We start from the raw sequence: 72089 nt of genomic DNA, 5'->3' as shown, positions 1-72089 counted from the left end.
ACGTAAATACAAAGCATATGGGTTTTAGTTGTAGATAAAGTCAAATGCTGGTTTGACTTTGACCATATAGATGCATGTCGTGATGAATTTGAGATTGACTTATCTCATTATTCAAGTGTTGAGTTTTTCCCAGTTTTATTCCTTGTTTCCTTCTGTACGCATACATCACAAAGCAATAAGAGAACCCAGTTCATGCATGCCAATTTGGTGTCCATTTTTTATGTTTTGTTCTAATTCCTTCACAAACATGTTTACACACACATTTTGCATAACAAATTGGTCTTAGACTTTAGAGCTACAAAGGTGGAAGAATCTCGTTCGGTATGCAATTTCTGTGATTGATCATGTGAAGAGTGTGATATTAAACATTTGTCTTGGGGCCTATGTGGCTATGTATAAATAAAATAAAATCAAATGAAGTTTGACTTTGACTTCTCTTTATAGGACATCACTCTTTCACACTTTTTTTTTTCCTAACTAGTATTCTTGTCACAGTATTCGGATACATCAAACAAGTAAATATAGATTCATTAGTTTTTTCCATTGTTAGTTTCTCAATGAATTTAATCTTAAGTTTTTGGATTGGGCTTCCGCAAATCATAACAAAATGCTATAAGAGCAAAGGTGTAATTTATGTAGGGTGACACTCAATCTCATCTCTACGCAATGAGATAATGAGGACACTCACAAAGGCAACGTGTTCGAGCTTAAGTAAGAAATGGTTTCCTTAGGTACTATATAACTTAATTGGTTCAGGTACATGTAGACAAAATGGGTTGTTAAAGATGTCAAAGGGGGCATTAGTAGTTATGAAGGGATATAGAGAGTTGACTTTGTAAGTGGTAAGGGTGAAATGTTTTGGGCTCGGTAGCTGTCTCTTGAGGCCAACCCAAAGATCACAAGATTGTGGCATATGATGTTTGACCATTTAACATGGCGTATAACATATGTGAAAAAAAAACATGGTACTTTTGAGTAAGAGGTATTTCCTACTACCATTAAACAACAAAGTTAAAGTTGTCTAAACATTGTGCTTATGGGAAGCAACATCGACTTGTTTTTATAAAATGACACTCATTGGACTAAAATTATCCCTTGATTGTTTATATACGAAATATTGGGTCCCTCTCTGGTGTCATATTTAAGAGGTGTGAGGTATTTTTCTCAATTATTAATGACTATTCGAGTTGCTATCGGATTTCATGACAAAAAATAAGGACGAGGACTAGGGAAATTTCAAGGTTAGAAGTTTTTGATGAAAAATAAGGTATAATGACTTGGGAGACCATCAAAATTTCAAATTTATTCAAAAAACACTGTTCAGGTATTACATGTTCAAGAAAAACCATAAAACTAACACATATGTTCAAAAAAACAACAATCCAGTACATGTTCTGTTCAAAAACATCATCTCTATAGTTGGGGTAACTGAAACATCCCAAAAACCCAGACTAAATTTTTATTTTTTAAAATAATATAACATCCATTCTTAATAAAGTTTCATTCAGGATAAATCATTTGTTTATGAAACATTATTCAGAAATCAGAGTTAAAGAAGACAATATGGAAATTTGAATCATAAAAGGAAAGGTGTTTTGGAGTGATCATGATTAAGACTGGTTTATGCTTTTTGTTGTAAGACTTTGTAAACCCGGTTTGATCCTTGGGCATATTTTGTATGTAGGATTTATGATAACTACTTGTAAACCCGGTTTGATCCTTGCGCATATTTTGTATGTAGGATTTATGATAACTACTTCTAAACCAGGTTTGATCCTTGGGCATATTTTGTATGTAGGATTTATGATAACTACTTGTACTTGTGATTTAATGTAAACGTACACCATGTTATGTTCAAAAATGATGAAATTTTCTTGGTGTACTGTATACTGAATAGACGAGTGTTACAAGTTGGTATCAAAGTCATGGTTTAAGTGAATTAGGTATCAAGTACTAGATTTCTAAACATAAACCGATGGGTAAAAATGAGAGATCTAAGTTGACTCAACTTTGTGGCTTTAAGTTGGTCAGCCATTAGACTTCATTATGCAATATGGTGATAAGTATGTATATATGTATACATAATTTAATTCCCTATTAGTTATATTATAGAGGTGAAAAGTTTAATTGTTCGGAGATATTATGACCATGAGGGCGCTTTAGTCATTTATATGTATGAAAATAAGCTCAAGAACCTCATCGTGTGGTTATGATATGAGGTGTCATTGAAAAATCACTGGAGATATTGAATTCAGGTTTATGAATGGTGTCTTAGGATTTAGACGAGTAAAACAAAAAAATTTAGCAGATGACGAACCTGCTGTAAATTACGTGGTACGTAGGGTGTGAACACGTGACGCATAGGTAATGGAAATGTGTAACGAAGGACATGATCATTGGCTATTAGTAATTTACCATTTATAAAGAGTTATATGTTTAAAACACTTAAAGTGATAAATAAAGAATTAACCATGCAAAAAGGAAGATGATATAAACAATGATCTACTTTCAAAGCCCTTTCACCCTTGGCATGAAATGGGCCCACGGCCCTTATCTAGGAAAAGTTGGATACTTTTACTTATATGATCACTTGCTCTTGTAACTCTAAATGTGATTTCATATTTGATGATTTACTTTTATGATAGTTAAGTTTTGTAACTCTATGCATACCTCTATGTAAGTAATTATTGGTTCCTCTTTGTAATTGACTTATGATTTTATGGTACTTTTCCCGAGCTATGTGGCGCAACGATTTCAAAATTATTATCACTTTCGTATCTTTATGTGTATTGATTGAACGATAATGCAACGTTTCCCTAAATTTTGTAGGCAATCCACTTACTTCCCATGAGAATTGGTGGTTATAACGAACCTCTAGTTTCCCTCTTTTATAACAGATAATTACTGATATAATAATGTACTTCTAAATTAAAAACATACCTTAATTCTTTACCATGGGCAGTTTCCATTTCGAATCTTTATCATCATTTATTCACTATCACTAGATACGTCAACTGATAACAAATAAACCTCTTAACGATATTCTTCACACTTTTGAATTAGAAACGTGTAACCCCAACTCACACGTGTCATTTCTAATATATATAATTTTTTTTTTTGATAAATCAAGATTACAAAATATAAAGTATTAAAAGAATACTGAAGAAATTGATACGAGCGTATGCATATAGTTGGAGATTTGATACAGGTGCCCGGGAATGCAAAAAACCAAGAATACTAAATTAATCGATATTACAAGATTATAGAGTTTTTTTAAAGGTGTGATCCGATCCAATTAATTAAATCCAAATTGATTTCGGTTTTCAAAATATGGATACGAATTGTCCAGAATAAATTCAAATCCGATCTGATCCAATCCAATTACAATTCGGTTGGATCGGTTTTTGTAATTCGGTTTTCAAAAGTCTTAACAATATATAATTATAATATTATCTAATTTTTAATAGAGAAGCAAAAATAAATTATTTAGTTGTGATTTAAAACTTATAAACAACTAGTAAGAAGGTATATTATAATTTAATATTTAATAGATAAATTTTTTTTGAAAGAAAATACATATTAAATTGTTTGTAATGTGAAACTTTTTGAAATTTTTTGAGAAAAATAAATTATAAAATTAATAAATAATTATAAATATATTAAAAATAAATAAATAATAAACTGTTACTCGGTTTTTTTGGACTATCCGGTTCTTATTTGATAAACCAAAACCAATCCAAAATAATAATTCGGTTTTGGTGTAATCCAATCCAAAAATCCGAATATCCGAACCAAATAGTCCAATCCAAATTGTCAAATTCGACAATTCGGTTTTATCCAAATAGTGAACAACCATAATGTAGCTCATTGGCCCTGTATTTGTGTACGCATTGGGAAATAAGTAACAATCACAATACCATTTGTGGTATCGGCTAGGGAAGTGTGGCAAAAGTCAAAACCCCGAAAAGACTTTTCGAGAGAATAAAACTCCAAGAACATTGCAACTAGAAAGTAAAATCCACAACATTTCGAAGGGATCTTACAATCACATCGTTAAAAAATTATTTCTTCAAACTCGTTAGTTTCTTTTCCATTTGATATTATACATTCACATTTATGGACATCATCAATTCCAAATGTTAGTGACATTCATTATTATGTTAGTATATATATATATATATATATATATATATATATATATATATATATATATATATATATATATATATATATATATATATATATATATATATATATATATACCATTTTATGCACTACTTTTCGGTTCACCCACTGGAATAACACTCGGAGGTGTACTCGAAATTCATCGCGTTTTCAAAACTTATCAAAAATCAATCCGCCTACAAAGTGACAATAGGGAATACAAGAATAAATGTTTTCAGACTATTTGTTCACCAATAGAACACTACAATCCCTATTATTTCATGCTCATTTCTCACATATTTATTGGGTTGAAGCCCTTCATATGGTCACACACCTCCTTAACATCCTTCCTTTCAATTCCATTAAAAAAGACACTCACCACTTTTGCTTACTCGCAAAACACCCGACATACACATATATTCGAGTTTTCGAGTGTCTTTTTTTCCCATAAATCACAACTCAACATAAGCTCTCGCCATGCCTAATGCAAAATATTCACATTTCGTCATGTTGTAGTGGTGAAACAATATTCTTAGTCGGACTAGTCACCCCAAATAAACCTCTATCTTACTCTTTTCTTGATGATATCCCTAACAATTCATCTCTTTTTCGCGAATACCACCAACCCGGAGTATTAACAGCCTCTAACTCGACCCAATCACCTCCCATTAGTCCTTCCTCGGACCAAACAACCAAACAGCCTCTTACGGCTCATATATCCATCTCTCGCCCCAACATTATCCAAGCCAAATCGAACCACATTTGGTGCAACCTTGGGTTCCTCTTTGAATGAGATGTCATCGTCTTCCTCACAATCCCCCCCCCCCCCCCTCCAACCCAATACAAACAACATGACTAATCGAGCCAGAAGAAGTATTATTAAACTCACCCAATGACAGAAAATAAAAATAATTTTCAGCATTTGCCTTCACAAAGTGGTTTTTAATGGCTTTTATTTGGTTTTAGAACCGCTTTGTAAATTGGTTCAAAAGGTTAATATATGATATTTAAGTCTAATTGGTTTGAATCAATTGGATCCATTTACGCGAAAATTCATATCTATTATAACCAGCTTCGTATTCAAATAAGATATCCGATTTAGATGACCATTTCTAGATTTCGCTATCTCATTATTAATTTTTATAATTAAGAAAAATGTTTAAGTAGATTACTATAATTTATAGAATTACTTCTTTTATTAAATCATTATGTTTCAAATAAACTATAAAATTGGAATCCATGTTTTTAATTCTCTGTAAATCACAAATAAGTGGGTATAGCCTCGACATGCCCTCCACATGAATAATGATAGGGGTGAGCATTCGGACCTCTATACCACATCGGACCTATACCTGGACCTAGTAAGCTTCAAACGGTCGGTCTATTATCCACCAATTTCTTTTAAGTTGGTCTGTTCCAAGAGTCGGTCCAAATAATCACCCTTATAGTTGTAATAGATAAACTTACTTTTGGTATGGCTACAAGAACCGAAAAACCTGAACCTGAACCTGTACCCCGACCAGGTTTAAGGTCCACCAACTTGTAACACTCTCTTTCGAGTCGTTTTGTAACACCCCGAGTTCAGAAGTGCAAGTTCAGGGTTCTTAGTGTAAATAAGGAAGGTCGACTCGGCGAGTCGAGTCGCGATTCTGGTCATGTGTTAAGTAACCAACTCGGCGAGTTGGTGCTGAAGGGAGAAAACCCTAATTCCAAGAGTCGTGCCCTATATAAAGCACATTATAGCCACCCTCAACCTCTTTACTGCCCATTTGAGTTCCAGAAACCCTAATTAGTGTGTGTGAGCCTCCATTGTTAAAGTTTAAGCTTGGAATAAGAATTTAAGAGGAGAAAATTAGAATATCAGGAGGCTAGCATCGGGAGATTATTGTAGATCCGGAATCTACTCCTTCTTGGGCACATTTATGAGGTAACAAGTTGTTACCTTGAGTTTTCTCCTTCTAGATCCATTCTTGATTGTTGTTTTGGAAATTTTAGCTTGATTGGAATCCATTTTTGGTTTAGAGGTTAGATTAGAAGTTGCAACTTCAGATCCAGGTTAATAGTGAGCCATGGAAGCTTAAAGCATCAGTCTTGGGGCTTGATTTAGAGTATCTTTGTCCCAAAACCTCCTTGTAGCTTGTTGAGCCTTGCATGCACATAAAGTTGGAAACTTTACTTGTGAATCTGGCCCTAGGAGTCCATATCTATGTATTGGAAGCAATGAAATGGCCTGAAATCATCTGAATGAAGATGTCACGTTTGGACTCGGCGAGTTGGAAGAACAACTCGACGAGTCTGTTGAAGATTGCCTTGGACTCGGCGAGTCTAGTCGTGGAACCCTAACCTTTTCTGGTTAAGTTGTGAATTGGTGAGTCGAGGGATGACTTGGTGAGTTGAGCAGGAAGGGATCCAAAGCTTGTTGGACTCGACGAGTCTTGGGGCGACTCGGCGAGTTGAGTCGTGACATGGGAGTTTCTGAGCATAGGAACTCGACGAGTCAACGGGTTGACTCGGCGAGTAGGGTCAACCAAGAAGGTTGACTTTGACTGAGGACTTTGACTTGGACCAAGGGTTGACCAGTTTGACTTCCAAGGGTATTTTGGTAATTATTGGTGTTTATTGGTTTTGGTTATTTTGGTAATGATCAGTGGTGGAGTTTGTGCTGGTGGTCGGAGCAGCGTGGTCTTATTTCTTCAAGTCGGCAGTTGTAGGTGAGTTATCCTCACTATACTGACAGGTTCTACGGCACCAAGGTCGGCCCTTAATCGGATGGAAGTCCGGGTATTGTTTATTATGTTATTGCTTTGCTATGTTTGCATCCTGATAGTTAGGATGGTATATGTTAGAGACCTGGTTAAGGTCGGTATCTTGATATATATATATATATATATATATATATATATATATATATATATATATATATATATATATATATGATGCTATGTTAGAGACCCGGTTAAGGTCGGTATCCTGGTATATAGGATGATGCTATCTTAGAGACCTGATAAAGGTCGATATCCTGGTATATAGGATGATGTTATGTTAGAGACCTGGTTAAGGTTGGTATCCTGGTATATAGGATGATGCTATGTTAGAGACCTGGTTAAGGTCGGTATCCTGGTATATAGGATGATGATATGCTAGTGACCGGTTAGATCTGTATCCTGGTTAGGAAGTTGATATGCTATGTGATATGTTGGATCGATTTGATTAGTTGTGAGATGTTATAAGATTATATGTTTATGTGCACATGGTTGTTGGACTGGGGTTGGGTTGAGGCGGGTCCTGCTTTGTGTTGTAGGCCAACATACCCAGGGCGGACCGGTTAGACCGAAGGCCCGATGAGCGGTCCGGATAGGCTGAAGGCCCCATGATGGCGGACCAGACGTGCCGAGGCTTGGAGAGTGGACCAGACAGACTGAAGGCCCTGTGCGGGCGGACCAGTCATACTGTAGACTCAGAGAGTGGACCAGGTGGACTAAAGGCCCAGTGCGGGCGGACCAGTCATACTGAAGACTCGGATAGAGAGAGAGTGGACCGGGTGACTGAAGGTCTGGTGTAGGCGGACCAGTCATAATGTAGACTCGATATGCATGGTTAATCTGTTTATGATATGATATGATATGTGTATGGTATTGTGGTTGGTATTTTGGGGGTAACTCACTAAGCTTTCGGGCTTACAGTTTCAGTGTATTGTTTCTGGTACTTCAGGAGACCGTGGCAAAGCGAAGGCGTGATCGTACCGCTCCTCAGTTTTATGTTGATGTCCTGGGATACTCTGATAATAAATGAGTTGGAAACCTTTTTGTAATAACTTAATGAATATGGGTTGTTTTTGAAAAGTTTAAATTGGTTGTAAATTTTTGGATGTTACACGTTTCATAATTCGGGGTCGTGACCCAAAGATCAATTATCATAGGTAGGGATGAGCATATGGACCGGGGAACCGGCCGGAACCGGTACCGGAACCGGAACCCGATGGAACCGGTCGGGCCGGGACCGGGACGTTATTTTTGTGGATTTTTGGAACCGGGAACCGGTAGGAACCGGAACCGATTTAACCGGAACCGGTAGAACCGGCAAAAACCGGTAGAATCGGCAAAAACCGGAACCGTATGATGCTATTTTTCAAGGAGCGGTTCCAACATTTGAAGACACGACAAGAACCGGTAGGAACCGGGAACCGGTAGAACCGCCGGGCCGGTTCGGTTCTTGATTTTGGCCGAAGCCGGTTCCCCGGTCCGGTCCGGTTCCGGCCGGTTCGCTCCTTTTGCTCATCCCTAATCATAGGGTTTTGGGCATTGAGGAAAATAAGGTTTAGACCCATATGGATGTTGGTGATGTGGATTTTGTGATCCAAGAGTTCGGTTTGTGCTTTGGAGCACAAGGGTATATTGGTAAATTAATGGTTCAGACCTTTTATTGAATTTAAGGATTTTAGTTCGATGTCTTTTAAGTCAAAAGTAAATAGATAGGGTTGTAGAGCTCCTCAACACATTTTCGTGGATATAAGGATCTCTGAAAACAGAGTTGGAACGAAAATTTTATGAGTGTTTGAAGTTATGAGGATTTTAGGCTAACCGGGAACGTTGGGCGTACAAGGAATGTGCGATGGGTGTTTAGGGTTGGGTGATCGTGGAGGCTCCTTAGCGTACGCTGGGCGTTCCTTAGGAACGTTGGGCGTTCGCAACTCAGACCCAAAACCTAATTTAGGTCTTGGACCCTATTTAAACACCTTAACTCATTTCTAACCCTTCTTATCATTAGTCTCCATCCCCTATATGTAACATCCCGAGATTTTGCAGGTATTTCTGATCCTCTCTTCTATTATTATTTTGTCATTTGTAGTCCCTAGGGTTAGAAGAGTCGACCTATGAGAAGTCTAAGGGCTAAAGTTGCAACTTTGAGAACAAGACTAGTACGCTAAGCGTATATAAGGTACGCTAAGCGTACTAGGCACGCCTTAGTATGTTGGGTGTACACCTGTGTACGCTAAGCGTACTCGTGTCAAATGCAAACCCTAATATTTAGGGTTTGAGTGTTATATAAACATCCTTATGAGCTCATAACCTTCCCTTACCTCAGCCTCCATAATTTTGAGCCGTTTTCCCCAAACCCTAATCCTTTCCTTGAGTGTGTGAGCTTATAGAGTGTGTTTTGAGTAGTTGGAAAAGAAAGTGTTGCATCAAGCAGTTGGAGAAGGAGAACAAGCTTGTAGATCTGAGGTTGTTTTGTGCCCTAGAAGCTCCAGAAGGTAAAAAAAGCTTCAAAATTTATGCTTTTATGATATAGATCTTGCTATGCTAGCTTTATGGAACCATTTCTTGTCCCGAAAGTCCCCAAGTTGATGCATGGTATGATTTGGACGAGATAAGTTGTCCTTTCAGACCCTTGAAGAGGTCCTAAGTGATAAAAATGATGTCCCAATAGCTAAATGTGTCTCATGCATGGAGCAGGAAGGTATTAATGGATTAAGACCATGTATTAAGAACTTTCTGGACATGCATAGTGTTAAAGTACGAGACTTTATGATTCTTAGGCATATTTGGCCAATGGATCTGAAGTTTGGGCTTAAGTGCTTAAGCCATTAAGCACTTATTAGAGTTTTAGTAAAACTCGTGTACGCCCCGCGTAGTTTCTATATGCCCAACATACTGATTCAACCACCCCAATGGTGGTCAAAGCAAAATGGAAGTACGCCCAACGTACCAAAGGAGTACGCCCCACATACGCCCTCTGTTGGACTTTTGACAAATTAGGCTTCGAGATTGGGCCGCTTTTGGACTAACTGGACCTGGGCCTTGCTAGGCTCTCAGAATAATTGAGGTTCGGCCAGTTTTGATAAGGGATCCTATACTAAGGCCCAATTAGGAAGTTGGGCCCAATTGGGAAATTTGGGCCATTAATGGGCTTTGGATATATGGACTTTTAAGAGCATGGATTGGGCATTTGGGCCTTGGCCCAATACAGAGAAAAGACAAAATGGGTTATGTGGACCCTTACTCAATATTGATATCCCATGTATTGACTTAGTATTTATTATTTTGGATAGTTCTGGATTTTCGGTGAGACAGTGATCGGAGACCTCCAGTTCATTTCAGCACTACTCGCGAGATGAGTTATCCTCACTATACTAAGGGGTCTAAAGCACCAATGTCGGCCCATTGGATTTGATATCCCAGTATTTGATGACGTGTTGAGTATAAGATAGTTATATATGTTAGTTTGCTATGCCAGTTTCGTAGATATGTAGGACTAACTGTGTTACTGTTTGATTATATGTATGTGCAATTAGTTGTATATGTAGACATGTTGTGTGGGTAGGGTTGAGGTTGCATTGCTTAGTCCGGTAACCAACAAACCCTGGAGCATGCCAGACATGAGCTGAGGGTCGGGAAGGCATACCAGACTCATATTGAGGACTCATTAGCATACCAGATACGAGCTGAAGACCGAGTCGTATGCCAGAATCGTACTGAGGGCTTGAGGGTATTGGAGCATCCCAATTGCGAGCTGAGGGCCAGGGGAGCATTCAAGACTCGTATTGAGGATTAATCAGTTATATTTTAGTCTTATGACTGAAGGGGGCAAGCCAGTCATAAGTTGTGGGCTCGAAAGCAAACCAGACTTGTGATGTGGGCTCGGAGGCAAGCCAGATGTGAGTTGTGGGCCCAGAAGGCAATCCATACTCACACTGTGGGCCCAAGGGGGTAATCCAGTCTGTAGAGTTGTGGACCCATTATATGTTGTTATTATGTGTATTATTGTTATGTATCAGTATTTTGGGGGAACTCACTAAGCTTCGGGCTTACAGTTTCAGTTTTGGTTTCAAGTACCTCGGATGATCGTGGGAAGTCAAAGGCGTGATCGTACAGCTCCTCACTTTTTATGACTTTGTGTACTCCGATACTCTGATGTATAACCATTTTGATAACAAATTTGTAATAACTATTAGTTTCTAAATGTTTTAAAAAAGTTTAAAATTGGCATGATTTTATGGATGTTCCCTAAATTTGAAACCCTGGCCCCGTTTGGAAGGATTTTGAGCCTTTGAGTAATTTTGGGAGGATTTTTAATGCATTTGAAAGAAGAAGAAGAAGAACTCCTTGGATAAGTGTAGGTTGTCTTGGAGCTTGGAGAACCAAGCCTTGTTCATCTTGATCTAGCTTCTGGAGGTACAAAGTCTTAATCTTGATGGCTTTCTCATGTAAATCTAGCTAGTTTTGGGTGTTATGAACTTTTGGTCACTTTAGTGCATGAAGTTTAGATCTTGAAAGTTTATGACCTTGTTATGGATAAAGTTGGAAACTTTATCCATCTAAACGTCATATTGATTCGGATCTAAAGGGTGGAGACTTAGACTTAATGAATTAAGTTAAAAAAGATGAACTTCTGGTCCCTTTGAGACTTAAAGACTAGATCTTGGTCGTTTGGACCATTATAATGGATAAAGTTGGAAACTTTATCTATTATGGAGTTATTAGGAACCATAAAAATGTGATCTTGACTTTTAGTTTTCTTCCATAAATGAGTTACAATGTCTCAATGGGTTAAGTAGTTAGGATTTTTGGTGTTTGGTAACTTAATGGCCATGTTAGACCATAAAGTTGGAAACTTTATGGTTAATGACGTTATTCTAAGACTAGATCTGGATTATATGCAAAAGAGCTTAATGATTAAGCTCTTAACAAGAAAAAGGAACTCAGTCGCGTACGCTGGGAGTTCCCAAGGAACGATAGACGTTTGTGATCAACCATCACGTTTTTTTTATCAAACTCATATACACCAAGCGTACAAGTTGGGAATAATGAGTGTTCGCAACCATGTTGACCAACTTTGACTTTTGGACTTTTTGGCTTTGATCTAGATTTGACCAAGTTTGACCTAAGGATATTTTGAGCATTTTGAGTTGTATTTGAGGTTAGTCTCTATTTGATAAATAGGTGACGGGAAGAGATGATATTTTGAGTCGGGACCTATTTAGCTATTTGTTTGGACAGAGAGGTGAGTCTTCTCAATGTATCCATGGGTCGAAGGCACCAATGTCATCCCATTATTGTGTTATCTAGGGTGATAGTTGTTATGTGGCATATATGTGTTTGTATGATGAGTTGAAATAAACCCCATGGTGGGGCCTACTATTGTATGTTTGGGTTGAAAGATACCCCAGGGTGAGGCCCCATGGCGGGACCCATGTTTGTTGATCGGTTTGAAATACACCCCAGGATGGGGCCCATATGTGTATACCAGGTTAGTTTATACCCCATGGTCAAGCCCGGTTGTATGTTTTGGTATGTGGTACTTTGAGGGACTCACTAAGCTTTGTGTCTACACTTTATGTTTATGGTTTTAGGTACTTCCAATTCAGAAAAGAAGGGCCCAACGTGACTTCACATCATCCCCCATATTTTATTCCGCATTTGATTAATTAAAATTGTACTCTGATGTCTAATTACTATTTTTCACATTGAATGATTTGGAAACAAAATGTTATATGAATTAATACTTTAAATGTAACATCCCGAGATAAGGTATGTATCAATGACCCTTACTTTTATTGAATTGTCAAAACTAGCCCTTAATTGAGAAAAAGGTGGCACATGAGTATGTGGGGCGTATGCATGTGTACGCTCAGCGTACTCATGTGCATATTATGGAGGCGGAGGCCACTTAGTACGTTGGGCGTATTAGGCTCAGAATGTAAAACCTAGTTGTGTTGTGTGTCTCTATTTAGGGAACATGATGGCCTCATTCTAGCCACCATTTCTAGCTATCAACTCCTCTCAAACCCAAAAAAAACCCGTTTTCATAGCTTGTGTGAGCATTTGAAGCTTATTGAATGATCTTGTGGATTATTTTGTGAAGAAGGAGATTGTAAGGAAGAAGAGTTGGTGTCCAAGCTTTTGGATTTGAGTTTCCTTGTGGTTGGTGCACCATTCAGAGGTATCAAGCTCCAAGCTTTCTTATTGTTTTGATTACTTCATGTTTTAGTCCATAATTATGGTTTTATGTCCCAAGCTTGAAAATTTATGAGTTTGATGAACTCCAGAGCATAATAAATGTCCATTTAGGTGTTTTTAGTCATTTGGAATCATAAAAATGAGATCTTGGTCGTCAAGATCTCTCCATGCATGAGTTATGAGGACTTTTATGAGTAAAGGATGAGAGTTTATGACTTTTAGACTTGTCCAGCCATGCTAAGGCTTAAAGTCACCAACTTTGTGAAGTGATAGACTCCAAGTAGTCCAGATATGAGGTTGTAGCTATGGTCTCAACGGATTAAGACCAAGAGAGTGAGAAAAGTGAGTCTAAGACGTACGTCGAGCATACTCCCAACTACGCACAACGTAGCGCTGAGCCTCCCCGATGCCTGCATGGTCATTAGTACGCCCAACGTAGAGGGCTGTACGCCCAATGTACGCGCTGGGTGTTGACTTCCGATGACTTTTAGGGTTTTAGTCAAAGTTGTGGACTTTGGAGGCCATGCAGGGGTAAAATGGTCTTTTACCCTTCATAGATTTAGTAGAGGAACTTAGACTAACATCTTTTGGGGATTGTTAATATTATTTATTAATTAGAGATATATGCGATATATGTTAAGCGGAGTCTAGACCGACAATTCGGGTGCATGATATACTTGCTTTACTTTACGAGGTGAGTCTTCTCACTATACTTACCTGAATGGTAGTTACTGTGCGCCGGAGGGTCTTATTGTGTTATTCACCGGAGGGTCTTATTTGCTTATACTGAGATATATGATATTATGCACTTTGTCTTTGCGAATTATGTTGTTATATTACTCTCTCTCTGTGTGTGTGTGTGTGTGTGTGTGTGTGTGTGTATATATATATATATATATATATATATATATATATATATATATTTATGACCAGAGGGTCCATACTGAGTAATGAGACCGGAGGGTATTCACCGAGACACAAGACCGAAGGGTCCATACCTAGCCGTGAGACCTTCTAAAGGTGTCACCTTGGAAAGGTGTCATCCGCTTCAGAAAACAGGGCAAGTTGGGCCCCAGGTATATCAGACCTTTCAGCGTTATAGCCCGGGTGGGCAAGGTGGCGTATAGGCTGGATCTGCCAGCCGACCTTAGTCAGATCCACAACACCTTTCATGTCTCCCAGTTGCGGAAGTGCTTGGTAGATGACTCTATGGTGGTTCCTCTAGAGGATATTCAGGTAGATGACAGCCTGAACTACATCAAGCGACCAGTAGCCATCCTCGACAGGAAGACGAAGGATCTAAGGAACAAGAGAGTGGATTTGGTGAAGGTGCATCGGCAGCACTGCAAGGGCTCGGAATGGACATGGGAGTCGGAGGACGAGATAAGAGAACACTACCCAAAGCTATTTCCAGACGCAACAGACTTCGAGGACAAAGTCTAAAATAAGTGGAGGAGATTTGTAATGCCTAATTCCTGGTACGTATTTAAAATCTCAATTTATGCACCTTTATAGAAGAACTCGACGAGTTGGGAGCCCCAAACTCGTCGAGTAGGAATTATTTTGGGACGCGGGTTAAGAAACATACTCGACGAGTTAAGAGCCCCAACTCGACGAGTAGGGCTGGTAGAGTGAAACACTAACTTCAAGGTTTTGCACCCTATTTAAACTCATTAACTCTCAAAGGTTGGCCTCATTTACAACCTCCACGTCCCAAAACCCTAGCCACGAAACCCTAATGCCTTATGTGAGCTTGTGAGACATTTTTGAGAGAAAACTTGTGCATTTGAAGCTTGTGGAAGAAGAAGAAGCTAGAGGGCTCAAGAAAAAGAGAGAAGATTCAAAAACTTCACTCCATTTGCAGCATTTTCGGGTAAGCAAGTCTCTAACTTGCTTAATGATTTCTTTGATCTCTTCGTTTCACTTTTATGGGGTTTTTGGTCCAAGAATGATAGCTTTTGAGAACTGAGCGTCCCAAGTGGGTACACTTCCAGATCTAGGACCTTGGAGGGCTGTTATGGCATAAAGGTGCAAAATTTATGGCCATTGGAGCCCCATGCAAGCTCTAAGATGTCATTTTGGCCTTTTAAGCCCCCAAAGCCCATACATGGAGATAAAGGCAGAAACTTTACGTGTTCAAATGGTGTCTAGGGTCTAGATCTTAGTTTGTACGCCTTAATTTGAAGTATATATGGCTTTTGGATCAAGATCTAGATCTTAAACAATTAGGGTTTGAGCTAAACCCATTAAAGGAGGCTATTAACGGGTAATATTGGAAACTTTACCCTTAAAAGGACATTTTCAGTATGTAGATGAAGTATGGAGCCTAAATATGAAGGATAGGAGCTTAATCTTTTAGGATGACTTAACAGACTGAAGAACTCGTCGAGTCCATAGAGGAACTCGACGAGTTAGGTCGAAATGTCCCGATTCTGTAAATGGAAAAACTCGACGAGTTCAAGGATGACTTGATGAGTAGAATGGGAAAGTCCTGATACTATAGATAGGAGGAACTTGACGAGTTGTGAAAGAACTCGACGAGTTAGATCGCGGTTTCTGAGTTTTATGATTTATGGAACTCAATGAGTTGATGGGTCAAATCGGAACGTTGACTTTGACCAAGAGGTTGACTTTGACCAGCGTGTTGACCTTGACTTTGACTTTGACCAAAGTTGACCCTTAAAGGGTTATGAGCATGAAAGGGTAACTAAGGGAAATCTTTATGTGTAGGAGTTTGAGTAGAGCAGATTTAAGAGCTGAGGACAGTCCAGCTACTTCACAACATTTGAGGTGAGTTACGTTCCAGTAGGAGTGGGTCGAAGGCACCAATGTCGGCCCACTAGTATTTGATTATAGTCGAGATGATTGTCTTTGTGATAATTGTCTAGTATGCCACTATCTGTTATGTTTTATGTGTTAGTATGTTATGTTATTATGTAATAGTGGTAGGAAGGGTTGGATAGACCATGTTGCCGGTTAAAAGAGACCGAAGGGGAGACCAGCACCCAAATATGCTAGGTAGTATGTGATGTATATGTATATGCTAGGGTATTATGTGGTAGTGGTAGGGGTGAAATAGTCCTTGGTTACCGGTTGAAATAAACCGAAGGGGTATGCCAACACCCAAATATGTTAGACGGTTACCGGTTGAAAGAGACCGAAGGGGTAGGCCAACACCCATATATGCTAGGCAGTTACCGGTTGAAAGAGACCGAAGGGGTAGGCCAACACCCAAATATGCTAGGCGGTATGTGTATTATATGGTATGCGGTATGATGGGGTGACTCACTAAACTTTGTGCTTTCGGTTTTTTGTTTTGGTTTCAGGTACTTCCTCTTCGAAGGGAAAGGAGCCGACATGACTACAACGCATCACACATGATTTTCCGCACTATGAGATTCTTGTGATTTTGTACTCTGATATTATTTTACTATGCCATGTTTGAGTTATATGACTTATGGGTTTTTATGATATGATATGACCTTGTAGATGTTTCCAGTAATCTGTTTTATAAATTAAAACCGAAATTTTTGGTCTTAAATTCTAAGATGTTATAGGTTAAATGTATAAATAGTTTATTATTTTACAAAAGCTTCATAAGTATGTTCTTATTAAACTAATCTACATTAAAAAAGTATTTGTTCATCTAAAAAATATTTTTTTAACAACTCTAAAAAAATGTATCTACACTTTTAAATACGTAAAACTATGTATTTACAGTTCTAAAAACATGTTTTTTTTCATAAATACAAATAGATATTTTAACATTTATAAACTTTTAAATATATAAATGCATTTTACGTATTTTATGTTTTAATATATAAATGCATTTAAAAAAATTATAAATAGAATTTCGAATTAATTTTTTTTGTATATAAATATGCTTTTTTAACATCAACACTATGTATAAATATACAAAAAAAAACATATTTAAAGTAAAAATTGTAAACTATAATCGTAAACTATAAAAATATTATTCGGCGCTTACAAGAGTTGGCAATGGTTATGAGCTTGACCTTCAAAAAAGCTAAATATAACCAAACAAAATCTCAAACTTCTTGATAGACATAAATTTCAATTTCTGATAAAACTTTTAATTTATGTGGTTTTTGTGATAATATTTCCAATGATGATTTATATTTAAAAGAGAATTTGTTTGGGACTTATCCGAACATTCTAAGCAATGTTTAAAAAGCTGGTTTTTTAGCTGAATTGTTATGATTGATTCCCGTTTCAACCATCCTTTTAACCGGTTCGATAGTTTCTTCAACTAAAAAATATTGTAAATCTGGTGGTGGCGTGCGTTGACATTTGAGTTGTGTATACTCCAAAAATATTCAACTTGCTTTGGAAATTGATTGTTCCTTCGGACTAAAGAAAGTTTAACTATACAAATATAATAAATCAGTACAAACGATTTACCGGTTTTATCATACCGGTTCAACCCGGTATTTGAATATTTCATTTATTTCGATTCAGCTTAGAGATTGACATAAAATCGGTGGGTATTGAACCGCTATGTATGGTTCATTCCAACCATTTTTTAAAACATTGATTCTAAGGTTTAATTACTCTTTTCATAAATACCCATTCACACCCCGTTCTCGAGTTCAACTTATCGAGAGAAAGGAAAGGAAATGAGTGGAAATGAGAAGAAAATAAAAAAGATTGATGTTCCCGAGTTTCATTAAAGGAGAGAAGCGGAAGGAAGTGGAGGGAAATGAGAGGATCACTTTCCCTCCTAACTTTCCTTCTGATTTGGGAGGATTTGAGAAGAAAGAACAAAATGATTTATTTTCCTTTCATTTTTCTTCAATTTGGAAACACGAAAGAAAATTTTGTTTTCCTTTCCTTTCTCTTCTTTCTCTAGTAACTTTCTTTTCTCTTTTTTTCTTTTGTTAAACTCGGGAACAACTTATAATGTTTAACTATCCCAAACAACCATATATGAAAATACCTTGAAATCCTTCAACTTCTTCTCCGACTGTAATTTTGGGAAACCTAAAAAGGCTATTTTAGTCGCTTCATATTTAAATAAAAAAGGCGGGTAACATTCGCTCCCTAAAATCCGGATTTTTATTCTGGTTCGGACCTCTCTCGCCCGTTTCTACTTCATTCCATAGTCTCTCTCTATAACAGAACGAGCTTTGATATTTCCAATCAGTGATCATTTCAGATGCAAACCAAATCTCTCGAATTAACTTCAGTTCTTCTGAAAGGTTAGTCAAATCCGCAACTTTCCTCTTTTAATTTGGATTCATTGATGTTCTCTTCGATTTGTTGTGGAAGATCGGATGTTGATTATAATTAGTAGGGATGTCGGTGTTCAGTTAATTGTTGTTATTTTCGTTATCATTTACGAATTGTTTTGTAGACTGAATTTTACATGAATTCAGTGATAATGAACTGCAGGGATTTCAATTTGAATTCGCAGCAAAACTTACAGAAGAATCGAACTTTTGGATTACATCAGAATGTGATTATCAAGAATCATATGAAAGTTACGCAGTCAATCAAGAAGAATCAAGAACATAAAACAGAGTAAGAAACATAACACACAATACCTAGATGCTTACACAGTTCAATTGTAGTCAATCGATTTCGAATCTTTATGAAATAATCCTCTCAAGTCTCTCGCTTATGTTATGATATGCAGGTATTGAAGGGCTATTGGTCTCTTCGTATGGAGGGCGTCGAATCAAAATCACAGTCACAAGGACGGGATACTCAGATTATGGCAGAAAATGTACAAGGTAAGATACTTACAGAACATGAATATTTACAGAATCATTTCATCACTATACATTTCAGTTATGGTACTAAATATATGTATTTTACATTTCAATCTACACACTAATTGAGCTTCAACTTTCTGGGAAACTAGGGTTCCAGCAATGTGTCAAAGAAATCCTTGATCTGATCAAACAAGATGAAACATTCTCCGAAATAACAGCCGAAATTTACGATTGCAAGAAGTTGAACTTGACAAAACTGGTAACCGAGTTATCACGCATGCATGGGGAATTGGCTGATCATTTGATTAAAGAAGTCAACAAGAACACACATAAATTTACAACACCCATAAAGATCAAGACACAGCAAGTTGATTCTTCCAGTTCAACCTCTCCTCAAGTTACTGAATCGAGTAAAAAACATGAATTCAAAACACCTGCCGATTTTGAATTTACTTTCTCAAGTGGAGGTGGTTTTCAAATTTCTAGAAGCGAATGCTCAGAATCTTCCATCTTAAAATCATCCAATTCCGCTTCCGCATCAGAATCTATCATGTGTATCAACAAGCGTCTAGTTTCACCAGTCAATGACGATGCATTAAAGGTAAAAGAAACCAAAGTTGATGACGCTGAAGAGTTACTGAAAAATATTTCAGTTTCGAACAAGAAGGTCCAGAGCTTAAAAGACGAAAACGCCCTTCTTGAAACCAAGGTTCATGACACTGAGGAGGTAATGAAAAAGATTTCACTTCTTGAAGAAGAGCTGTCTACTTGGAACAAGAAGGTCCAGAGTTTAGAAGACGAAAATGCGCTGCTTGAAACCAAGGTTCATGACACTGAGGAGTTACTGAAAAATATTTCAGTTCTTGAAGAAGAGCTGTCTACTTCGAGCAAGAAGGCCCAGAGTTTATTAGAAGACAAAAACGCCCTTCTTGAAGTTGAGAAAGCTAAGGTGGCTGAGTCAACTCGTAGGATTGAAACAATGGGGAAAGTGATAGAGGTCTACAGAACGCAAGTATTGACAACAGACAATGAAATTTCAAAGCTAAAACAAGAGCTGGCTAGAAAAGATATTGACCAAACTCAGTTTTTATCACTTGGTCAAACTATAACCTCGTTACAGCAGCAATTAGATTCAAAGCAAGCCCGGAATGATGAACTGCATGAGAAAGCTATCAGATTCACAGCTGATATATCAAAGCGAGATGATGAAATCATAGAATTGAGTACCAAGATTAATCAAATGAGAACTGTTCATGCAGCCGAAGAGGATAAATTGAAAACTGATATCACAAGGTTGGAAACGGAAGTTAGAGAAAAGTGTGAGTTAGTTGATGATTTGAATCGGGAGCATGATGCTGCTGTAATTTCATGTACAGATGAACTGAAAGTGAAAGTGGTGGAATTGGAAAAAGAGGTGGAAGTGGTGTCGGAGGAGAAAAGGGAAGCGATAAGGCAGCTGTCCTTCGCCGTGGATCATTACATGTCTGCATACAAACAACTTCATCAAGACTTCGTTTCCCTCAAGCGGCGTTTTGTTTGACTTGAAGACTTCTTGCCGAATACCAAGATTCAGATTAATATCTTGTTTTGGGACAATGGATGACCTAAATACAAAGTATAGGGGGGTTAGTTGTAAATGAAGTCAAAGGCTGGTTTGACTTTGACCATATTGAGATTCACTTGGAGTAGTTTTTTTGTAAGACCATACCAACGAGTATAATAATATCATTGATATTTCAATTGTGATTATCAGTTTTTGCAATTGTCCTCTAAGTCGGTTTCAAAAATGGGTTTGAACATATGGATCCATGAAACATTGCAATTCAACTTGAAAATATTGCAAGACAAGCGATGACATACCTTAGCCCAACATTTTTTTTTCAAACATGTCACTTGCAAGTAGAGTTTGAAAGTCATTTGAAAGAACAATATAAATTTTTTAAAGATGTTTACTTTTGAAAATCTTTTTATGCTTTATAAATTTGGAGATGTGTTTTATTTATCATTTTATACATTTCCCTACATTTATAATTTATTATTATTAGGTAAGTTAATCTGTTAAAGATAAAAATATTTAAAAATTATATTTTTATTGAAAGTTATATCTTGCAAAGCATTTGTCAAGAAATATGTACATAAAAACAACAAATCAGAGAAGAAGGTTCTACAAAACATTTAAGAACTAAAATAGATAAAAATAAACTAGTTATTTTTAAATAAAATAAAATTTGAAAAAGTTAATCTACTTTTTTGTTTTTTTTTTTTTTGTTTTTTTTATTTATTTATTTATTTTTTTTTTTTTGCGGTATGTGTTTGTTAAATAAAAGTTAGTCAAATTTTTATGTGATAAAAATAAAAAGTCTCTCAAAGACTTATCATGGTAATTATGCACCTTAAAATATTAACTCAATTTTATTCATTATCTATGTTCCACCAAATATTTTATGGATATAAATTATTTAATACTTCAAACTCTTTTTTTTTGGATCGTACGAATTATTTGTTTCGATCTCTATTTTTCTACCTAATTAGCATATATCAGGATTTTGTTTTTTCACTATCAATTGACAAGGTTGAAGGTGCCATGTAAAAGATCTCAAACCCGGGGTGCTCGCTGAAATATTGCGAGTAAGCTTCCATTTAATTCGTTTGTTGTTTCCAAAAAAAATACATACTAATAATGATAATGTTTTTTCGAGTTGGTCCTAGGGTTTTTTTTACCTTAAGTATTTATGCATGTATAGATACACAAATCAATAAGAGAGACCAACCCATACCCATGGCAATTTTATATCTAATATCATGTTCTAATTCCTTCCACAAACACGATTACACACATTGTGCATATTTATTTAGCATTATTGTATAAGAGTTAAAGTGGAAGATTCCCGTTCGAATTTAAATGTGATAGACAAGTTATTTATTGGAAGTTTTGTGACAACTAATTGGATTTAACGAGGTCTAGTTGATCAAAAAACAAGGTGTTACAGAAACACAAAACTACATCATATAAATCAAATCTAAGGATTGTAAATCAAATTTTCAATAAGAGTCAAATGATCTATCATTTTTCAATGTTTGGTTCACAAATTAGGTTCATCTGTTGTTAATTATGCATCGAATTGAAAGAGTTACAAACACACACCACGTGTTTGATAAAAGAATCAAATATCAAGGATTCGTTGTTCTTGAATCAAGAATATGAGTGAACTATCAAAAACATATGACACAAAGTAAATCTTGACATAGTTATATAGAGTCTCTACTCTCTTAGTCGAAGTTTACCTATTTCCAAAGCACTCGAGTAGGAGGATTTTGCTTAGTTGTGGAAATAATACATAATTATGCATCGGTGATCTTACCCAATTTTCTAGTTTTCTACATTGTGATAATTTTATGCACTCAAAGTATTCAGTGTCAAAGTGTGTATAATGAAGGCATCTAATCTTGTAAAAGGACACATGTGTATATGGAGGATTTTACCTAGTTGTGTAAGGCATTATTTATTGATCGTAAATAACAACCTACCAAATAAATGACTCCTCAAATGTCAATCGAGTAGTCTACCACGAGGAACAATCAGGGACGGCTCAACCTTATATTTTTCAAGCTATGGCTTAGGGTCCCCAATTCTATAAGGCTTCTTATTCTTCGAACTTAACTCGATATTAATATATCTCAAATATAAATTACCCATTACTAATTGTCCAATAGGCTACATCACAGTGAGCAATCTTGAATTTTGAAGACGAAACTCATGCGACACATAAGTGCGATTTTGGAAATTGAAACATCACATTTATCTTTTATTCTTCTATCTAGATTCTCTATTGTTCAAATTCACAACACCAAGCATTATGTGTTTCACTACTTTTCTAGTTTTCCATTATCCAAATGGCCCCATATTTTTTGCTCGCTTAAAGCCCTCGAAATGGTCGAGCCACTCCTAGGAACAATTTTAGTTATGACATTGGTATCGTTGAACTAACAAGGAATTTGGCACCTGCTTACAAGTGAAAGACCCACAAATATGAACGAGACATAGTATAAATAAATAGTAAACCGTACTATCGAAGACATAGTATAAACAACAACAACAAAAAGAAGTTCAATCTACAAGCCCCTTTCAATCGAACCTTTGTATAAAGTTGTCGATGAGGAAACTGCAACGGATTTATGTATTGAGCCCAAACAATTTATATAGTTTCATAATTTATAATACTGAATCACATGATAAATCCCATGTTGAAATCATAAAAAACATAATATTAAACCATAACAAACATTATAATTTTTTAACTTTTGTTATGATATAATACCGAATAATAACTTCCCTTATGCAATTCTAACTAGGAATGAAAGTGGGTCCAAACCCGGACCGGATGGACCCGGATCCGGAAAACTCGGAACCGTTTTAACGAGATTTTTTAGAACCGGAAACCGGACTGGTATATAGGAACCAGTTTCGGTTCGGTTCCGGGTAAAGTGGGTCCAGAACCGAAAAACCCGGAAATAGGAAAGTGGGTAAGGTGGAACCGGGTAAAATGGGTTTACAACCGGAAACCCCGGATTATTATTATTATTATTATTATTATTATTATTATTATTATTATTATTATTATTATTATTTGTAATTACCTCAATCGCATAATCTTTCAACCGTAATAAAAAAAATAATAAACAAAAAATTACATTTAGGTTATTGACGACATTGATTTTGTTTTTTTAAAAGTAACCGGATATAACAAAGTTGGTTTGATATTATTGTGAAATATGAACTTTTAGTTATGTGATTGTAGTAATATATAATGTATGTTCATAGGGATGAGTTAATTGTAACATGATTGAGGTTCTAGTTAAAAAATGAGTTAGAATAATTAAACAACAAAATGAATATATAACATTTTGTAAAAGATCCACTGTAAATAGGCTAAAAATTTATAGAACTTTAACCCATTAAGCCAACAAAACAAATTGACACTAAAAATAATAAAACTTTCGATTTCACTCTTTTTGATCAAATACACTATTATATAGTCAAATACACTATTATATATATTCAAATTCACTCAAATAAAACACCATAAGCCAATTTTTCAAAATTTCCTACAAATGACCAAATCACCATTTTTAATTAAACCATTGTTTAACATATAAAACCAAACTTATAACCATTTATCTAATATTAATATTACATATAAATTATGGTTCTTACAAATAAAGTTCACAAGAGAGGGGAATGGAAGATAGACTGAGATTTTATTAGATGAATGTCATGCTTTATATCTGTGAGTTTTCCATTACTTCAATGTTTTTTTTTTGTTTTTTTTTTAATTTTATTTATTATTATTATTATTATGAGAGCTCATATGCAAATTGAGATTATGATAAACAACCATCTCCAATCCTACATCCATTTTTTTAAGATCAAAAATGTATAAATAATATTTCATCTTTAACCGACACTTTTTTTTATACAAATTTCTATACCAAAAATATATTCCTAGTATATTCAGTTTTTAAAACTTATATAGATTATGATACCCATCAACTTATAATATTGTTTACATTTATTTATATTTCCTATATAAAAACTTTATGAAACGTACAAAAATCGGTTCTCGTCCATTAAACCCGGTTCCGGTTTTTTTACATATCCGGTTCCAAAAACCGGTTCCGGTTTTTTTACCCGGAATACCCAGACCCGTTGGACCTATACCCGGACCCGTTGGACTCGTACCCGAAATACTCGGAACCCGGATAAGACTAAATTTGAAACCCAATACTCGGACCGTTTAAACATTTTCCGGTTATATCGGTTCCGGTTCCGGTTCGATTCCGGTTTTTCGGTTTTATAACTCATCGCTAATTCCAACTATCGGATTAACAATCTTGTTTGTTCATATAAATAATCGAAAACCCAATCAAAATAACATAAAGTTCTTATTTCTTTTATAAGCATTATACGTTAACCCATTATATCTATGTATCATGACTCTACTGTAACATAATTTCGGAACTTGATAAACGTATACAACATAAAGTGTAAACGATTGTTATGGCATCAATATAAATAAAAAAAAAAAAAAGAGAGAGAAAATGACAAAAATAGCCATTTACACTAATTGCATTACAAAAATAGCCAAAAAAAATCGAAATTACAAAAATAGCCAGCGATTTCACAGATGAGAAGGTCCCATCTGCGAAATGACCTTCTCATCTGCGAAAGTACAAACACCTAAAGCACAGCTGTGCTTTAGGTGCTTGTACTTTCGCAGGTGGAATTAAATTTTTTTTTTTAATATTTTTGTTGTATATATAGGGGTAATTTCGCAGATGGAATAAGTCCATCTGCGAAATACTCTCACTCTATCTGCGAAATCGTGGTTTTTTTTGTATTATTTTTTTTTTGTAAGTTTGACTATGAAATGAATTTGTTTGACTACGAAATCATGTTGGTATATAAAAAGTTTTGTAGAAAAAATATCATTTTGGTTGTTATTTGTTTAGGAACTCTCTCTACAATTTGCTCAAAAAATGATTGAATCTTTGGTTTGTCTTGTAAGCGGTGGGAGATGACAAGTTAATGGAACTAATCTGGAATACATATGTCCACAGGGAGGTATTTCTGAACTTGCTTTGATATTTTCTGAGTATATTAGTTATAGTGATTTTGTATCTTTGGTAAGAAGCAAAATTGGTTTGTTAGACAAATATAGAATTAGTCTTCGTTTCCACCATCCTGAATTAAATTATTATATAGCTATAGTTGAAGACATGGATGTTAGAATGTTGATAAACGTAATCAAATGTAGTGGAGGAAGGGCTGTGAAAGTGTTTGTGGTGGTTGATGAAGTTGAGGAGGTTAATGGGGATGGTGAAATTGGAAACCAACTTGTTGGTAATTTATGCAGTTATAAAAAGAGCAACGATCCGATAGGTACTTTCAATACTCCTAGTGTACCTCAGTTTCACAGTGTTGTTGAAAATTTTAATGTTAGTTATTCACCTATTCACTATGTGGATCCCGAGAATTACAAGTCTGTTGGTGATGATGATGTTGATACATATCTTAATCATGTGGGTGGTCGTTGTGATGATGTTGCCGAACAAGAAGTTAAACTTATGAATAGGCGTGTGGTAGATAAAACTAAAAAGAAAAAAAATTCAAGTCAAAAAAATGAAAAAAATCATGTTTACGGGCATTATGTTGATGTTGGTGATGTATGTTTAGATATAACCGAGCTACAAAGCAATTCCGATAGAGATGAGTTGGGTGATGAAGTTAAAGCTAAGTTTCCCGATAACCTTTTTCACGGTATGCCCCCTGTACCAGCATGCCAGTTGATATTAATAAAGATATCCCAACACAGATGGTAGACATGAATCTTCAAAAGATTCAATGTGAGAGTATATTTAAGAACAAAGAACTTTTAAAGCGGTGTATTGGTAAAAAATGTCTTCGAGAAGGTTTCCAGACGAGGACAAGTAGATCCACCAAATCAAGGTATGAAGTTGTGTGTGTTTCGAAAAATTGTTCTTGGTTACTAAGAGCAAAAGCAATTAAAAATTCTGATGGACTTTTCCAAGTGAATAAATTTGTTGATGTACACACATGTTCTTCAACATTGTTGCAACCTAATCATCGACAAGCAAACAAATATGTTTTGGGTGAATATGTTGTTGATGTTTTGGCTGAAGACTATAGTAGAGTTTATCGGGGAAAAGAAATTGTTAATGATATGAATGCTCAATTGAATATCAATATCTCATACCATCAGGCATGGCGTGCGAAGCAATATGCATTGTTGTCGTTAAGGGGTACGAAAGAGGATTTTTTTACCAAACTTCCGGCGTATTGTCACAACTTGGCCAAACATAATCCGGGTACTGTCACACATATTAAAACAGATGTTGATGATCGCTTTGAGTTTTTGTACGTCGCACTCGGTTGCTCGGTTAGTATTATCATATCCTAATTTAATTTTTTAATATTTATTTTGGTGTATTTGAATAGATATACAATGTATTGTAGGTACGAGCTTTTGTCAATTTTTGTAAGCCGACCCTAGTAGTAGATGGAGCTCACCTAAAGGGCGAGTTCAAAGGTACCATGCTACTTGCAGTTACTAAGGACGGACAAAACCAAATATTACCGGTTGCATATGGTATATGCAAAAATGAGTGTGCCGATTCTTGGACATGGTTTTTTCAAAAACTACATGATTGCATAGGAAATATGCAGGAGCTTACAATTATATCTGATAGGTCTCCATCAATAGCAACATCCGTTGCCAACATTTTTCCTCACGCTCATCATGGAATATGTGGTGTCCATTTGTATTTCAACATAGTATCTAGATTCGGCAAGAGTAAGACGGTTAAAGGAATTTTTTGGGAGGCGTGTAGGGCGTACACAGTTGATGCTTTTGATGCTGCCATGGATGTTATGAAAAAGACAAAAGAACCAGTATGGGAGTACTTAAAAAGTATAAATCCAGAAACCTGGTCAAGGGCACATTTTAAAGGGAACCGATACAATCTTATGTCATCCAACAGTACGGAGTCTATAAATGCATTATCTAGACATGCACGTAAGGTGCCAATACTTACGTTGATTGATTTTTTTCGTGCTACAATGCAACAATGGTGGTTTCAAAGACGTAACTTTGCAGGTATTAAGTAAATTTGTAATATTAATGTTTTATTAGTTTTGATGTTATTGATCTTAACTTCTTCATTTTGGCTGTTTTTTAGCGGAAGCAACAACAACACTTACCCCTTGGGCGGATGAAGTTGTAAAAATAAACAAGAAAACTTTTACCAAATGGGATGTTCGCATGATCTCAAATACGAAATGCGAGGTCAAACAGGGGGCACAAAATGTGATTGTTTATTTTCAACATATGACATGTACATGTAGGCATTGGCAACTTGATGGGATACCTTGTGGTCATGTCATAAGATGTTTAACAGTGAACAATTACCAAGACTGCTCGAGGTTTGCATTAAATGCTTACCTTACCGAAACACTGAGGAAAACATATGAGGAATCAATAAACCCTCTGCCGAAGCCATCCGAATGGGAGATCCCCGATGATTTGATGATTGTTAAGCCACCTATAATGGATAAACGTCAGCCAGGCAGGCCAAGAAACACAGACCGCATTCCATCCCAAGGCGAGGGTCCAATTATAAAAGAGTGTTCTACATGTGGTCAACTAGGACACACGAGAAATAATTGTACTGGAAGGGCGTCCGGTAGCAGAGCAGGTCACATAATTTCTACTGCAGAAATGGCATATAATATTGGTGGTTCAGCGGGTTGCTCACAAACCTATAACGCTGATTTTGATATAAAACAACCTTGAAATTAAGAGTAATGACGAGTTGTTAGCTTATTATGTATTGTAATATTTTTTATTAACTCTTACAAGACATTGCTATGCTTTCATATTTTAGTTAAGTTTGTTGATTATAACAATGAATGAAGCATTTATATTATAAAATATAGTTTGCAGATTTATTTTAACAGTTACACCATGTTATTTAAAAAAAAACAACAAACGATCCTTTGGCAACCTAATCTGTTTCATGATAATATTACAACAACTTTGTAACTAATTTTTAAACTCAGGGAACTGCAACGGGTACTTCTCTTTCTCCATTGTTATATAGTCATCCCTAATTCTCGTTTTGTCTTCAAAACGATCCTTTTTTACCATAATGTGTATCAACTGCTCATCCTTCTCAGCAAGCCGTTTTTCAGTCGTTTTGATTGCCTTCTTACTCTTTTTTATCTAATCTTTATGCTCTTTGATTTTGTTTTTATTGAGTTCAATTCATTATTGAGCTTGTTTGCATTCCGAATCTATATCATTAGCAAGTTGAGTGAGAAGTCGGGATGACTCTTTGTCCTCTTCTTGTTGTGCTTCAACCTTCTTTAATTCTTCAAAATTTTCATGTGACATATATGGCCCGGCTGAAGAGGGTGTAAAAAAAGGGTCTACCGAATCACAGTAGTAACAATCTACTTCGTTGCATGAGCAAATTTCGAATTTGTGTGAGGAACTCATAATAAAGTCGATATTGTATTAAACTGGAGCAATAAGTGGTATTTATACATACTAGACAGTAATGAGAGGTCCAACTTTGAAATGACTAGACAGTAATGACAAGTCACTGTAGTAACCTGCACATCCTAGTAGGACCCTTAAGTGACAAGAGATAAATGACAGTTTGACATGACAAAACACTACATAAAGCTGAAAATTGTAGTCCAAATATAACCATTTCGTAGTCAAAGTATTAATTCATAGTCTATTTATTTATATAAATAGATGTTTAAGATCTATAAACCAAACACCCAAATCACCTAAACGAAACGAATTCCCATTATTAGAAATGTCGTCGAATGCAGCAAGTTCTTCGAATGAAGTACCTGGTTCCAATTCTGAAAGGCCATGGAAGACAAACGAGGTGTTAGTTCTAACACGATGCTGGCTAAGTGTTAAGGATGGTGAATCGTTACTTGCTCCCCCGCATTGCCTAATTGGTGATGAATGGAGTCGCATCACATCTTTGTTTAACCATGAGATGGGAGAAGGACAAAAAAGAGAAAAATCAGATGTTGTTACTAAGTGGACGGATGTAAAGGAAGAAGTGACATGGTTCAATCGAGCATGTAGTTATGCGAAACGTAACAATGTTCGTTATTGTGACGAAGAAGAGTTCTTGGAAGTTGTTACAGAGTTTTACATCTGTGAGCATGACGGCAGAGACTTCGAATATGAGGAAGTTTGGAAGGTTGTTAGAGATAAACAGTATTTCAAGTAGACCGCTCTAATTTCTGTTAAGAATAACCCATGGACTTGTGTTTTACGTTAATGCTTTGTTCGTATTATGTCGTTGTTTTTCATGTAATTGTTGTGATGTTTTTAATGGTTCATGGAATCCTTGTTACTAATGTATTCTAATTTATTGTGATAACTAATGCAATGGCCATTTATTAACTCAAGTTAATCATACGAGTTGCTCACATAATAAACTAAAATATATTTTAAACAAATGAAATACATACGAAATACATGAAAATAACCTAGTACTCACATAATAAACTAAAATAGATTTTAAACAAACGAAATACATACGAAATACATAAGAAATACATGAAAATAACCTAGTACATGAAAATAACCTAGTACTCAAATAATAAACTAAAATAGATTTTAAACAAACGGGATATATTTCAAAATATTCCAAGGGTCTTCAAATTGGAATTCCAACCCGTTACTTAATGACTTGTATTCCTCCTTAGCAGCTTCCAAGATGACATCCTCAGTAGCATTTAGACGGGTGTCGTCAATTTTGATATAAAGATCGTTGAATAATAGAACTTCAGTTTTCATTTCATACCATCTTGTTAAGATGTCTAGTTTGTCACGATCGTTTCTTGTAGCCATTCGGTTTTCAGCATTGAAAATATTGGTTAAATGGCTCCAAAACATTAGATCGTTCAACTTGCTTGTCTCGTACACATGAATATAAGCATGTGTAAGAACCAAGAACTCTTCATTGCTCCATGATATAGAACTCATTTTGATTGAAACAAAGATAGTAGAATCTAAAAAACAATATTTGAACAACTTTATTGGTTAATTTAATAAAGTATTGCATGTAACTTAAGGTCAATTTATAGTAGTTTCTACACAAAATCGCAGTCCAATCTTCTAATATGTCTGCAATTCATAGTCAAAATTAACTGATGAATGCATTGTACTATACTTATAACACAACAGATCACTGTTCGAGTTGACAATTCATCCCCGGTTGAATGACAACACAATACATTGCTGCTTGAATTGACAAGTCATTGCACCAGGAAAGTAAGGAGTCGTTATAAATAGATTTCAATATCCGTTGTAATTGTATTGTATTACTTCCCTCCTTGCAATTATGGACTCACCACATATATGGAGGAACGCAGAGGAGGTCGCTTCGGTTCAAGCTTGGATTACAACTGTAGAGGTGGATTTTCCACCGGGTCCCCCACAAGTTCGTGTTGGATCATTTTGGTCTCGTGTCTGTCATTTGTTTCACCATTTAATGAACCGCACTTAATATCGAAGAAGAAGAGATGTCAAAGCGAAGTTTCTGGATATGAAAATGAAGGTGAAACAATTTCAACGTATTTATAATGAGTTGGATAACGAACATGCAAATACGTATGAAGACATTCTACGGCAGGTGGTTTTGGAACTATACCGTTTTGAATATGATGGTAGCGAGATTACCCACTTAGATGCATGGAATCTTTTAAAGAATGTCCCTTATTTTTAATATGCATGTTGGTTAAGTTAATTGTTTTTCGTTATTTAAGTTACTTGTTGTTGTATGTGTCTAGTCGTTACTATTTAATAAACGTCCATTTCTTTTAATGTATGTTGTTTCGTCAATAGCCAATATATAGAACGCAATAAAATATAAATGGGGTACATAAATAACTAATACATAATACGACATAAAATATAAACTGGGTACATAGATAACTAATACATAACATAACACTAAAATAAAAACGGGGTACATAAAAAACTAATACATAATACTACATAAAACATAAAGGTGCTACATGAATAACTACTGCATTGAGGGAGGTAACAGGACCACCGTTTCATTTGGTATTTCCCAATGCACATGTGATGGTATACTATTCACCAACTCAGATCCATATGCAAGTCGATACACATAATTAGTGAACTTGTAATCAACCATTCTCTGAATGGACTCAGATGTACGGGTTCTTAGACATGCTATAGCGTGGCCACATGGTATACCGCTTTTTTGCCATTTACCACAACTACATACCCTTCGTTCAAGTTGTACGTTGCTGGTGGCAAAAGTGTCATCGACTTCAAATGTATCCCCATACAAACGTCTTGCATTACAATTATAAGACTTGTTGAGACTTTTTTGAACCTTACTCTTAACATAAGGGGTCAACCCACCAGACAACCTCCCTGTAAAATTTGATATTTTAATAAAAATAGTAGCACAATAAAAAAAACTAAATATAACAATCTCCCTTACCAGCCAGTTCGGCCCGTTCAGCATACTTTGATTGTATCGACGTGGTGGTTAACTCAATTATCGTTGTTATAGGAAACTCACGTGAGGATATAATTTGCAAAATTTCAAGGACGTCAATCGATTTAACATTGTAACGTATTTTTGGGAAAAATGCTCTTGTCCATTTTGAAATCGGTATATCGTCAAGCCAGTAAATTGGACTCATAAGCAAGGTGCAGAAAGGTGGTTTCCTACATGTACTTTGCAACCTTTCCCAACACAAGTAAAAATCATCAAAGCTATATGCATTGCATGACTTCCAAAACAACGATTCGACTTCCATATTGTTATGTCCGACAGACTCACGTATCTTTCGAGCTATATCTTTAGGACAATATCCATGATAGGAATCTGGGTAGGCACTCTGAACACCAAAGTCTATGTTATCACACAGGTTGCTTATGAAACCAACCTCTATGTCCTCACCTAAACAATCTCTTAACCTCATCATGAACCATCTCCATGATTCTTCACACTGTAAGGTTCCCAAACCAATTGCTAAGAGTAGTGGTTCATGATTTCCATCTAAAGCCACTGCGAAGTACATTGTTGTCAGAAAGCTCCCAAGAAGGGGTAAATAACCCACATATATCAGCGGTATCATGCACCTATGGAAGGTACGAATCTACATAAAAACGAACACCTATTAGTGATAAGTAAAAACTAATCGAGATACATTACCATGAAATATTATATAACTCAATAAAAGAAGTATGTTATACCACGCAACCTAAAGCCACAAAACAGAATTGAAAGCGGTTGGTATCGATTTTCTTAATGGCTGTTAAGGTATTAGGATTTGTTCTTTGAAGGTTATGCAAGAAAATTGGTAGTTGAGAAAAGGTTCTTTCGCTGTAACTACTCATTTTCAATACCGATGATAGTGCTCTACAATCATCACACAAATGCAATATGAAACAAATGCAATTATAAATAGCAAATATTGTATCTCTACTGATCAAAATTCATAGTTTAACCTTTTAAATTCATAGTTCAACTTTTTGAATTCATAGTCAAACCAGTTCATTTCATAGTCAAATTTCACTGACCGACATGACAATACTACAGAATGTACTTGTCTGCATTTCATAGTTCAACTTTTTGAATTCATAGTCAAACCAGTTCATTTCATAGTCAAAAAGAATTTTCTGTAATACGATTTCTTCTATAAATGGGTGTCACTCAGTATGGAAATTTTAACTGAGAAAGTAACTCCGATTTAAAAGAAAAAGAAGGCTAATGGCATACTGCAATTGCGGAGGAGAACGTATCGTTAGGATTTCGGGTACAGCTAAAAACCCAGGAAGATTGTTTTACGCTTGCCCATATTTGGTATCATGTTGTTAACGTCATTCAAATTTAAACCCTCGTGTTTACATCACAAAAATTTATTTTCTTACTGTGAATATTAAATTTAACAGGGACCAAAATGCGGGTTTATCAGTTGGGTTGATGAAGAGAAGGACCAATCTTCTATGGTAATAGCTAAAGTAACTAACTCTAATAAGCTCTTTCAATCAGAAAATAAGAAGTTAAAGATAGCGTTGGTTTGTAGTTGGGTGTTGTTCTTGGCAGTTCTTGTTTACAAGTTGTAAGCTTTTCAATATTGTTTTTATGGTTTTGAAGTTGTTAGGTCAATAAATTGTTGTATTTGTAACGTTAAAACAAATGTTGTAGTCGTTCTTATGTTGTATGTATTGATAAGTAATTAGTAGGTCATCAATTTGTTGTAATTGTCGTAACGTTATATTTTTTGCCATCCGTTGAGTAAACTGTAAAAATAAACTAATAATGAAATCCAACATTAATTTATATATACAATTATATAATCCAACTACATAGGACCAAGACTAGACCCCCAAATAATTTTTGTCATCCGTAGACGGAACTCTAAAGTTGCGTTCTTTGGGTCAATAAGAACACGTATTGGTTGACCTGAAACCAATTGCTCCATAAACATACAAACAAAAACACCGCAATCTCCCAAATGACTACTTTGTTGGGGAACATTTTCTTCATAAATGAATTGCATATTCAATGGAATCCTTGGGATGTTCCTCCGGGCCCAATACTTAATCTTGTCCAAATAATTTGCCACCCGACGTTCAAATTTGGAAAAGATTCCTTCAGATTTGAATTTTTCATAAGCCCCTCTACCAAGACTGTCATAAATATGCACTTCCATTGACGCTAATCGTAGTTCCCCAAATAGCCAATGATTAGGGGATGAATGAATCGGCAATAAGACATGTATAAGGATCAGAAAATAAAATTATGTTTATTTACATCACAATACAAAAACATAACAAAAAAACGATATTATTTTCAATATAAACTATTAAGTTTACCGTATCAACATTCCACCAAGCAACCATGAAGTTGGGGTACGTAGCAATACCAGTCATAAACGCCCTCCAGTTCTGTCCTTCTTCCAAAGCATGAGAAACAAAAAAATTTGGAGGCATTATTGTATATCGGTCGCTCTCAAACCGTCTCTCCATCAATAGTCGGTACCAAATGGTTATATGCTGCACACATGATAGTTTTGTTATTGACTAAAAAACAATTAACTTTTAAAATAATTAATTAACAATTAATTTACCGCTGACTCCAACCATCCGTCGTGTGTATGCCCAAACAATGAGCTCCAAAAATCTCTATCTAACACGGAATTAAACAAACGATGCTGGACATCATATGAATGCAATACATAATTTTGGATGACAACCTCACCGCCTGCTACGTAAGGTTGTCGGCGCAACATGGAGAAGTCATGAGCAACACCAAAAACTGGAGGAGGAACGGGGCTTGTTGATTTGATATCAACCTTCTTTTTTGTTCTTCTTTTTTGCTTCGGTGTCGTGTGCAACTAAAAACAATATTCAAATGTTTAAATCTATATCTTTCAGATAATTCACATAAACATAAAATTATCAGTTTATAAATAAAACGAATATCTCGGTGTAAGGAGGGCACAAATATTGTGATGGTTTTCGACTCCTCGGTTTATCGTGTGTAACTTCTTTGTCATCATCATCATCAAAATAATCTACAATTCCCGTTATTATTAGTTCGTCTTCGTCCGGCACATCATCATCAAATTTGTTCCCCGCATTGTCATTCCTCTCCTCCCACTCCTACATTAAAAATAATATTTTATACTTAATAACGAAATACACATAATTTAATAAACAATAATATCTAAATAAACAAAATATTTATATTAATGTAACTATAAGAACCTCTTTAACTTCACTATAATCATTTGCATCAAACACATCATCATCAAATTTGTTCCCCACATACTCATTCCTCTCCTCCAACACCTACATTAAAAATATAACTTTTTACTTAATAACGAAAGACACTTTATTAAAAAGTAATTATTAAAATCGTAAAGGTAACATCTATAACAACCTTGTCGTCTTGAATATCACCAAAAACATTTTCAGTTGTATTGTTTTTATTCATCACTTCATCTTGCACAACTTATATTTTCAAATATAAAATATGAACACAGGTATTCATATATGTTAATAAAATTTAATAAATAATGTAGCGTGTAACTAACATGTTCATCATAATTTCTTTGTGACACTGTCGGATCATCAAAAATAATGTCGTTCCAAAATGTTCATTATTCATTTCTTCAACAAAAACCTCTGTAGGTTGTCGGTTCATAAACACATGTTGCTCCAGTGCATGTAGCCGTTTCAACACCTCGTCTAGGTTGTGTTTCCCACTGCCCCGACCTCTACCATGAGAGCGACCACTGGACGACATACTAGACGAAGATTCGTCTTGTCTCCTAAAATGGTCTCGTACTGGGGATGGAACTGCTTTCCCTTCACCATATACATACTCTTGAAATGACATATAATAAGAAGATGTCATCTCACCATCACCCGGTAACATGTTTTGTCTTGGTGGTAGCCCCTCCTAAAAAATTAAACATATTAAAAATGCATATAAAAGTATAATAATCAAGTTTATTAATAATAAACGAAATATTTTTAAACCTACATCTTTGACCAAATCTTGTTCACGTCAACCCATTTCAATTTTTTTGTTCCACTCCATCGTTTCATCCGAGGCAAGTCTTTATTTTTTCTCGATGCAAATCCACATGCACGAACAGCCGGAATCATCTCATATATCCATATCTATAATTTTTTACAATTACAGTAATAAAAGTTAAAATTAAAATAAAAAACATAACAATAAAACAATTTAAATATAAGAAAATTTTTATACCCTTATTGGAGCCGTAAATCCTGAGACGGAGTACTTTAAAGTTTGACCACGCTCAGAAAGTGATAAATAATTATGTATTTTGTTCCATGTATCCTCAAGGTCAACATAAGTAAAATCCCAGAGATAGCTACCCCAAGCGAAGCTAACAAAACAAAAAAACAAAATTGATTATTATATAAATTATAACTTTAATAAAATAGAACTTTTAACGTAAACAAAATATACCTGTTCCAGAGATCCAAATTCTCAGCAAAAAAAAAACAATCTTGTGGCACCCGATCATTAACTTCTTTACCCAAAAAACCTTCACACAAAATGTATATCAAACATACTCTAACTGCATCAACGTCGTCAAGTGCTAGGAATGTTCGATTTAAAATTAAACGTTTCAGGTCGCTGATTTTCACCGAACTATTAGTATGGTCCGGAAATAGCCGTTCACGCAATAAACATCTTGTTTTACTGCTTATTAATTTTTCCGACCCTTTTCTCCCAATGTTTTTTGGATACTCCCCAAAATTGAAGCCGGTAATCAAACAAAACTCTTCCGGCCCATAAACCATTTTCGTATTGCCTACTCGAAAATATAAACGTTTTATTCCATCTGGAGATAAAACAGGGTTCGGCCGGATCTGATGAATGAACATTTTATGAAACAATAATGCGTCCCCTTGTAAACGAGGGACATCAATAAAATAACCAAAGACGGTATCTCTGAAAATAGCACGTCTGACATCATCTAAAACTTCAAATACTTCCCATATGTTACCGCCAGAGCCTTTTAAGTTCGCAAAGGCTTTCGTATTCATTAAACTAAAATCATGCTGCAAAAAAAACACAAAAACAAATTAGATAACTAAAAAATATATTTTTTTTTTAAAAATATATGATTACGAACTGCACTAACTACATAAAAAATTAGTAATGCAAATACAATTTCTTAATTACTAATATATATATTTCCAATAAAAAACAATAACATACACATATATAAACAATTTTCCAAGTTATACAACAAATATATTTACGATAGAAAACAATATCATAAATAATTATATAAAAATTTTATTAAACAAATTTTCAACTTAAACGACAAATATATCAACGACAAATTTTCAACTTAAACAAATTTTCAACTTAAACGACAAATATATAAACAATTTTTATCTTTCTAATTAAAACTAACATTTTATAACCATATAAACAAAAAAATTTAAAAATAAAACGACAATCAAATTAACAATTTTGCAAGTTATACGATAACTTTATACAAATTTTCAACTTACACGACAAACACAAACAATTTATAACAATATATATACGACAAATTTTCAACTTATACAAATGTTATACTTATACGACAAATATATATACAAACGACTATTTTGCACTTTATATAAACAATTATACGATAAGAATATACAAGTTTTCAGGTTATACAACAACTAAAAAAACAACAAAAATAACAAATTGTAAACATTATCTACGCAGTCTCTACTTGTCTCTACTTGCATTTAAACTTCAAGTATACTAAAAAAATATTAAAACTATCAAACACAACAAAATTACCCTTTTTTAACACTAAATAATACAACAAATGATAAAATAAAAAATAAGTTTAAACATTAAAAGAGTTAAAATCTAACCATATTTGCGGGATTGTTGACATAATCCTCCATTTTCTTCAAAAACTAGCCAAAATTCCGAGAAAAGCCCAAAGTTAGAGAGAGTTTTTGTGTAGAGAAGGGTGAAAAATGGAGAAAAAAAACGTTTATATACTCAAAATCGAGGGTATTTCGCAGATGGGAGCCATTTCGCAGATGGACCTTCTCATCTGCGAAAGTACAAGCACCTAAAGCACAACTGTGTTTTAGGTGCTTGTACTTTCGCAGATGAGAAGGTCATTTCGCAGATGGGACCTTCTCATCTGCGAAATTGCTTGGCTATTTTTGTAATTTCAATTTTTTTTTGCTATTTTTGTCATTTTCTCAAAAGAAAATGTTAATTCGCTACCGCGTGTTTCAGTATAAAAAAAATGAAGCGATATCTATAAACAAAGATGAATATATAAAGTTAGAGAGGTTACTTGTTAGTTTTAATCAATTTATAAATAAATGATATAGTAAGAACATTAAATATTGAATTGGTCAGACAAATCGGCAATATTACAAGTTAAATTGTATACCCATATAACTTTCTAAACAACATGATGCATCGTTGCTATTGTAATACCAAAATAATTTGAATCGTCTTCAATAAACTATTTGTTTGAATTGGCCGGCTCAATAATGGCCAAAAAGTAAGGTTCAAAAATTGGCCCATGCAGGTTTCGAACCTGCGACCTTCGCGTTATTAGCACGACGCTCTAACCAACTGAGCTAATGGGCCAATTGTGTCATCTATGTTAACCACAAGTAAATAAAATATTTCTATGAACCGAAACAAGTTTCCGATCATAGACATTGGTGAATTCTAATGAAGCATTAGCGGATTTAAGTTATACTGCATGGGGGTGTTTACCCCAGTTGATATGTGTCAGAGCCCATTTTCATATTAAAAAGTATCACATTTTATTTTTACGATTATTAATTAACCCAAGTTCTAAAAATGGCACAAGAGTCCACTTTGAAACTTTCCACCATCCACACAAATGGATAGCCGAAAAGGTGAAAAGGGGCGAGGTTAGAAATAGCCTGTTGAATAGAACCATGGTTGGTGCAGGATTATGAGGTGTTTGGAATGGTTATAATTAGCCCTTTGAATAGAACCATGGTTGGTGCATAAGTCAAAAAACGATAGGGGATGTTAGTGTATGTAGATATGCCTAGTTCATGTATGTAATTGGTTAGCCCTTTTTGTGTATGTGTAGATTAGGCCCATATACTTGTATATATCTTGTATAAATACTTGTATCTTGACGTTTAAATAAACTGAAGATTATCCCTCGTTACCAATATAAAGGAGCATCCTTCTGTCTTCTTCTCGTCCATATTGTTCTGCATCGTTTACATATTATCACACCACATCTATGCCCAATATCACACCATAGTCCAAGCCCAATAGTTGCCTTTGATCCTAATCCAACCAATATCGCACGGGAAAATGACTTATTAAGGTAACTAACTATTTCAATTGTCCATATATAGGTAATGTTCTTTTTTTTGTATACATTAAGGTAAATAACTTGTTTTGGTTGTTCACATTTAGGTAATATGACCGGCTATCACCTGTTTTTGCTTATGTGGCATCCACCTGGCATATGACTTGAATACGTTGCACCTACGTGGCATGGTGCATATATGGGAAAATGACTTATTAAGGTAACTAACTATTTCAGTTGTCCATATATAGGTAATGTTCTTTTTTTTGTACACATTAAGGTAACTAACTTGTTTTGTTTGTTCACATTTAGGTAATATGACTGTCTATCACATGTTTTTGCTTATGTGGCATCCACCTGGCATATGACTTGAATACGTTGCACCTACGTGGCATGGTGCATATATTGTCTTCATTCGATTACACTATAACTGTGTCATACGATTCCACCCCTAATTCTAAACCCTAGATCGGTCGATGATGGCTTCTTCTTCCTCATCTTATTATTCAAAATGACAAGATGAATTTCAAGCTGATCATCGATTGCGGTTTACCATCTCGTGTGAAGATTTCAAGAACTCCTGCAACATATTCAACAATATTGATTTACCATCGAGTTTTGACAAACTCTAAATTTTCTTCCATGGTTGTTAGGAGTTCTTGAAATCTTCACACGAGATGGTAAGCCGCAATCACATGGATGATCAGCTTGAAATTCATCTTGTTGTTTTGAAGAATAAGATGAAGAAGAAGAAACAAAACAAGTCATATGTCAGGTGGATGCCACGTATGTGTAACGTATTCAAGTCATATGCCAGGTGGATGCCACATAAGCAAAAACATGTGATAGTCGGTCATATTACCTAAATGTGAACAAACAAAACAAGTTAATTACCTTAATGTGTATAAAAAAAGAACATTACCTATATAAGGACAATTGAAATAGTTAGTTACCTTAATAAGTCATTTTCCCATATATGCACCATGTCACGTAGGTGCAACGTAATGCCAGGTGGATGCCACATAAGCAAAAACGGGTGATAGCCGGTCATATTACCTAAATGTGAACAAACAAAACAAGTTAGTTACCTTAATGTGTACAAAAAAAAGAACATTACCTATATATGGACAATTGAAATAGTTAGTTACCTTAATAAGTCATTTTCCCAATATCGCACCATCTATGCCTATGCCCAAATCTTGGAGGGAAACTCGCAAGAAGAGAGTATATGGTCTAGAGTTTATTCCACAGTATTACAAAAGACAAAAAAAAAATTGCAAAGATAAAAAAAAAACTATGCTTAAATGAATTTCTATGTAAAAAGCGTTATCCTTGTTTTATAACAAGAGTACATTATCTTTCATTCGAAATAAATTATATATAAATTCTTATATTAAACTTTAATTTTAAACTTTTTTGTTATAGTAATCATTTTAATGCTTGTAATGACATTGATTATGATTTATTAATTTATTTATATAGAAAGTATTTTGTATATATGGCTCATGGTTAAATGGTTATAACATTAACAAAATAGGAAAAATAATCAATTATAATATTTACAAAATTATTCCCGCTTTACAATCTCCAAAATTTTGAAATACACAGCATTGAGCGCCCCGAATCACATGTGGGCCTAACAATTATTGCTGTCACTTAGCTGTCTCCAATAATTCAAAACCTTATTGACTGAAAATACCTGAAACACCCTTCAAGGCTCTTCCCCAATCACCTTACCTTTTGAAAAACCAAAGGCTATTTCAGTCACTACATATTTAAACGGGAAAGGGCGGGTAACATCCGGTCCCTAAAATCCGGATTTTTCTTCGTGTTCGGAGTGCCTTTTGACCCGTTTCTACTTGTCTACACTCTACATACATTCTCTCTCTCTCTGAGAGACAGACATAACGAGCTTTGATTTTCTCAATCAGTGATCATTGCAGTTGTAAACCAATTCTCTCGAGTCTCGAATCAATTTCAGCTTCTGTGAAAGGTTAGTCAAATCCGTAAGCTACTTTCCTTATTAATTTTGGTTTCATCCATGTTTCTTCGATTTGTTGTAAAGGATTGGATGTTGATTGTGATTAATACTGATCTCAGGTGGTCCAGTTAATTGTTGTTATTTTCGTTGTCATTTATGATCATGTTTTGCACAATCTGTGTGACTGTGTTACATCTGATTGAATTGAAGCTAATCCATGCGTTTTGCTTCATTGGCGTGCTCTTATGTGGAGAGTTGTTTGAGATCTGAGATTTATACCGATGTATTTACTGGATTGTAGTGATTTCGATGACTGCCTTTGAGTTGTGTCATAGAAAGAAAGTCGCGTGAATTCAGTGATAATAAACTGCTGGGATTAGAAATCGAATACACTGCAAAACTTACAGATCAATGCATGTTAAATATACAAATTGCTTTCTTTTGGGGCGTAAGACTTGGGGATACTTGTCCCAAGTTGAACACATCCACTTTCGATTTTCTTTTTCGTTTCTCATTTCCGGTGATTTGTTGCATCTAGATGACAAACGATCATAGTTTTTTATGCTAATCTGCAGAGACTGTTAATTTAAGTACAGATCGACGATGTATAAATAAATAAGACTCTTTTTTTCTTTATTTCCGGTGATTGCTGCATTTAGATGACAAACAATCACAGCTTTTTTGCTGATCTGCACAGACTGCAACTTTAAGTGCAGATTGACCATGTATAAGTAAACAAGCCATTTTTTAAAATGTTTTGGCTAATTGAACCTGATATTTATAAACCCTTAATTATATCATCATATTGATGGGTTGTTGCCTTGTTGGCTATTTATCTTTCTTTGGACACATATAACTCAAGTTGCTTTATTAGTGTTCGAAGCTAACTTAATGTTATGCTTTACTATTCTAATATTGCAGGGCACTCTGTCTCTTGGTATGGAGGGAGTCGAATCAAAATCACAGTCACAATGGCAGGATAGTCAGATTATGCCAGAAAATTCTATACGCGTTACAGAAAATGTAGAAGGTAAGATCCTCAAGAAAGAGGCTTAACCATCTTTTCATGAACTTGTTTCATAATGAATCTTTTCAGAATGTTACATACACTAACTGAGCTTCAAATTTCTGGAAAAACTAGGGTTCAATCAGTGCGTCAAAGAAATCCTGAACCTAATCGAACAAGATGAAAGTTTATCTGAAACCACAGACGAAACCTTTGATTGCAAGAAGTCCAAATTGACAACAATGGTAACCGAGTTGTCACGCATGCATGGGGTGTTGGCTGATCAACATGTTCATTTCATTGGAGAAGTCAACAAGAACCTTTCATCACTTTTCAAAAACCAGTCTGTTGATTCATCTGATTCAAGCTCTCCTCAAGTTACTCAGATGTTTACCCCTGATCAAAAGAGTGCACATAAGTTTATGACACCAATCGGTTTTGATGTACTTCTGAGCTCCGGTGGCTGTGGTTCTTATAATACTAGAAGAGAAGCCTCAGAGTCTTCCTTCTCCTTATCATCAGATTCCGAATCAGAATCTTCCATGTCCATCAACAAGCTTCTAATTTCACCAGCCAATGATGATGCATCCAAGGTAAAAGAAACAAAAACCCAAGACCCTGATGTGTTACTTAAAAAGATTTCAGTTTTGGAAGAAGAGCTATTAAATTTGAACACAAAGCTTCAAACTTTAGTAGACGAAAACACAAAGTTGAAGCATGACATCCATGAGAACGAATCAGATATAGATTCACAAAATGCCCATCTTGAAGCTGAGAAAGCCAAGGTGGTTGAGCTACAGGAGCAAGTGTCTGACCTGAAACTTATGATTTTCGAGTCTAATCTCAAGATTGAAACTTTGGGAGAAGAGTTAGAGGCAGCAAATGATGAAATTTCAGAGGTGAAAGGTGAGCTGTCTACCAAAATTATTGAACTTGGAACAACTCAGGAAGAAATGGCTTTGTTACAGATCCAGATTAAGTCACAGAAAACCAAAATTGTTGAACTGAATGAAGAAATAAACTTATGTGTAGCTGATATATCAGTACGAGATGATCAAATCACAGAACTAAACACCAAAATCAATCAGTCAATATCCGAAATTTCACTACTGAAAAGTTGTCATTCTGCCAAAGAAGACAACTGGAAAACCGATCTCAAAAGATCAAAAACAGAAGTAATGGAAAAATGTGAGTTGATTGATGAACTGAATCACAAGCATGATGCTGTAATGTCAGAGAGAGATGAAGTGAAAGCTCAGCTTGATAATCTTCGAGCTGAAATGTGTTCTCGGGACAATTTAATCCAAGAACTGGAGACCCGTTTGAGTTGGCTACAAGGCGAGCATGCGAGGGTAGTTTCGTCATTTGATACTGCACAGAAGTTTACAAAGGAAGTAGAACTGAAAATGGTGGAGTTGGAAAGAGAGGTGGAAAGGCAGAGGGAAGTGATGTCGGATAGAGCTGAAGAGAAAAGGGAAGTGATAAGACAGCTGTCATTCTCATTGGAACATTACATGTCTGGATACAAAGAGCTTCGTCAAGCATTTGTTGGCAACAGGAGGCGTGCTGTTTTGACTTCTTGAACTTCACCAAATCTGTGAAAGCTTCTTCAACAAGAAGTACAAACCTACTCCGATTTACATGATGTTGTTACTACTTTTTTTTTCTTCTTCTGAATTTTGAAGCAATTCATTTCATGTGTCAGAAGATAAATATATCCTGCCATAGCATTCAGTTTCAGAACTTTAGTTCTTTCTTTTGCTAGTAATGTTAAAAAAATGTCCACGATGGACATTGTGAAGCCTATGCCAGAATAATAAGTTAAAGACTCAACTCTTTTTTATGTATACTTTTATCATGATTTTTTTTTTGGTAATAATTTCACAAAATGTGCATCTTTTAAAATTTTTGTCTCAAACCTTTGTCATATATTGAATTTTCCCAACGGACTTTTGTGAGATTGCATTCTCCTATGGAAAATCATATTGTAAAGTCTGTCTTAGGGGTGAACATAATAACAAAAAAAACAAACCGAAACCACATTAATCGAAATAACTTAACCATTTTTAAACAGATTGATTGGTTTCCATTTTATATTAACCGAAATATAGTGGTTTAGTTTTGGTTTTATAGAGAAACTGCCCCAACATTAACCGAATCGATATTTAAAAAATAATTACATATATTCTAGAAATTTGGAATAGTAAATATAGATTAATAACTTAATATTTCTAATTCCCCATTTGATCATTATCCATGACTACCACAAGAAAAATTAAAAATTAATCAAAGAGAAATACCTAATAGAGTTTCTAAACAATTTACTGTTAAAGTTGTTTCTTTGGTTGTAGTATTATATCAATTGTCATGCTAATTCATAAATTTTGATAACTCTTAGTATAAGGCTGAATGCCCATTTGATGATTACATTTTTAGTAGTGAAAGTGTAAAAGACACATGATTTTTAATTTCGTTTTATGTTTGAACTTGTCATTGATCTACTTTTGTAATTTTGTGGTTTTTATTTTTCTAAAAATTCCAATCTTGGTTAACCAACAATAACTGGTAGCCGCAACCGATTTAACCGATAAACCGTTAACCAAAACTGTTAATAAACGATATCCAATGGCTACCGAAATACATTAACCGTTTGTAATGATTATGGTTCGATTTTGACCAATAATCAAACCAAACCGCCCATACATACCCCTACTTTGTCTATAGTCTTTCAGTTCAATCTAATCTAGTCTAATCTTGTATTATCTAATACATACATGTATTGTGTAACACAAGTTAGAGTTGTGGCAATGATAGTGACCTTGGATTTGGCAAAAGCCAAATAATTTGGTTACGTAGGGATGAGTTATAATATTTTAAATATTTGTTTCCGCATTGGGGTAGGGGGTATTTGACTTTGTCCTGGTCTTACATATCAAGTCAACGATTATTTGAAATGGTCATGGTAGACCTGGTTCTTATTCTTTGCTTGCTTGCTTTCTTTCAGTGCATGCATCCGCTCCTATTTTATTCTTGTTTGTTTTCCAACAACAGAGCAATTATCAAATATCAACCAAGTGGGCTCAAAAATTCAAAATAATAATAATAATAATAAATGATACCCTTTCTTATCGACATGTCAGTTAATTGCTGTGACCTATCTAGAAGGGTTGCCATAGTTTCTGTTCCTCTTGGTCAACATCTTTATTCTTTCGTTTTTTTTTTTTTTTTTTTTTTCTAGCAAGAAGACCCGGTAAGCATTATTTGATATAAAAAATTTACTTATCTTAATCAACAAGAATGAAACATTATTTGATATAAAACTTTATCTTATCTTAATTAACAAGAATGAAACAGAAACCCAAGATCCGTAGATCTTAAAAAAAGTCATGGACAGGACAAACAATCAATATAAGATTCAAGGGAAGCTTCGTAGACATGCTTTCATGATTTCATTTTAAATTCATTGAAAACTTCCTGTGACGTGCTGTAACTACCCAAATCATGTCAAACAGTTCGTATAGGTGTATAATATTTCATTTGAATTAACCCAAGAGGTCAACTGGAAAGTCACGTGGTCAACTGATAGAGGAGATTTTGATAGCGTATTAAATATCTATATATCTTTTCTTAAGAGATATTAGGAAACGACTATTTTTTTACTAAGTAACACAAATATCATTAAGTTCGAAATTTTGTAAGTTTTAAACTAGATATAGCTTTTAACTCATTTTTTCTCAAAAGAAAAAATAAGTTCAAAAACTGTTTTTTCCTGAAAAAAACTAAAATTTTGAAATATTTTTTATATAGAAATTTAGGTTGTAAAATCCATATATATTTCAGGATTTTGAACTATTCTTTGCAGAAAAATACATTTTTGAACGTGTTTTTAGTTTAATTAGAAAAAATGAGTTTGAAAATTCATACCTAATTAAAAGGGTAAATTACACAAATGTTCCCTATGATTTGAGGTAATCTGCATATTTGGTCCCTAATCACTTAGGTCTCACCACCTCATTCCTATTCCACCCATACCTTAACTATATAATTTTCTTCTCCTTCGATACCACAACCAATTACAAGAATTTAGTCTTTCTTATCACCCAAGAATTTATTCACCAGAGAAAAATTGAAATCCATGTTTGTAAACACATTTCCATCGAACAACATCTACATTTGGCCATATTAACAATGGTGGAACAACATCTACCTGGGTAATTAACTTGTACCAATTACATCTAAAAAAGAATCCCCTCGCGGTTACCACCATACCAATCGGACCCATCTATGATGTATTCCACGATTGTTACCTGAACGCCAACAGATCTGAATTGTACATCCAGAAGTTAAGCCAAGTAGGGTCGAAATCGTCGATAGCTCTGAATCCTAAAAAGATGGTGGCTACGATAGGAACGACAAGGGGAGAAGGAGTATCTAGTGACAAACCTGCAACTTCAATGAGTTCAATCTGGCAAGAAAACTGATTTATTCAAGAACCAAGGTGAAATCAAACCTAAAGCAAATAAAGGGATGGAATAGAGAAGAGGGATTCCCCAATCCACCCTTTCCCTATTCACCGACGAGCTACATGCCCCTCAATTTAGAAGCCTGAAACACGAAAATTGATTATTTCGATGGGGTTTTCACGTGTGTTTAGGTTACTGGTGGTAGATGAGAAAAGAGACAGTTAAAGTTTGGAACAGAGGATGAGGGTGACGGTTTCGGAGATGGGGGAGGCAGGGTGATAGAGGGGGCCGATGAACGCCATTGGTAGTAGATGTGACTTTTAATGGGTTTTATGCATAAGAAACATTCCTATGTGCTCATACAAACCCTAATGCTTGGATCTAGGTTTCTCTATTGTACATGCTTTGATTCCAAAACTTACAAAACTAGATCTATCATATATAATTCGAAATTATCATTAAGAAAACAGATCTAAGTGTTTTACCTCTTCCAAGTAGCTTGAATCCTTGTAATCTTCTTGATCTTGAGCTTAGAGTTACAAATGTAACTCCTCTAATGGTTCACAAACCCCACAAACAAGAAGGCAATATGAGAGAGGCGCTGAAATCGGCCTAGGGTTCTCTTAGAATCAAGGGTAGCTGATTTCCATAACCTAGGGGTCCTATTTATACTGCTGACTGCTAGGGTTTCAGTCTAAACCCTAATGGACAGCTTAATCACCAAGCAACCCATAGAACCTTCTAGATTAGGGCCTTTGGACAAAAATATGATGGATCCCCATCATAATTTCGTTCCCCTCTTAGTCCATTAGGTTCTCCAGCCCAAAACTCAACTATCATGCATTTGACAGTTTATACCCCTTTATTTAATTAATCTCTTTTAGTCACCAAATTAATTCCTAATTAATTTCTGACGAATACTAATTAAATAAATATGATTTCTCCTTTAATATATTATTCTTATAAGATATTAATAAACCATAATATTCTCTCTCTCTCTCTCTCTCTCTCCTTAAATTACCTTGTCAAGTTGCTTTGGAGAAGGCAACCCAAAAGGACCATGCACAACCGGGTCAAGTAAATACCAAATATAGTTACGAGCTTAGACACTATTCCAACAACATCCCTATTTTCACGGCCGTAAAAACCGATTTATTTATGCTTTATTTTGAAAATCAGAGTATCATTTTAAAGAAAAACGTTGCGGAATTTGTTCCCCGAAGAACATGATAAATATGTTATCAAAACATTTCTGAAGAAATGTATTTTATTCATTTTAAAACAGTGGGATATCATCATCAATACAAATGCATAGGCATAAACAGAACTTCCATTCATTTACACTAGTGATCTACATCTCTTTAATCTATCGGTGTTACAAATAAACTAGGTGGGTCAGGTTGGGAAACCTGGTGAGTACATAGGGTTTTCAACACACAATAATATATTTATTATGTTTCATCATCAAACAATTAACCCATTTACCCATCCCAATTATCTTCTTTATTCTTAAATATCACCTCTATGAATCGTCTATCCCTCATTATTTATTCCTAAGGAATAAGTACGAAGTCTATCGTTGCAAGGGTTTATATAACAGACAGTAAGTCCATAGCTGCCAGAGTTCATCCAACAGGCGCTAAGTCCATAACTGCCAGGGTTTATCTTATTTATCGACCATATTATTTTCAGGAGTCCACCCGCAATACATGTCAATGGGTTTTTAGAGTACACCGGGTGAACATATCTTTCACAACACCTGCAGGTTGCGAGTCTGCTAGTATTCCACCGGACCGTCTAGAATAGTTTGTGGTTGTCATCCATATTCTGCTAGATGACGGGGCCAACGCTTGGGTAAAGGTTTCTCTCATTTTCACCTCTCACCCTCATCTCATGATCTATATCACATTTCATCTCATCCTCCAACTCATCTTTCATCACACACCAACTATTTCATCTACCCATGTTCTACCCAACATATTTATAGATAAAAAATACATATACAACTTAGATCTGAAGAAAAGGTTTAGATCTGAAAAGAAAAGACATATAGAGTTCAAATATGAAGAAAAGGTTTAGATCTGAAAAGAAAATACATATATAGTTCATATCTGAAGAAAAAGGTTTAGATCTGAAAAGAAAATACATATACAGTTCAAATATGAAGAAAAAAGAAAGGTTTAAATCTTTCTTCCATCATAGATCTCAAGATAAACAGATAATATGCACACATATCACGTAATTTATATAAAATATTTCATATCTATGTGTAAGATGAAAGTAACTATGCACTCGCCTGATGAGGTGGTGATTCCAACTTGGACAAAGCTTCGCTTTGACGAAACGGGGTGGTTTGCTTGAAAACCGGACTCTGCGGGGGCAAAGTTTCTGAACCGAAAAACTCTTTTTCTCGGAGCCTCCGGGCACTCTGGGGCTTTCTTCAAGTTCTAGGGAAGTTCCTTAGGCTTTTGGGGTGTTTTGGGAGGTTTAGAGAGTGAGTAGAGAAAAGAAGAATGGGTTTAAGGTGTGAAAAATAAAGGAACTCTCGGGTGGTATTTATAGGCTGAAAAAGTGATGAACATGTCGAGTTTCCGGCTCAACTCATCGAGTTTCTGGCCCCTAACTCATCGAGTTTCTAGTCCAACTCGTCGAGTTGGTGCCACGTTTCATCATCTGGTGGGGAGAAAGCAAAGGCTCAGATTGTGCCACATCACCCACTTCACTACAGCACCCTTCCGACTTCTAAACCACATACCTTTTGCATACGAGCCCCATTTTCGATGTTCTTTATATCCACGCGTAGGTATTGACAAGATCTATAACTCTCCTTTTGACTCTATCAGCTAATTCTTGACCGATTTTAAATTTAATAGTATGAGAAGATTACACTGTTTAATGACCGTGTAAAACTCATAACTTCTACATACAGACCCCGTTTTTTTCTGTCTTTTTATCGTTGAACTACTATTAATGAGATCTTCAATTTTCATTTAGTTTGTGTCTGCTAAAAATCAATCGATCTAAAATTTGAACTCCGGGCTGCACACTATGTAAGATTATAGATCATGTTATCGTTCTTTTGTTTTGATTGTTTTTATAATATTTATCGAATTATTATAGTATGAACAAATTTTGCGTATATATAGAAAAAAAATTATATATTTAGGGACCATTCTCATTTTTTACACATAGCCCTAAAAATCAACGGCCTAGATATTGGTATTTTGATGAATAATCCTAAAAAATATAAATATATTCAAAAATTCCCTATAGTTTTGTTTTCAAATGTAGTTCCTACCTAGGTGGCTACGGCGCTACGCCATGCAAGAATATTATTTTTGCTTGAAATGGAAACTAGTGTTCACATTCAAGTGTTTCATTTTTGGGTTCAAATCATTTGATTGATCCTTAAAAGCAAGCTAAAGATTATTGTTGCTTTATACCTAAACCACCACACCATTGTTGAAAATTTTATCATTTATGCATATTATATAGCCATGGCACTCAACAAGAAACACAAATTAACAAATTTAATACATATAGTTTACCAAATACGAATGTTACTAAGGTAAGTGAAAACAAATTTATAATTTATTCAATCATGATTTTTTTCCCATTTAAATTCAACAAATTAATAGAACAGAAAAACCAAAAACCTTATCTCATTTGCTGCGAATATTCTAAGGCCAACTTATGTAGTGGATTGGTTGTCTATACAAGTGCATGTCCGATGAATACATTTGTCTAATGCTTGACTTATCAAAATTCAAACATATATATATATATATATATATATATATATATATATATATTTTTTTTCAAATGAAAACATTTATTATGTTGATAACAATTGAAAACAAATATAAGCCACTAATTTCAAGCCTTAAATTTTTTTAAGTTAAAATTATTATTTATAATAATTAGATAAATTAAATTAAATCCCCAATCCCACCCCCATTCCACCACTGCCAATATGAAATTGGATGTTCCTCTTTCCTTTCTTTCGACCTCCATTGAAGTTGGGACCAACCATCGGACCACCGTCGGAGACACCGTAATCAGGACCGGTCCAATGAGTTTTAATGCCCAAGGCGAGATACCAAAATAATGCCCTTTTAGCTTAGTTGTACTAAACGATTGACCAATATATATATATATATATATATATATATATATATATATATATATATATATATATATATATATTAAGGGCATCATTAACACAACATTAATCTCGTTTTTAATACTACAATCTTTAAATATTATTAAAAGAGAACCTTTAATTTACCGATGAAACAATCAGGACCACTGATCGTGTTTTAATCCTATATTTTCCACCATTAGATCAAACTGCTGACATCATCTTCCCCAAATAAAATTCAAACAAAATTACATTTAATTATAGAATCTATAATAATTATAACATCTTTAAATTCAGTAATTATTTTATCAATTGAAACATATCATTCTATTTATATACATGATATCAGTTTCTCTAATTAATATTGTTCCTAATTTAACTCCCTTATTTATAGCTTTTGATTTCCAAATTCAAACCCGTTTATATTTTATTTTATTTTATTTTTTTTAAAAACTCATTAAACAAGAATATCAATAATTAAGTTATTAACCAATAAAATCTAATATAATCCCATTAAATCAACAAAATATTTAAGAGTAAAAATTAAAATCAATATTATTCATAATTTATCTTCCAGTATATCCTATATAAAATGAACAAAGCTAGTGGAACGGATCAAAAGCAGGATAAAGAAGTTTTTTTTATTGTTACACTTCAACTTGCATGAACAAAGACGTATCTGTTGTTCCAAGGTTTTCAATAACTCTTTTATACATATTATTATAATCTTCGATTAAATTTTCAAATTTTATATTATTGAATTTGTTTCTATCAATGGTTTTAGTTTCAAAATCACCATTATATTACAAGACTTTACCGGCGTGGTGTCATTTACGTTATTTGATCGTGACGCAAAGAAACTTCTGAAAAAAAAAACACTAGAGTTGCTTCAAAAGTTTAATGAGGTTATCGGTATTAACTTCATTTACATAAAACTAATTTTTAATTTTTGTCTGTCTATTTTTATAACCGTTAGTTTTTCCATTTTTAGGAGGGTAATATGAAGATTTATCCGTCTGATTTGAAATTACTTTTGGATAAAAAGTTGTTGTTCAAAATTCAAATTTTTCATTATAATTTGAAGAACAATGTTGATGGTTATGCAATCTCAAACTTCAATGTTGATAATAAAATCACTTTTGAATTGGAAAAAAAAATTAACATCGAACAGGTAACATTCTTTTACAAAACATACTACAAACACTACACTTATTAGATTCGTTTTTTTTAGATTTTAGTTGATCAACTAACATATGTCTATGTACTACAATTATAGGCGTCGTAATCTGATTCGTTTAACGTTTTATCGGCAAAATTCGGATGTCAAGACACATTAAATTTAAAGGTTTTAAATATAATATAACAAAATCTAATATTTTAAATACTTTAAAATATTATTAACTTTTAGATTGACATATGAATTTATTTTCTATATTTTGGATGCAATTTTATTTACTAGTGATAACGTCACACCGACTTCGAATCTTGATAAAAGTATTGTAACAAGTCCACTAACTAAGTGGACATCCTTTAAAAAAATGTCTAGACATGAAGTATTAAAACACAACTTGGAATGTGTTTATGATGTTGATAATATGGAGACAATGTCCTCAACCAAACGATCATTAACATAAATCGCAGATTGTACTTATGGAGAATGCAAACCAAAACTGTTAATTCCAAATAAAGAAAAATAATATATGATTTTCGTGATTTTATATGAGTAGTTGAGTGATTTGAGTATAATTGATTTCATATTATGTCTACATACCATTGGGTTTTTAGGTTTGTTTTTTGATTGCTTTGTTTAATACTATTTGTTTTTTGGTTTAGAATTTTGATCATTTAAATACCTTTTGGGTTTTATGAAATATTGAATTATTCATCTATTTGCCTTTTGGGTTTAAACTCATATGAATTTAGAATCTTAATCATTTTTTACCTTATTATTCCTTTTGAATGTGAATTTGTCAACATTGTTATAATGTTATTAATTACAACTTCAATATAAATATTAGCAAACTACAACTTTTTATGAAATTATAAACTTTTATAAATCTTTTAACCGTTCCAAAACAATAATTTACAATATCTTGTGAATTTATTGAAAAATTTATTAGTAAACATTTATCATTGAAATATTATTATTTTTTAGATATTAATGATATCCACAATTTTACAGATTTAAATAATAAAACTCATTACAATGACGCTAGAGAGAGGCAAAGACTAAGACTTTTACATTTTTTTGGAAATGGAACTTCCCTAACGAGGGTTTTCGGGCCAGCTTTCACGCACCGACTAATCCCCCGCTGCGAACATGAGGTTATGCCTCATGACACAGAGTCACTGCACGCGAAACTCTATGGCCACAAAGGCTTAGTAGTGCGATGATTTGAACATGAGTCAATAGGTTATCCACCATATCTTCCATATGTCTTACGAACCAATGTGTATGACATTTACATATACAAAATAGAAGATTGCATTCTATGTTTAAAAGAGAATCTTTATTTCATCATCTAAAGCAATAAATATTTTTGATTGTATTTCACTTATACATTTCCACCCTTAGATCAAATTGTTTACGTCATCTTGACCAATGTTTGGTCAAACACGTTGTCCATCAATGTTTCTTCAAGAAACTTAGTTTTCTATTAATTTTAATAACAAATTTGTTGAATTAAGCATAATTTCATGATTATAAATTTGTCTATTTTCTATTGTTAAATCAAGTGTAAATGAATTTGAAAAATCGTTAAATTTCATATTCTATGATGTAATTTATGCACTAGTTAATCAAATAATAATACATATCCAAGTGGTCGGGTACCTCCAAGACAATAAGCAAACATGTAAATTATATGCAATTTCACAATATTGTAATTTTTTTACTGGATTTAAATGAATAATTACTTCTTTCACTTGATTTAAATTCTTGATTACTCATATAAGGTTGTAAAAAAATAAAATTATGATAAATTGAAAAAATTGTTCAACAAAACCTTAAAATTTTGAAATTTGCTGGAAATTTGGTTATATGCCAAGTTAGGCTTCTTTTTGTGTTGTCATGTTTGCTGATTTGGCTATGTAGAGCTCATTTGAAGTTCCATTTCTCTACAAGAATATTAATGTTCACATTCAAGTGGAAACAATCAAAACTGGTAAGCATTATAAATGGATGCACTTCTTGAATCAAACATCTAAACCGAATTTCATTTGTAAGTTGCATGTATCGACCAAAATGTAAGATTTGTGAAAGTTTATTATTATTTATTAGTGTTAACCTTTAGCAAATTATGAAACTAATATTATATTTTTGTTAATAACATTTTTTTGTAATAATTTATATGATCGGAAGATATGTATATGTGATTGGGTGTAGCCTAAAAAATCATATTTTAATTTTTATAAGGAAAAATACTTTAAAATCGACCAGGTTACGATGTATGAATTTGATGTTTATGGTTATGACAACTCACTTTATTTGTAATGTTTATCGAATTTCTTTGCAAAATTTAATGTTGCCGGTACATGTAACAACTTATTGTTGTTTTTGGTTTTACATGGCCGATATGAGAAGAGCCATATCAGCCTCCATGAGGGTTGGTACGCCGAACACACTTAATTCATAAAGCAACTACACAACATGTTTTAATCAATAAGTCGCATTATGTTGTGATAAAACAAAGATCACATAGATTATTTATGTCAAAAATTATTGTATTAAAAAACCAAATTGCTCTAATATAAATACTAAATATTTTTATCTACTAAGTTTGGATCAAAAACTCTAACAATGAATCTAACTAACATTTTTTTTTATTAAAATTCAACCTAAGACAAAGCCACCTATTAATGTGATATGTATTTAATCATTGCCCGCGTTTTACGCGGGTCATAATCTAGTTGATATAAAAATGATGAATTTTCCCTCATTCTTTTTCATCACATTCTTCTCTATTAAAAAAAATCAAAACTTAGAATAAAACATATAACCAATCAAAACCCAATTTAAATTTTAGATAGTCCAAATCAAATTCAATCAAATGAACAAATCACCGCCACCATCGACCTTCTTCATGCTAAAAATCCCAATCAACCTCCCTATTCGTGATAAACTATATGGTGCACCAGTGTTTTCAAAAATATATTAAAAACTTGGTATCATTTTCTTCTTTTAATTAAGAAAAAACAAGACTTTGTGGATCCACACCTTCAATTATTTAACAAACAAAAAAGGCATGGGTATTAGAAATGGGAGTTGCTATAGGTTTTTTTACTCATTTCAAGTTATAGATGTTCAAATTCTTCATTAACTTTGAGCTTTTAAAGAAATATATTGCCTTTTAAGCATAATTAAAACATATGCTAATAGACAAATGTGTTATTTTTTAAAATAATCATTCTATATCTAACGAGCAAATATATAAAGTAACTAAAAGATAACATTTTCAAAATTGGAAATAAAACTAATGTATACTCAGATAGAAAGAAACTATATCTCAAACAAAATCTTTGCAGTTTCAATAAAATGTTCAAATACCATGTACGCTGCTGTGGGTTGATTCAGGCCACCAGATTCTTCAGCATTGCACAATCTCCCTCTGTAAATGAAAAAATGAAATCTATTAGTCATCTGAAAACTCAAACTTGCATCGTGAAAGAAGAAGAATCACTGTAATATCATAAAAAGCTTCAAAAAATTTGAATATACTGAAATAAAAAAATCAGAAGAATCAGAAACCGAGAAAAGATTAAGAATTTAATTCTATTGAAATTAAAAATCCAATTATCAAAAATCAAGCAACTCGGTTCTCCAAATGAAATCAGAATTGTAGTTTAGGGTTTAAGCGACTAACATCTTCGATGGAAATAAGAAATCAGAAATCAATTACCATTGGTATCTTCGTGTATTGTTGATATACCGCCGTTGTCTCCTCGTTTTTTCCAGTTATTCCCGACTCTCGAAACCCTATTAGGTGTGCCACAACAGTTGCAAGTTAAATAAAAGGTAGTTTTTTTTTTTAGCCGCTGGAAATGAATTTTCGCTTCTTGGCTTATGTCGCGTGCTGGACTCGAGTAGGGGACATGCGATCTGGACCAATTATTGGGCCCTAATTAAAATATACCCATGAGAACTATACATATTATGAAGCCCCCTGCCACATTGCTGCCATGGGCTTTAGCCCAGCTCGCCCTACCCTTGGATCGGGCCTGTCCGGACCGCTGTCGGAATCAATAGAATGACGCCCAGAATCATCGAATCTTGCCTCTACACTTCTCCAGACTTAGTTGTTCATGACCTCCCTTCACCTTTACTCCTCCCACCGACGGTGGTTGAAGCTGAAGTCGAAACAAAAGTATCTCCCTGGTAACCTGATATGCTATGTTGTTTGATGTATTTTAGAGGAACTCACTAAGCTTTGTGCTTACGGTTTATGTTTACAATGTTTTTGGGTACATCTAGTTTCAAAAGGAAGAGTCTGACATGATCGCATTGTATCCCATGTAGATTTGTTCCGCATTGATTGTTTATGATTTATTCTAATGTTTTAAGAATACTTTTACTCTGATTGTTTTTTTAATAGTTTTGACTTATTTAAAATGAAAATTTTACTCGGTATTTTTCGAACGTTATAATAATATTTGTTATGATAATAAAATTTTTCTTTGTATGTTAACTGCATTTGAGTATTATTACGATGATACAAGTTTTCAACTTCAAACTAAAAAATGTTATCAACAATGATAATAGTTAAAATAACGATAATATTTTATATTTTATATATATATATATATATATATATATATATATATATATATATATATATATATATATATATATATATTAATTAGTATTACATAGTTAATGAAAGTAACTTATTTATTTTAATGATCTTTTTATTTTATTTGGTTGTACAAATGATACAGATTATGAACCTTTATGATTTCGTTTTGATATAAATGAATATTTAGTTGAACTTTGGTTAAATGAAACGTGATACTTTTAATTAATCAATATGTAGTATTAAGCAATTTTTAATATTTATTATAATAATAAATTTATCTTTATATATGTTAATTACATAGAAGTAATATTTGAATAATAGAAGTTTTTAATATTAATTAACAACAATAATAGTTAAAATGATAATAATATTTTATATTATTGTTAGAATTTTTATTTTATAGTTTGTAAAAATAACTTAGTAGTTTTTGACAACATATTTTTATTGGTATTTTTTTATAATATAAATTTATTCTTGCATCATAATAGGCGGAAATTTGTGTAGTGTTGATATAAATTTGTAGCAATTTAACATATATCAAAAATAATATATTATCTATCTCAAATTCAAAAACTATGTCTATTTTCTCGGTATTGTTATAAATGTTTTTTTTTTCATACATGATATCCTTAATATTATTGTTTGATTCCGAAAATGACTACACCGTTGTAATTATTTGCAGGATTTGTGATGCATCGCACGTGATATAATCCATAATCCCATTTTTGAACGTTCTAGAAAATTATATTCCTAATTTTTATAGAAAGGAAAAATAGTAATAAAAATGTAAGCAAGGGAAGCTTTTGACTTTTTTTTTTGTCTTGGGTATCACGTTTTCTAGAAGCATGGATGACATCAGCATAACAAAAGCAGGCTGTCATCAACTGTGCCACATGGCATTACGTCACTGGCGAAGTGTTGTTAACCGCCAGGTCATCAATTGGCATGCGTGTTCTTGGGCGGTGACCGGTGGCAGCTTGCATTTACTCCGGATTACGGTCGTCCTCCTTTTACGGTTAATGACTCGTCGCACTTCACTTGGACCACCGGCTTAATTGCCCATTGCTTTCCTTCAATTCTCAAGCAAAAATTTGTTTCAATAATTAATGAAGAGTAATGGATATAATAGATTGATAGTAATATTTTTTATAAATATTTTATCATTAAGCCATTCATATCTAAAAACAGTTTTAATAACAATAATATTAAAAGAATACAGCTGAAGTTTCGATGTTAGGATGCAAATTGAGGATAAACAAAAACGAACGGTAATTTTTGAATTTTACACTTAGATCATCTCTATAGTTTGATTTTGTTTCGTTTTTGGTGTTTACTATCCCTTCATTTTCTATATCCCTTATTCTTGTTTTTTTCTCTAATGTTTCGGTCGTCGGCATCATCAACCACCATTGGCAACAAGTGCTTCATCAACCGTAATCCTTCCCTCCTCGTCTCTTCTTTCTGATCCCTTCTCGCCCAAACCAATAGCCGATCTCCATTATGTCTTCTCCATTGCTAGGCAACATCTCTAATCTTCCTCGTCTCCATCTTTGTCCCTCATGCTTGTTCATTGCCCTGAACCGAATCTATTTTCCTACGAAGATGCGAACCAGATCCAGCCGGTGTAAGAGTTTCAAAAAAGTCGCAAATCCAAAAAAATGTTTTTTTTTTCTCATTTGATATTGGTTGCCATTTCATGTTTTGATTTGGGTTACAATTTTGTTTTTTGGGTTGAAGGTAGTTAGTGTTTTGTCTACATTCTGTAGATGTTTTTATTTTTAGTAGTGCTGAAATCTACAGGCATGGCTGGTAAAATATAAATGGCAATGGTGGTGTCGCCAAATCTGCACTCTAATGCTTCTGTACAACAAGAAAGAGGAAAAATGAAATCAAACAAGATCCGTAGTCATTTTTGAAACCACCATTCTACCTCCGTCACCTACGTATCTACACATGGACACCGAAACGATAAAATCAACAGACGGGAGATTTCTTGAAATCCACAGAACCAAAAGATCGATAAAAATAGACTCTGTGTTTGATTTCTGGAATGATTTTTAGGAACGATTTCAGGAACATATTTTGATTCTAGGTTTTGTATACAAATTTTGATTTCGGGTTTTGTATATAGATTTTGGGTGTGATTATATTGGGGTTTTTTTTATTTTGGTTCAATTTCTTTTGATTTTGGTATATGGTGACCTGAGATAAAAGGTGGAGGTTGAACGGTGGTTCTGTAAGACGTCAATTGTGGTGGTTTAATAGAGGATGCAAATGCCGGAGGTAGATAGTGGATCCGGTGGTGGTTGGCAGTCATTGATTGTGGTTTCCGATGGCTAGTAGTTTTCAGATGGTGGTAGGTGATGGTTGGCATCGAGAGGTGGTGTTGATGGTGGGACCTATGTATATTAATACATTTTTTTAATTAATAAATAATAACAAAATAATAAAAAAAATGAAAAGAAAATATAAAGGACATTATAATCCTTTTATGTTTAAGAGAAACCAAAAACACAACGAAATTAAACTGCAAAGATAGTCCGAATACAAAACAAAATATAAAGACCAAATGTGATATTTTTGCTAATGATAGCGACCATTTCAATAATTTGTTCAAGAATAAAAATGAATATATTAGATACAAATATTATGACAATATTTGTGTCCATCAAGATACAGCTATCCATTGAATTGACAAAATGTCTTGTGCCACGCCATGTTCTCTGGACGTCCTATGTCCACTAATGCACCATTGGTACATTTGCATTATTTAATAAACATGTATATTACACAAATAAAATGAGTATTATAGTTTACATATGATCATTGCAAAACTAGTCTTTAATAATTTAGTTTTTATTTAAAAAGAAAGAAAACCAGTTTTTATAGAGAAATAAATTTAAAATTTTCATTTTATACAATGTCTAAACGTGTTTACATGTGTCGTAGCAGGTCATGTATCACATAAATTTTATTTATATCTTATACGGTGTATAAGGCATGAAACGCAAATTTGGAATTCGTGTCAACACGAAATACGAATTTCTCAAACCCGTACAAGTAAAAAGACGTGTCATATCAGCCATGTTGTGTATCGAATTGTCTGGTCTGCTCCAAGCTACGACAAATAATGAAATTTTTCCATAGAGGCTTAATTTGATTAAGAATACAATCATGGGATTTGAACATTGTCATATAATAAGTACGAACATAAGTACGAACAGAGCTTAGAACAAATTTGATGAAAATTAAAGACTCCCAAAAGAAAGATTTTGGATTTCCAAATCGATAGCTTTGTGGTAATTTTCTCATCACATCTTTCCATGCATCAGATTTACATATGTTACCATCTACCATGCACCGAAGATAAGTAAAAGATGTTTTAAGTGGGACACACCCTATACGACATGTCATCTCTTCCAAAACAAAAAAGCTCGCTCAAAGTCCCAAAGTTTTGCTTTTATATAGACCGGCTCAAAGTCGCAAAAATTTGCTTTTAAATAAATTAGCCAAAAGCAAGAAGAAGCAATGGAGAATCATGAAAATATTTGGATGTTCTTGGTAGACCACTAACCTGTAAACATCTCATAATCCACAGGAAAAAAAATGTGATTACCAAACAACTTTGGAAACTGCCTCATGCATGACAACATGGCTTCCATCACAATAATAAAGAGAAACATTGAAAAAGGGTCACCTTCCCGACCCCCCTCCTAAAATGGAGCACATCGATGGAAGAACCATTGATCATAACCGATTCCATAGAGGAGTTGAGACATCCTTGGATCCAGCCTCTCAACTTAGGACCAAACCCTATTTTCATGAGCATATCATTAAAAAAATATAAATAGACAAAATCATGTCTTTTTAAAATCAACTTCGAAAAGTAGTACCTTCTTATCATGAGCTTTAGGCTAAGTAACAAGCCTGATCAGAATCATCGAGCCATCTAAAATCTATCGACCTCTAATAAAAGATAATTGTTCCCTAATGACTAGCCTATCAATAAACAAAATTAATCTACTAGCTAATAGTTTTATGATGGGATCAAGGCAATGAAAATAGGATTGCAACCTCTTCGAAAAATGTTGTAACGCCCAAATATTCGAGCTAGTCAATTTAGAGATAATAAACGTTTAAATTGACTTTTAATATAAGATTATTTAGGATAAATAATCTTAACCAAAGTCATTGTATATGTGACAATGATTCTGTACATATAAAGAATGCTGAAATCCAACCTCGTATGAAGAAGTTATGCTTCTTCGAAATTTCGCGATTAATCCGGCTCGACTTTGTGTATTGTAAAAAGTGAATTTTTGATAAATTACTTTTTAGACTTAGTAATTTAAACGAAAGTCGTAATAATCGTTAAACCAAGAGCGTGCATATAGAGAACGTCAAAATCTAACTTCATTACAGGAAGTTATGATTTTTTCTAAATTTCAACGTAGTTGTGTGCACACTGATATCGACTTTTAGATCAACTGATTGTTAGCTTAAACAATCTAAACAAGAGTTGAAGATATTGTCAATAGGAGTCTGTCTATATAGAGATCATCAAGAATGAAATTTGTATGTAGGAGTTATGCTTTTTGCAACGATCTTTAAAAGCCTAAGCATATCAAAAGTATAAATTTTTGATAGAGTGAGAACTAGTTGTTGAAGTCTAAAGTAAAGTTGTAGATATCGTTGATAGCTTTACGGGGATATTAGGAACGTTGAAAATTAAGCTCATATGAAGAAGTTATGTCATTTTGAAAATATGGAAAATCGCGTGCGCAAAGTGTGCGACGCGCATGATGGCGTGGCACCACAAGAGAGCACCACGTGGCCATGTCAGGGTAGGCCCTTTCTTCCAAGACATGTCGACATGGATGAAGGAGATGATGACATGTGGTACTATAGGAAGATGACACGTTCAGACAAACAAGGCGGCAACACGTGGTAGAAACCCATAGGAGCCAACAAGGCCACAGTGTGTGGCCCGCACCATGCCTTACGCGACGCATAGATTCCATGGACAACCTATAAATAGCCATTGAGAGCTCATTCTTGTTGGGTTATGAGCACTACATTAGTCCTATGGTCCACATGCAAAACCCTAAACTTTGGATCTAGGTTTATCTAATTGTACATACAATAATTATCCAAAGCTCTCAAACCCTAGATCTAGCATACTATGAATAAAATTAAGTTTTAGATATTACATTTGACTGTTATGTAGCAATAACAATTTACTACTTGTAATTGGCTTCATAAAGCTTTGTGTCTCAAGTGTTTCACCTCTAATGGAATCACAAACACCACAAACAATAAGGATGATGTAACGCCCGTAGATCAGGGCTAGTCAATTTAGAGACGATAAGCGTCAAAAATAACTTTTTTAGGGAAGATTATTTAGAAGGAGTAATCTTAACTAAGCTGTAGTATATGTTACAAGGATTATGTACATATAAAGAACGCCGAAATCCGAGTTATAACGAAGAAGTTATGACATGTCGAAGTTTCGCGACAGAACCGGCACGACGCTGAATGACTTAAAAAGTGAATTTACGATAGAGCGATATTTAGCCTTAGTGATCTAAATGAATGTTGTAGATTTCGTTAAACCGAGAGCGTGCATAAAAAGAATGCCCAAATCTGACTTCGTATAAGGAAGTTATGATTTTTCTAAGTTTCAGCTTAGCAGTATGCAGCCCGAAACTCGAATTCGAGATCGAGTGATTTCTAGTCGAAACAATCTAAACGAGAATCGAAGATCTCGTTGATAGTAGTTCAACGGTAAAAACGAAAACGGACGTCGGATGAAGAAGTTATGAATTTTTAACGGACATTTCTTGTACCGGCCTGTTAAAAATATAATAATAAATATAAAGTCAAAATTAGGCGATGGAGTCTAAATGAAAGTTCTAGAGCTTAGTCTCACCTACGTGTGAATATAAAGAACGTCGAAAACAAAGCTCGTATGCGAAAGTTACGCAATTTTGAAGTTTGGTATGTCGGTGTACGCGAAGCGTAATGGAGTACGCACAGCATACCCATATGCATGAACTGAAATGGGCCACGTCGACCTGACCCAATACTCGAGTGCATGAGTTGATAAGCGATGACGACTCCGGCCTGATCCGAAGCGTACGCCCAGCGTAGAGCTTAGTACGCCCAACGTACTCCGAAATTACGCCCAACGTAAATTGAGTTTCAGCACCCTATAAATAGAATGCGAGGGCAGCCGATTCCTTTGCTCATTTTCTTTTCTCTCTCTCCCGTTTTGCCTCGATTTTTGTGCAAGAAATACCTTGAAGCCCCGGTATCATTCCCGAGCCCCGAAACAAGTCCCGAAGCCCCGAAGATCCCGAGAAGTAAAATTTCCGAGCAAAAACTCTGCCCGCGATAAGCCCCGGTTTTTGTGAAGATCTCCCGGTTTCACCGAAGATTACTACTTCTACAAGCCGTAGTGTTGTCCGATCATCTTCTGATCAATAGAGTGTGTAGTTACTTTCTTCTAACACATAAATATGAAGTATTTGCTATGAAATACGTGCTATGTGTTATATATTGTTTGTTTATTTGAGATAGGTGTGAAATGGATGTTTTATACAGGTTTTTAATGATCTAAACCATATATGTATTTTATATCTACAAATATGTTGGGTAGAACATGGGTAGATGAAATATTTGGTGAATATGAGACGTAGTGCCTATTGTATAAACCCTGATGACTATGAGACGTAGTGCATGTTGAGTAAACCTTGGTGACGATGTGACTTCGTGCCTATTGAGTAAGCCTTGGTGACGATGCGATTTCGTGCCTATTGAGTAATCTTTGGTGATAATGCGACTTCGTGCCTATTTGATATACCTTGGTGACGATGTGACTTCGTGCTTGTTGAGTAAACCTTGCTGACTATAGAGTTAGCGCCTGATAGCTATGGATTTAGTATCTAATAGATAAACTTTAGCAGCAATGGACTTTGTGTCAATTCCTTAGGTCAATCCTTAGGAATGAATGAATGAAGGATAATTGGTTCTTAGGGTAAACCCTTAAGAAATAAAGGAGATATGGGGATGGTTATTTGGGTTTTGTTGTTTGATGATTGAATAATAAATGTATTATTGTGGGTTGAAAACCCTATATGCTCACCAGGCTCCCAAGCCTACCCCACTCAGTTTTCTTTGCATTACAGGTAATGGCACAAGAGTATAAGTTGGTGGACTTGATAAGAGATTTTGGATTATAGATCAGTAGTTATAAATAACTGTTGTAAGGTCTATTTTATATTTTGTATGCTTTTGGTCTGTATCGGAACATGACATCCCGAGGTTTTATTATTTAATAAAACTACATTCTCTTTGAGAAATGTTTTGATAAATGGTTATCATATGTTGTTTTTGGGACAAATTCCACAACTGTTTTCTTTAAAAGATAACTCTGATATTAAAACAAAACATAAACAATCCGGTCTTTCTGGCCATGAAAATGAGGATGTCACAGATGAAGAGGGAGAAGAGGAGAGGCACCCAAAACATCTAGAAACTCTAAGGAATCAGTTGGCCACGTTTTTGGGGCTTAGGGGTCCTTATTTATAGTTAGGCTATTAGGGTTTGCAACTAGGAAACCCTAATCTGACTGCTTAAGCCCTAAGCAACCCATGGACTCCTTTTAGAACATCCCTTGGACGAATTCCTTATGGGCTTCCCATAGAATTCGTCCAACCTATATTCCAAGGTGATCCATAGCCCAGTTGCAACTATCTTATAATTACAATTCCAGTCCCCTAAGTTTAATTAATGTCTTTTAGTCACAAAACTAATTCTTAATTAATTCTTGACTAATATTAATTAAACAATATGATTTCTCCTTTAATATATTATTCATATAATATATTAATAAATCATAATTAATCCTATTTCTCCATAAATCATTTTATCAAGTTGCTTTGGTGAAGGCAGCCCAAAAGGACCATGCACAACAGACCATGCACAACCGGGTCAAGTACATACCAAATATAGTTACGGGCTTAGACACTAATCCAACAGTCTCCCACTTGGATAAGTCTAGTAACTATAATGTAAGTACAATTCGATTATCAATCGTAGCTTTCAAAAGCCGTTGTCAACTTTGATCTTATAAGAAGCGTGTCCTTTAGATAAGGGATCATATATTCCTCCATTCTAAATATCGTATAGATGTGAGACATGGATTGAAATCATTCTCTCAGTCTATGTGTTGTTTCCCGATTTCCGATTTATGACGACTGACAACAGACTACAATTGAACACATCAACTTAGTCCCGACTTGGCCAAGCGCTTAGGTTGTCATCACTAAATCATCGAGGAGCCCACATATATCGCTTTTATCCCATTTTGGGTAAAAGGAACGGATAAACTTCAACTCAATGCTTGCTTGTACTCACTCACCGAATCACACACAACAATATGTTTTATAACACCTAGTTACTGGTGCGTTTACATATTATCAATGTGTAACCGACTCATAAGATACAACTCACACATCCCAGTTTCAAGAATATAAGATATTATCGTCTCACCTATTACTCGTGATAAAATCCATGAAGCGGTCCAAGTAAGCGTGGGTTTAATCCAATACTCTAATCTTATAGCAACACTCATGAACTTTGTGATGGGTTTTGGTCATAAGACATCCTATGTGCTCATACAAACCCTAATGCTTGGATCTAGGTTTCTCTATTGTACATGCTTTGAATCCAAGACTATAAACCCTAATTCTAGCATATGGAAATCAATATTAACATATAATTAGGTTTATGATATTACCTTGATTGTTATGTAGCAATAACAATCCCATTTCCTCCTTGAATTGACTTTGGAAGGCTTCGAGTCACAAGTGTCACTCCTCTAATGGCTTACAAACACCAAGAGCAAATGGAGAAGGTATAAAGAGAGAGGAGAGAGGTAGGAATTCGTCCTTAGGACTTCTTGGGAAGGGTTAGACGAATTCATGAGCCTTATGGGGTTTATATAGGTGTAAAGATTAGGGTTTTAGTCCTTATCCTTATCTAGTTGCTTGCCCACCAAGCAACCATAAGATAAGTCTTAGAAACCCTTATCCTAGTCGAATTCTAAGGCATTATCTCCTTAAATTCGTTCATCCTATATTTAAGATAATCCTTACCTTATTTTGTAACTATCACATAATTACAATTCAGCCCCTCTAGTTTAATTAATTACACTTGATCACAAAATTAATTCTTAATTAATTATTGACCAATATTAATTAAACAAATATGATTTCTCCTTTAATATATTATTCTTATAACATATTAATAAATCACAATAACCTCTCTCTCTATTTATTTCTCCAATCAAGTTGCTTTGGTGAAGGCAACCCAAAAGGACCATGCACCATCGAGTCAAGTACATACCAAAATAGTTATGGACTTAGACACTAATCCAACAGTCTCCCACTTGGATAAGTCTAATAACTATTATGCGTATGACTTCAGATCCTGATCTGCAATCGTAGCTTTCCAAAGCCGCTGTCAACTCTGATCATATCAGATACGCGTGTCCTTAGATAAGGGATCATATATTCCTCCATTCTAGATATCATATGAGATATGATTTCAAATCATTCTCTTTGTACTATATCTCGATTCCTGATTTATGACAACTGACTAATTGAACAAATCAAATTAGCCCTAGCCCGGCCGAGCATTTACGTTTGTCATCACTAAACCATCGAGGGGCCCAAAGATATCGTTTTTATCCTACTTTGGATAAAAGGAATGGATAAACTTTGATACAATGCTTGCTTGCACTCACTAACCAAATCACACACAACAATATGTTTTATAACACCAAGTTACTAGTGCGTTTACATATTATCATCATGCAACCGATTCGCAAGATACAACTCACACATCTCGGTTTCAAGAATATAAGATGTTATCGTCTCACCAATCACTCGTGATACAATCCATGGAGTGATCCAAGTGAGCGTGGGTTTAATCCAATGCTCAAATTCATATTCATAAGCACTCATGAACGTTGTAGCAAACATTTGCTTATGTCTAATACTTTTCTAGACAATCCACACACCAATTCACGACAGTCTTCATTCATATCTACTTCCAACATATGAACGACTGTGGCCCGTTTGAATAATTCGATTATTCTTAATAAACCCAATTATTCTGGAAGTCAAAACATGCAAATGTGAAACACAAGAATAATACTAATCCCATATGGTCTCAAACCTTTGAGCATAAATAAAACACCTTTTATTTATCACCATATTGATTACTCATTATTTGTCGTTTCGGGTAATCAACTTCTTACTTGAATTACAACACTTGTCCCATGCTCCTAGCATGCACACAATGTTTACCTATGGTTCTTACTTTGTGAAATAGATCACATTGAACACATTTCCAATCATTCTCATTTCACAACTCCAAATCCGTTTTTCATAAGTCAAAGAATATCAAATTCTTGCTACTTATAGAATATGCTAGATTCTAACATTCTATGCAACTATCCTTTCGTAATGTCACTGCACCAAAGTCACAAAGACTATTGCCAATGATATTACAAAGTCCTCTATTGGAGATTGTTACAAGACAATTCCATAGACGTGATGTCTCTCACTCAAAGTACATTCTTTGAACATCCTTTTGCATACAAGTTTCTAATCTAGTCATAGATTTCTCAATATTCAATTCCCAATATGGACACACTTCCATATGTTCCATATGACAACTCATTCTTAATAGAATCTTATCTATTCGTAATGATGTCGATACGGTCCATCCAATATGGAAACATTTCCATATTTTCCAATACTATACTTCCAACTACTCACAAGCGACCAATCCTCGTTGAACTTTGGGTTGTCCTTTGATAGTTGTTTAATTGTTTTAGTCAAAACCAATTCTAGTTCCTTTTCCCTCTAAATGCGCTCGACATTTGGAAAATTTTAGAATGGTCAAACATTAAAGCATTTTCAATCGATCCTATACCCGAAGCGTATGGGACACGATGCATAATGTTTTATTTGCTATGTTCTCAAAATTCGAATTGTGAAGAGGGATGCTGTAATCATAATCGAAATTTTAAGAACACACTATGTACCTTTGACTAAGTTTATTAACATTTCTCAACCTAATCCTTTAGATTTGAAATGAAGCATAATATTCTCTCCCTTAATTATAGCAAAACAACCTTTCAACTCTTACAACTTTGCAAAGTATGACTCTTGTTTTCTATAATTAATATTGCTAACCTTGCAATACTTTCCTTAATAATCATACAATCATAACTTTTATGCTCCCACTATCATGATGATTATTATAAAACATAACACTTATGCTCCCACTAGCTTCGACATGTATTCATAAACATCTTAACTTCCAGAAAACAATACTTATTGAATTTCTTAAGTTCATGTTTCTAATACTTAGTGCTTTGATAATCCTTTATCAATGCTTCTTGAACTTATACACCTTTTCCTTCGATAGTTCATATGTGTGTCTAAACACTTAAGACTAATTGTCAAACCTCACAGTTCAAATTATGGAAAGGATACCGTAACCATAATCGAATTCGAGAATGCAATTTTACAATCACCATCTGTTGGGTTTTGAGCATTCTAACACTACTAAGTGTACATGCAACCCTAAATAGCTTGGATCTATGTTTTCTCTATTATACATGCAAATAAGAACATCCAAGGTATTATCCTAATCTAGCATACAAAACAATGAGTGTAACAAGATAGAATACATACCTCTTTGATGTAGAAAGTCTTCATGAAGCTTGAGTGCCTAGCCCCAATAGTGTGGAAGCCTCAAATGGAATCACACAACACCAAATACACTTAGAATAACTTGAGAGAATTCTACACTTCATGAAATCGGCTAGCCCTTTTACTTCACACACTAGTGGCCGATTTTTCCCAAGAATGTGATCTTTATATAGTGTTACAATTAGGGTAAACCCTTAATTGTCATGGCTTTCCATTTCCTTGGATCCATGGGTTCAAATACACCATGGAGCATCCATGGACCATCCTATGGGTTTTATCCATGGAGCATTAGCCCACTATACAAGTATGGATGATTTACACAATCAACCCATATATTTAATTAGTCTTCTTTTGATCACTTAATTAATCCTAGATTAATTCTTGATCAATACTAATTAAATAATCTCATTATTCTTATTATTAATATACTAGAACTTATAATATATTAATAACCATAAGTGTCTTATTTCTCTCATTAAAGTCTATCCAAGTGCATGATGCCATGCAACCCAAATGGACCATGCCGGGTCGGGTCAAGTCTTACCAATTATAGTTATGGACTTAAACATTAATCCAACAGTCTCCCACTTGGATAAGTCTAAAACTAATATTGCGTATGACTTCAGGAACCAACTGGCAATCGTAGCTCTCAAAAGCTTCTGTCGAACTTTGACCTTGTAGATGAACTCTGACCTTTGTCAGTGACTTGTCCATTAGATAAGGGATCATATATTCCTCCATTCTAGATATCATATGGACTGAGACATGGATTATAATCATTATCTCTGTCCATTTGTTGTTTCCCGATTTCCGATTTATGACGACTGACTAATTGAACAAATCAAATCAGTCCTTGCCCGGCCGAGCACTTCCATTTGTCATCATCAAATCATCGAGGGGCCCACAGATATCGCTTTTATCCCGAAGGTAAAAGGAATGGATAAACTTCGACTCATATGGCTTGTTCTACTACTTGTTGAATCATACACAAAGGCACGTTTTATAGCACCGAGTTACCAAATGCGTTTTCGTGCAATCAATGTACTATCAACTCATAGTAACAACTCATATCTCTAGGTTTGAAGAATATAAGATATTATCGTCTCATGATCACTCGTGATAAAATCCATGAAGTGATTCCAATGAGCGCGGGTTGAATCCAATACTCAGAACTTATGAGCACTCATGAGTGTTGTATCCCTTTGTCCAACACCTTAGACCTCTACAAGCCAACCCATGACAGTCTTAATTCATATCTACTTCCAACATATGACCGACTGTGGATGGTTTGAATAACTTAGTCATTCCGGAAGAATAACCTAGTTTATTCGGGAAGTCAAAACATGCAAAATGAAACACAATAATAATTGAATCCAATATGGTATCAATACCTATGAACATAAATAAAACACCTTTTATTTATCACCATATGATTACACATTATTCATTGTATACTGTTTCAACTATCAACTTTATTCTTGAATTTAAAACAATAGTTGTCACATGCTCCTAGCATGTACACTATGTTTTCTAAACTCTAGTCATGCCATACACCAAGTATGCATACTATGTTTGTCTATGATCTTTACTTTGTGAACTAGATCAATTGAACATAACTTCAATGATTCTCTTTTTCACACTCCCAAATCCTTACTGCAAATGCAAGAATTCCAAATTCATGCCATTTACTGAAATCTGTTAGATTCTAAACTTATATGCATTGATCTTCTTGTAATGATTATGCACAATGTCAGAAAGACTTGACAACAAACATTACAGAGCATTCCAAAGGAGATCAGCTCCTTGGAATCATCCTTCTTGCATTAAGTTTCCTAATCTTAAACAGATTGAAAATTCTAACTTTGAAACATTTCCAGATTCCATTTTGACTTATCCCTTCTGAACAAGAGTTGCCTCCTTACAGATTATGTCAATATGGTCCTTCCAGAATTATCACTATACTTCCAACTGTCCTTGAGCAACCAACCTTTGGAAAACCTTAGATTGTCCTCGACAATTGTTTAATCCTTTTAGTCATATCCAGTTCTAAACCTTTTCACTTCTTAATGCCCCAGGCATTTGAAAATTTTAGAAAGGATGAATATAGCACATGTAATCGATCCTATATCCGAAGCATATGGGACACGATTCATGATGTCTCACATAAAGACTAAACCAGTCTTTTGCTATAACATTTCCATTTTTATTTGCCAAGTTCTCATAATTCAGATTATGAAAAGGGATGCCGTAATCATAATCGAATTTTAGAACGCAAATAATGGACTCATATACAAAATTTCCTTATGTTGAGCCATTCCAACATGAAATTCATATATATATTCTTGACTAAATGATTAAAACCTCACGATCTAAGCTTATAGATTTGAGATGAAGTATAATTTCCTCTCCCTTAATTATAGCAAAACAACTTTTCCCAATTGAAACCTTTTGTTTTCTATAATTAACATTGCTAACTTGCAATACTTATCATAATTATTCATGCTCCCACTAACATGATGATTATTAGCATAACACTTATGCTGCCACTAGCTTTGACATGTACTCAGAAATCAGCTGACTTTCTTACCAAAGTTCAGATTTCTGATACTAGATTGTTTTGATAAGACTTTATCAAAATCATACACCTTCCCTTAGATAGCACACTTGTGTGTCTAAACAATTATGAAGAGGGATGCCGTAATCATAATGGTTAGACCTTTTTGCCACTTCTCACAAGTCCAGGTTAGTGTGCCGGTAAACCACACACGCTCCACTAACAACTTTGAGAATACAAATATCACAATTGCTACCTAGCTAAAATCTACTTAGTGAAAGTGTTTCCTCACCATCATTTTCATGAATCGGAGAGAAACCTTATGACACTTAGATTTATATGGTGTATGAGTTCCTACCCATATGAATTTGTCAAAACCATAATCACAAGACAAAGATAATGACAAATCCAAAACCATATGGATTGAACTCAATCTTAATTTCTTGCCACCTGGCAGCTCAAGGGCCTACCATTGCTTCCAAGTTGTTATGCAACCAATTGAGAACTCTAAGAACTCATATGCAAAGCCAACTTTAACTGGAATGGGCACAGAATATGTCAACACGATAGGTTGTAAACCTCAAGTCGTGTGCTAGTGAAGAACTTCAGGTTTTATTCTTGATTAGTTCTTGAGACTTTCAAGACCTTTAAGACTCCCACTGTCCTCTTGACATATAAGACTCCCTTGTCAAATATCCAAGAGATAGTGTGGATTCTTATCAAGACAAACACTTCACACAATTGGCCTAAGTTGGTCTTTGTTTTATCCAAAACATCACAACTTACCAATTTCAAATGTACAAGAGTACAAAACTTTTACTCTTACATTTGACAAGTGTTTTAAACCTTCTTTAAGACATATCACTCAAATTACAATCTTGGAGTATGACTCTAAGACTTGTATTGGAACGAAATATGACTCATCTTCTTGATTTAACCATTTCACAATTCAAGTTCCTCTTCTTAGTCATAAGAATGCACTGATACTAAAGTACTCTCCCATCTTTTCAGATTTGAGAAAC

General features: G+C 34.4%; 4 protein-coding genes and 1 non-coding gene across 5 annotated transcripts in view; 3 read left to right on the top strand and 2 right to left on the bottom strand.

Annotated features, from left to right (window-relative positions):
- Positions 1-203, top strand: part of LOC145090832 (uncharacterized) — a 2712-nt gene extending 2509 nt beyond the window's left edge. The window contains exon 4 of the mRNA XM_079028892.1: positions 1-203. This exon is cut by the window's left edge and continues 1087 nt beyond it. The gene's annotated coding sequence lies outside the window, so the exon portion shown is untranslated.
- Positions 204-18795: 18592 nt separating this feature from the next.
- LOC145090831 (uncharacterized) lies at positions 18796-20565 on the top strand. The gene is made up of 2 exons (XM_079028891.1): positions 18796-18877; positions 19009-20565. Exons 1-2 carry the CDS (start codon positions 18808-18810, stop codon positions 20397-20399), a joined length of 1461 nt encoding a protein of 486 aa, XP_078885017.1. The 5' UTR covers positions 18796-18807; the 3' UTR covers positions 20400-20565.
- A 15011-nt stretch (positions 20566-35576) lies between these two features.
- LOC145090830 (uncharacterized) lies at positions 35577-36852 on the bottom strand. The gene is made up of 4 exons (XM_079028890.1): positions 36467-36852; positions 36242-36383; positions 36007-36150; positions 35577-35926 (listed from the first exon to the last, which is right to left on the bottom strand). Exons 1-3 carry the CDS (start codon positions 36802-36804, stop codon positions 36007-36009), a joined length of 624 nt encoding a protein of 207 aa, XP_078885016.1. The 5' UTR covers positions 36805-36852; the 3' UTR covers positions 35577-35926.
- Positions 36853-38555: 1703 nt separating this feature from the next.
- TRNAI-AAU (transfer RNA isoleucine (anticodon AAU)) lies at positions 38556-38629 on the bottom strand. The gene has a single exon. It is a non-coding gene; the product is annotated as a tRNA-Ile (tRNA).
- A 2533-nt stretch (positions 38630-41162) lies between these two features.
- LOC145088698 (protein NETWORKED 4A-like) lies at positions 41163-44175 on the top strand. Its single transcript, XM_079027089.1, has 3 exons — positions 41163-41334; positions 42244-42352; positions 42464-44175. The coding sequence occupies exons 2-3, from the start codon at positions 42262-42264 to the stop codon at positions 43909-43911; spliced, it is 1539 nt and encodes a 512-aa protein (XP_078883215.1). The 5' UTR covers positions 41163-41334; positions 42244-42261; the 3' UTR covers positions 43912-44175.
- The last annotated feature ends 27914 nt before the right edge of the window (positions 44176-72089 follow it).

This window comes from Lactuca serriola, chromosome 2, assembly GCF_051521515.1.
Source record: "Lactuca serriola cultivar US96UC23 chromosome 2, Lser_US96UC23_V15, whole genome shotgun sequence".
In the NCBI taxonomy this organism is placed as follows: domain Eukaryota; kingdom Viridiplantae; phylum Streptophyta; class Magnoliopsida; order Asterales; family Asteraceae; genus Lactuca; species Lactuca serriola.
The sequence above is the reverse complement of the archived record's forward strand: the minus strand, read 5'-3'. Positions and strand labels throughout refer to the sequence as shown.

Bases quoted from the DNA above. Each gene is read 5' to 3' on its own strand.
- LOC145088698 (XM_079027089.1), top strand. From the start codon at position 42,262: ATGGAGGGAGTCGAATCAAAATCACAGTCACAATGGCAGGATAGTCAG. The intron at 42,353-42,463 runs GTAAGATCCTCA...TGGAAAAACTAG, and splicing joins CGTTACAGAAAATGTAGAAG to GGTTCAATCAGTGCGTCAAA.
- LOC145090831 (XM_079028891.1), top strand. From the start codon at position 18,808: ATGGAGGGCGTCGAATCAAAATCACAGTCACAAGGACGGGATACTCAG. The intron at 18,878-19,008 runs GTAAGATACTTA...CTGGGAAACTAG, and splicing joins TATGGCAGAAAATGTACAAG to GGTTCCAGCAATGTGTCAAA.
- LOC145090830 (XM_079028890.1), bottom strand. From the start codon at position 36,804: ATGGTTTATGGGCCGGAAGAGTTTTGTTTGATTACCGGCTTCAATTTT. The intron at 36,384-36,466 runs GTATATTTTGTT...TTGTTTTGTTAG, and splicing joins AATTTGGATCTCTGGAACAG to CTTCGCTTGGGGTAGCTATC. The intron at 36,151-36,241 runs GTATAAAAATTT...AAAAAATTATAG, and splicing joins GATTTACGGCTCCAATAAGG to ATATGGATATATGAGATGAT.